The sequence below is a fragment of the Triplophysa dalaica genome, chromosome 3, assembly GCF_015846415.1.
Source record: "Triplophysa dalaica isolate WHDGS20190420 chromosome 3, ASM1584641v1, whole genome shotgun sequence".
Lineage (NCBI taxonomy): Eukaryota > Metazoa > Chordata > Actinopteri > Cypriniformes > Nemacheilidae > Triplophysa > Triplophysa dalaica.
In genome coordinates, this window is record NC_079544.1 from 12,193,424 (window position 1) to 12,265,512 (window position 72,089).

The 72,089-nt window shown below is 38.9% G+C and overlaps 1 protein-coding gene across 3 annotated transcripts; it reads left to right on the forward strand.

Moving 5' to 3' along the window:
• The first annotated feature begins 754 nt into the window (after positions 1 to 754).
• pbx1a (pre-B-cell leukemia homeobox 1a) lies at positions 755 to 54,249 on the forward strand. 3 transcript variants are annotated; one of them, XM_056744020.1, is made up of 9 exons: positions 755 to 1,371; positions 2,514 to 2,587; positions 40,423 to 40,667; positions 40,934 to 41,124; positions 41,295 to 41,430; positions 41,855 to 42,014; positions 44,834 to 44,943; positions 47,759 to 47,848; positions 51,114 to 54,249. In XM_056744020.1, the coding sequence occupies exons 1-9, from the start codon at positions 1,187 to 1,189 to the stop codon at positions 51,204 to 51,206; spliced, it is 1,284 nt and encodes a 427-aa protein (XP_056599998.1). In that variant the 5' UTR covers positions 755 to 1,186; the 3' UTR covers positions 51,207 to 54,249. The 3 variants fall into 3 exon arrangements, with proteins under 3 accessions (XP_056599998.1, XP_056600001.1, XP_056599999.1); XM_056744023.1 differs by lacking the exon at positions 44,834 to 44,943 and having other exon boundaries at positions 51,114 to 54,248; XM_056744021.1 differs by lacking the exons at positions 47,759 to 47,848; positions 51,114 to 54,249 and adding an exon at positions 45,381 to 45,458.
• The last annotated feature ends 17,840 nt before the right edge of the window (positions 54,250 to 72,089 follow it).

The following is a 72,089-nucleotide window of genomic DNA, read 5'->3' on the forward strand; positions in this document are numbered from 1 at the left end:
TTTAACACTCCCTTTATTGGTCCTTTCCTCAGCACCTGCAGCCAGAGCGTGACATTTCTGCCACATTCTGGGGTCCATGTCAATAGCCAGAGAATTTAATACCGTTAAATAGACCACATGGCTCAGCAAACTGCCTGTCTGATAAATTTTCCGAGATACATTGAGTGGCCATGGCATGCATGGTGTTTTTCAGGAGCGTAATATGGAGGTCTTTTTAGCAGAATAATGACAATTTTGTCTGCAAACAGAGAAAACAAATATTTCCGTTTTTCTTTGTCTCGCTGTACCACTTTTATTATAACACTGGCACTTACAATGCTTTGTAAAAGCCCAGTCAGACCCATAAATGATTTAAGACAAATGAAAATTAAGTGATGTTAATCTTTAATGACTTTGTCCATTGACAGACTGAGATAAAATGGAGGTCCCGTCCTGGTTCTGTGAAAAAAAAGGCAATGCCCAATGCTTCGCGCGCACACCATTATTTATTTTCATGTTCAACCCCTATCCATCACCGTGTTACCACCCTGTCCAGTGCCGGCGCTAACGCCACATCTTAAAGCTTATTACGGCGACCCACCTCCCTCGGAAATATGATTGACGTGTCGTAAAAGAAGCAGGGCGGGACCAAAAAAACGTTCTCCCCCAATCGGCAGCGACTGGGCGGGACCCTGTCCGTTTGTTTCAGCGTCGGTGGGCGTGGTGCGCGGTATGTGTCAGTGTTGGTGGGCGGCGTCTCTCGTTGTGTGTCAGTCTTACCAGCAGACCTGTGCGAAACAAAAGCACTTCTCTCCCCACGTTTAACGCCTTCAAAGCGCGTCTCAAATCTGTTTCAATCGCAAAGCTGTCAAAGGAAACAAGGAGTTACGCGTCAGAGTCGCAGAATACGCAGGATTAGAGCAGCCCATATACAAAGTTGCTTTCTGTTGTTTTTGCTTTGATGGCAGGAGTGGCTTGATCCTAAAGCAGCTCTCCAGATCAGATTTCACCCAAACCAGCTGTGAGAGGGAGCTTTGCCTTTTCTCCCCTCTCCCTCTCCATGTTGTAAGCGAGCTCCAGAAATCAAGAAAGAAAAGGGGGAGTGACGGAGAGAGTTCAAGGGGTTTCTGAAGGAATTTTCTGAGATATTCCTTCCGTTGGGCAAGCAGAGAAAAAAGTGTCCTGAGTCTAGAGAACAACGGCAAGGATGGATGATCAGCCCCGGTTGATGCACTCCTCTCACGGGGTGGGCATGGCCGGACACCCTGGCCTGGCGCAGCATATGCAGGATGGTACAGGAGGAGACGCCGATGGAAGAAAACAGGACATTGGAGACATATTACAACAAATCATGACCATAACCGACCAAAGTCTGGACGAAGCACAGGCGAGGTATGGGTTTTAGAATTTTTGCGTAATATATATATTTTATGATGAACTTAACAGTAGTGTGCAGAATTAGGTCGGCAGTATTTAACAAGTCAGCTGGCCATCATTTTTAAGCTCCGCTTGAAGCCAAGCGACGATATATCGCAAACTTTCATTTAACGTCTTCTTTGAAACTTTTATTTCGGTGTAAAATTGCAAAACCGAATTTTGCATTTACAGTCACTTTAAGCATCTATGTAAACAGTCTTGACTGTCTACTTCCCAGATGCACCCTTTCGATTTCCAATTGCTTTGGATCTCGCAGGATACAAATGAGAAACCGCATTGATTCAGTGCCATATAGACTTACTACATGTTGCGGGTGGATCCAGTTTATTTATTGGACCGCAAGCATCTAAGATCTAAGCAAGAAAATAAATTGCTTAAAAATGCATCTCAGGCGTTTGTCAGAAAGTCCACTAAAGTATGAAAAAGATGTGGCTTTAGGCTTTTGTATTATTTTGGAATAAACATGATTGCTTTTCATAAAATGTACGATAGTACATAGATGCAAGAAGAGATGAGGTAATAAGATAATTGTTTATTATCTTATTATATGACCATGTAAGCCAACAGCAGAATACAGGCGTTTTAATGTAACACAACGAGTGCATGCAAATTTATGTAAAAAGTCATTTTCAGGAAAAATAGGCTGGTTTATTTAAATCAGAAATAAATTTTGCACTGAAAGCCACCTAAAAAGTCTAATAATTGCCCAGTGACTTGAAGTACTTCTTAACTGAATTGTTGTCTGCTTTTATTATTTAATTTTAGTAATTCATTTTAGCCTCTTTCTTTAAATGAAGAACACCATCTTAAGCCTAAAGAGTAGTCCAAAGTCAAATCACTTTGCAATTTCATTTTATGCTCCAAGTCATGATGCAGATTGAATGTTCTGACCTTATTTTTTATTTACACATGCATCCAAAAATTGTTGCACAATATATAGCCATTTGTCAGATGTCTTCCTTTACATACAATTTGTAAAATTCTCAACAGCATGCCTGCATCACACACAGCAGATATTCTTTCTAAGCCTAATGCCTGTATTTTGACAGGTCATTCATTTTGACAAGTTGGTATTTATTTTTTGTCTGTGTTTTTAGGAAACATGCACTGAATTGTCACAGAATGAAGCCGGCTCTTTTCAATGTCCTTTGTGAAATAAAAGAAAAAACAGGTGAGTTTTTCTTGTCTATTATGTAAAGAGTGAAAGGCAAAATGTGAAACTGTGTACGTATGCTCTGCTGTGTTCAAATCAGTTATTACATTTAACCGAATATTGAAATATGGATTTTTTTGTAGAGAGCTCTTTAATGCAGTAATTTATTAAGTATCTCATGACAGTGTGGATTATTAGATATTGAGATAGGAGTATTTACAATTTGATTAAAGAATGCATTGTGTCAACATTTGAAAATATTTGATATTACAATAATAACAGTAAAATCTATGCAATTCAAATATTCTGTTATTAAAACAGAACATGTTAATTCCTCAAATAGATAACTATCATTATTATGGGTGATGGGGTTGTAATTTGTGCAGCTGTGCATTAGTGTATTGCTTAATACAGCATTGTGCATTGCAGAGTATTCTGGTTTAAATTAAACCCTTTACTGAGCATTACAGATGTGACTTTTATCTTAGTTATTTTACTTTCAGTTTAAAACTTTTATAGCCATTAGAATATGAAAAGACTAATGGCTTTAATTTGAAATACATACATTTATAATGCTGTTTTATTCAGTGTCTTGTGATTTAACTGTTTAGTTTTTCCTCATGCAAACATCTTGAATATTCAACCTCGTGGTTTTGATAAACTCCACTCGTTGCTACAACATTTTTTTTAGCAGTGCTCTCTGCCTAGATGCAGTGGCAAAGTTGGTTTTGGATACGTGTGTATTAAAAATCCCGCTAAGGCTGAGTAATGCACTTCTTCCAGAAGTCATTAGGCTTCAAGAACAATTTAGAAAGTCCACCAGAACTACTATGCATTAAGGCTAAATGAACATGCTGCTTTGATTATGCGATCGTACCAGAGTAAAGGCTTTCGGGTAGTTTGGTGTAGTGAAAAACAATAGCAAATGACGAAGTTAAAGAAAAACACCACCGTATCGTTCTACTAATCAAGCTCAAAGTGTAATTTATAAAGATTTTATTACTTGGAAGCCGAAGTTGGCTCTGTTCCACAGTCTCTGCGGTGAGAGCCGTCCAATCCTTTCAGTAAAATCCCGACCGTATGAAGAGGGCTTAGAAGGGCCACCATGTCAGCGATCAGAGGGGCCTCATGGCAGTAGGATCGCTCTGCCTCTCTTTTTTTCTTCCTGTTGTTTAGTAAGGTTCTCCAAGGAGGAAAAGAGTTATGCCTGGCTCTTTTGAACTGCCTGGCGTCACCCTGGGTTCATTCAGAGTTCGTTTCCAAGATGAAGAACAAAGTGACTTGGACCTCTTCCTGGCTTTTTGCTCCTGCTTCTCTTCCCACAGTTCCTGGCAACCAGGAACCTGCAGGGCTTTTGACTGGATAGAGGAACCCTGATAGGCGCAGGGCATTGCAAACACACTATTAGTAGATGAGGTGAAAACATAGCAAGTCCCTTACCCTGACAGGCATTTATTATAGTTGTGGAGGCTATTTTGATGTCATTCTCCCGTGTGTGAATTAGTTGTTTGTTTGTTGTGGGGATGTCTTTGTTTTGTCTCGTGTTATCCTCTTCATACCTCAGTGAACAGTGTGAGATGCCCCCCTACACCTCATGTTGAGCTTTTGTTTGTACTTGAACGCAACCCTGGTGTTGTTTTTGTTGCGAGTGTTCGTGTGTGGGGGGTTCTGTGTTTGTCCCTTCCTTTATTTTCTCTCAGGAGCTCATTTGAAGCATCGGAGTGTTGAAATCAGACTAACTTTCATTTGATCAGTGTTTGTATTAAAAATGAGCATTCGACAATTTCTGTATTTGTGAGGCCGTTTGAAAAATAAAAAGAGTTTTTTGTGTGAAGTGAAACAGGAGATACAATATTTTTTGCTATAAATATATTTTATTTAAAGCGTCAAACATTCAGGCCTGTTGCCAGTTATTGTAGGCTATTTTGGTAGATTTCAGAGCCCTGGCCTGGGAATTGAGTTTTGAAGCTCCCAACTTTCACAGAAAAAGTTGCTGTTGTTGCCTTTTTATGCTATTGATAGTACCCTGGCTTGCCTTATAATTAAAAATAACACACAAAAAAAAAAAAGGAGTGACAAGGCATCAGGTATGATTCTACTGAAGTGTTGCATTTACTCGTGATAGATTTTTGATGATGTTTTGCTGCTGCAGCCGGCTTAGTTTAGCAAACATTAAATATACATAAACCCTTGACCCTTAGTTTGATTTGAAAGGTCCTTGTATTCCCTCTCTCCTACAGAATTAGTGGTGAGCTTTACCTCAGTTCGCTTACTCGCGTCCTAATGTGAGGGTGTAATTTCACACTACGCAGATAGACACCACTAAAAATCCACCACTGCCACGGAGAAAATGGCTTGAAACCTCTGTCGTGACATTTACTGCAAATGTGCTGAATGCGGAGCGCCCGAAACGAGAGCTGCCACCATTTTTATCAGGCCCTTTTAAATGTTTTCCTTTTTTTAATAAAAAGTCAGCCTCTTTTACGGTTTAACGTCGTTGCAGCCGCAGAGTCCCAGGTGGATTACAGAAAAGCGAGGTTATTAAATCCGTAGCAGGTCTGTTTTGTTGAAATGGCATAGCGTGCTGTGGTGGTGTCTTTGCTTTCATAACAGACTGTGGAGGTCATTTAACCGATTGGAAACAAGTGTCTAAGAAACGTGTCTTTAGGCTTTTTTTATTTATCTTTCACCTTACTTTGGAAATTTCCTATTCGAACACAGCACGCTTCAATCAGCAGGAATAATACATTTTCACACCGCCTATATATTTTATCTCCAGACGTGTTGTGGGAGGGGGTGAAATGACACCGCTCTTGTAATTCTTTGTAACCTATGACCGTCTCACAGAGATTGACGCGACTGCGAGATGCCCGGCGTAGGGACCACGTGTTGTGTGTTAGTGGCGTCAGCGTGTTGACAGTCTTTCAGGAGGGCGCCGTGGTGATGAGCCGTCCTCTGGCAAGCAGCTGACAAGTGGGGCCGTACGGTGTGCCAGCAGCGGACGGAGCAGACCTGAACTTCTGACCTCATCGTGTATTTTTACACAGGCCCTGACCGAGCAAACACGACACAAGCCGGCTTGCGTGTATAAACAAGCATGGTGCTGTACGGCAGTTCACAGAACAGGATGCAATGCTGGGGTGGGGGATTTCAAACAAGATTGCCTTAGCTCCGCAAGTGTTTCAGATTATTCAAAGTTTTTGTTTATTTATGTGTAGTGTGTGTTCTTGGAAATCGGAGTCCTCTGCCTGTGTGTGTGTGTGTGAATTCAGTGAACTGGCACTTATAGATGGACGTGTATGGAAAGTTTGAGGTTTGTGGGTATCAGGTTGCAGACCTGTGCTCCGCTGTACCCTTGGGACCTTCATCAGGCCTGTTTCACATGGATGTACATTTGCCCTCTGGTAAAGAGAGCTAAAAAAATAAACTTAATTTTAAAGCTAAATTTAACCTAGGGATGAACTCGCTGTATGTTAAATCATTGGCCGGTGTTAAATGCCAAGCAGAGTGGATTTTTTTTCCTTTTTTTTGGAGTTAAGGTGTTTAAACAAATGAGTAAGAAGTTAATTTATGGTACCGTTCAGCAAATTATACATTCTGGTAAGTGGGGAGCACTTTGATACGCCGCTATCATCTAACCTGGCATGTGCACACATCCAAATGAGTGATGCAGCCTCAAATGTATTTCATCCTTGTGAATAATTACGTCAGCTGCAGAATTTTTTACATGTCTTTTTTCATACACTAAACAATAAACAATATAAAAACTCATGTTTGTTTTGTTGTAGTGTAGTTTAATACTAGGTTTATTTTTGGAGTGCTGTAATATTCAAAAGTTTTTTGTACAACGTTATTGTTGTATTTGCAACGTGGCGCTTAATAAAGTTTGGGCTTCATTTCTTAAATCATTCGTTGTTTGTGTGCTGCATGATTTGTAAGCTGGCAGGATATCTAACGACTGTCGTGGTGGATTGCGGAGAAATATTGCGTTTGCTACGGCTACATGAGGGGAGACTCTCCTCCTGTTTTATTTGGAACGTGATTGCTAATCATACTTGGGGCCGTTGGAACGGACATGCCTCAGTAGCAGCATAATGTTTCCTGTGTGTTTCTGTTATTACCCGGCTTCAAGTCTAAACTCACTCGCAATTAGAGCTCCTTATAAATTATGCAAATGATGACTGGCGTAATTGAGACATGTTAATCATGTTTTAAGAGCCTAATTACAGAAATGTATAACGGAGGTGGGAGTCTCTAATTAGCTCTGATAACAGGTTGCCCGTGTGAATAGCGAAGGAGCGGTTTTTGTGTCGGAGGCGTTTTCCTCTTGCAGACGGTCAATGAAAGATGCAAAACCCTATTTTATACTGTGTTTAGTTAGATTGAAAAAAAGCAGACTAAGAAAGACGCTTTGGGCAGCTGACCAACATGATGTTTAACATAGATGCACGTTGCTTTAGGACCAAAACACCCCCTAAATGTATGTTTGTTTTTGTGCCTGTGTGAAGGGCATCACAACACATGAAATTAATCATTCGGAGGTTTCGAGTTTGTGGAAAACTAAACATTATTTTTGGACTTTGTGGTAAGCATAGTATTACTTTTTTTACATTCAAAGAGAGTTTGTGAAAGGGGCGTAATACAAAGGACAGAATTTGTGAAATTTTTGTGCAATTTTTTCAAGCTTAAAAATTTCAAGCTGCTTGTAAAGTAATTGTAAAACAATGATCAAAATGCTGTTTGAAAAAGTTTTTACATGAAGTAAAGCAAATGTCACAACATCATATTCTAGTGAAATTGATTGTTTGTCATTGTTCGTTTTATGAGAAGGGACAGTGATAGAAACGGTAATTTCCTTTAAGAAAGATTTCAATGCATCTAAAGCGCATAAAGGCACCACAGCGCACTCCACTGAGGATATCTGCCCGCATTCTGCAAACTGAGCTTTGTTCATAGTTGTTTGACAGATATCATATTCAGAGCCATTACAGCGAAAACATCTACTCACTTATTGGATTAAAAATTGCTTTGGAGAGGAAATTTGCTTGCAGATGCGATGGTGCTTTTTCGGTCTGATATTAGTCTGCGGAGCAGTTTGTAGCCCAATGTAAAAAACTGAATTACAGTAAAAGGCTGTGCAGATGCTGTTATTGTCTCTGTGGAGTCAGTCTCAGCCCCTCAGCGGTGCAGTCAGTGGCTGTGATCCATATAACAGCATTAGAGCTCTATCTGCCATTTCCACCCAGTCAAAACCCTCATTGTTACAAACACATTTCAATTCATTCATTTCCTTACGTGCCTTAAGTGTAAAAGGCGGGGCCGTCTCCAGCTATGGTTGCCATACCAACACCCCGGGAGTTCATTTAGTTTAATTCAAAGGCCTCGAATTGCCGTTCCCCATGTCCCGCTGTTTGATTTCGTCGACAGCAGTGGCAGCCGCGCAATACATAAAAGACCCCCCCTTCATATTCCCCCTAGCCATCATCCCCCCCACCCACTTTCCCCCGCTGATGCGAGCAGTCAAACACGGACTGGCGAGCGCCCCTTCCCGACACGACTTAGTAAAAATGACACAAATTAATAAATGCTACTTAAACCAGACCAAGATTAATGGCCGGCTTTCGCTGCAGTTTAAGAACACTGTCAGTCGACATGTGCTCATTGGACGGAATCAACACTGATCAACATTTATTCGCCGTTGTGTCAGGAAAATGGCAAAGAACTGGGGACCCACACCGCAGCTACAGTATGTAACCTAACACATATTATTTAGCTTTTCAAATCCCCCAAAATGACATTTCCGTGTTTTTATTTCACATATTGAAGGTATTAGACTAATAAAATATATCTGACATCTTCTACCTTTGCTAGGTTTCACCAAACAATTTAAGTGTTGCCTCAGCCGTGTTTTAGTACTCAAGGTACTTCTCAACAGGGAAGAGCATTTTCATATTCATTCCATATACTTACTCCAAATGATGTGATATAGAGAGTCTACTGGGGAAGAGGCATGTTGCTTGAGCGCTTTCCTATGTAATGAATGCTTCTAATGCAGATTAATGTAATGCTATTGGCATGGTGTGCCTGTGCTAAAGATCCCCTCCACTCTCTTTAATCAGCGGGGGGTTAGATGTTACAATGGGCGAGGGAGATGGTGTAGGGGGGGTACGGGAGGACGTGTGTCGTTATGTGAAGGTAACGCATAGCTATGAGTCGCTCTCTTGCCGTGAAATATTCTAATTTATGCTAATGAACCTGGCGCTGCCGTGAGAAACAAAAGGGCTGGCTATGAGCCTGCGTAACCCCCTTGGTGAACACATACACGAGTACACATATTTTCTCTCTGTGAGATTGAGGGAGAGGAATGATGAATTAAGCCAGCAAGCTCGTCGTGCGGTGTCTGCATATGATTGGCAAAACTTTAAAGCATTGAAGTGGTTTTAGGTGTCAGCGCATACGATTTTGAAGTTTGTGGGCAAATGAAGAATAGTGACTGAGACTTTCTGATAATATTTTCGGAATCTATCTATCTATCTATCTATCTATCTATCTATCTATCTATCTATCTATCTATCTATCTATCTATCTATCTATCTATCTATCTATCTATCTATCTATCTATCTATCTATCTATCTATCTATCTATCTATCTATCTATCTATCTATCTATCTATCTATCTATCTATCTATCTATCTATCTATCTATCTATCCTATCTATCTATCTATCTATCTATCTATCTCATTTCAAACATTTTGCTGTCTTAGAGTTAACACCATATATTGAGTGTTGTTCTGGTAATATAGACGAAAGTTTTTCAACATCGACAAAAGTACACACTTCAGCCTTTCAGCCCTGCGTTATACCGAATGCATGCCTGGCTGCGGAGGAGCAGAGCATGCAGGGGGAGTGCGAAGAGGTGGATTTGGATCACTTCCCAACATGGTGGCCGACGGACGCGTAGGTAGCTTTTAGCACAGCGGGGTGAGGAGCAGGAGCTTTAGCAGGGGTCAGTGCTCGCCATGGCCGCCTGGCAACACCACACACACACTGAAGAACCGTGACACAATCTGCCCTCAACACTGACGGAAGCTTAATCGAGGGGAAACGCAGAAACCCCTCATGTGGCAAGGAATTCAAGGTCTTGCGATAGCTTAGTGGGCTTCCCCTTGCAAAAACATGTTAGATAAGGAAGGAATTTACTCTAGGTCGATACGGTGCATTTTTGATGGAATTGCAATATACAGTCATCTTCTGTAATTAGGTGGGTGGTAATTATTTCCTCCACGCTGAGCGCTAAATATTCAATAGCTGTTGACCTTGAGGATGCAGGTCTTGCATCTTTTGGCTAATTACGTGTTTGCTATTGTAGTTCAATTCTAAACTAAGAACTGTTTGTACAGTGTGTGCTAGCCTTTCCTGTATACCCCACAGACACACACGCGCGCACACACACACTTCCTGTTCCTCCTGTGTTCCAGCTCGCCTTCGGCAGTGTTAGTTATGGGCAGTTAACTCCAGGAATCCTATTAATGACTGTCATTTTCCTTTTTTGCCTTGTGCATAATCAGCATTGTGCTCTGCTGTCCTACATAACCACTTTTAGCAGTTCTTGACTAGGTCTTCCGTTGCTAAGAGCACAGGCGGAACATGGGTGGCAGGTGTGTGTGTGCATTTGGGGAGCTGGGGAGGAAGAAGGCTGTTCCAGTGATATATTACATTTCAAGCCTCCTGCCAGAAAGAGGAACAGTGAGATGTCAAGGCATGTGCAGTAGAGTTTACCTCGACCTGAAGCTAAACCTCCACCATCATGTCCTTATCGACTGTATGGCTCTCGTCGAGAGGCTCGTGTCGTCACACCAGCTGGTGACATTGTGTACTTTACCATTCTTGCTGTCTTTTTGAAGGCTGAGGTTTCCGGGCGCTCCAATACACATCCAATTTAAAAGATTTTGACACATGGGTGAATAATACTGTAGGACAGCTTCAGAAACATCATTTAAACTTTTTAAAATATACATTTGATTATTTTACTGCCTGTTTGGACACCTACATACACTGTTGGTGCCATGGCCTAGTTTTTTCAAATTTGGTTGTCACAATTGCAAATATAGGTAATCCTGTGATAATTGACAATATTCAGAATGAATTATGACACCATAGCAAACATGCTAAAAAACACTTTTTCTTATAAATATAACGATCCGAAATTAAAACATTGTAGCTTTAAGTTTTTCCCATACTTGAGTAGTTCATAAATATTTACATAGGTGTGCATCAGACCCACAGGTACTAAAGCCAGGCAGCTCCTGTTGCTGCGTTCCAGCATTCTCCTCTCTTTTATCCCCGACAGCATCGCAACCAGACTTCTCCGTATATCTGCATACACCTGCTTTCATTTGATTTTCTATTACCAGACCTCATAGCACGTGTCTTTCGGAAATCCTCCCCGATAAGGTGCTATTGATGAATTGATATCGGCAGAGGCAGCGGGGAGATAAAGCTGCACAGGTTAAGAGCTTTGTGGATAGTTTAACCTTGATATAACAGTTGTTTCAGCGAGGTTGATTTTCTCTCATCCATCTTCATCCATCAGAGCCGCACTGAAGTATGCAAATGAGCGCAGCGGCTAGGCGCGTGCTGGCGTTAAATGGGCCGTTTCAAATGTGAGGTGTTCCGGGCTGACAGGGCGATACTCCTTACTGTCCAAATTTAGTGTGTCTAAACTAAAGTGCCCCCCCTCCACCTACCTGATACCACGTACCCTAACCAGATACATGCACTTGCACACCCATTACTCTCAATGGAATGGTGGAAACATGGCGCCTTATAAAATATTAATACCGTATTTTTTTTCTTTCCCTGCCACATTCGTCTTTATATTAAAGTGTGTCAGCATAAAATATGAGGCGAGATGCCTCACACACTGTGGGTGTACTGCTAGATTTACTTATGTCTTTGTTAAATGAACCAGGGTGTCCTGATAACAGATACAAGTACATTTTTAACAGTACTTTTTGTCCAAAGCTACTATACTTCAGGTAATGTATTTACGTTAGCGGATTGTTACTGGTGTGAATGTTATTAGCTGTTTGTGAAATATGGCTGTGTAGGTTAATTGGAGAATGAGGAGTTGTTCTAATTATAATGCTTAATGTCCCAGAATGCCACGGTCACAGGACCACTAGAAAGACATTAATGCAGAAAATAAAGTGTAAGAACATTGTTTTTATTGCAAATCTGACATTAACCTGACACACCTTGCTTCTTTGTTTACTTGTAGTTTGTTAAAGGGAGTAATGAAAAACAAATTAAATCAGTTATCTGTGAAACAATCTCCACGGTGTGAACAGTTTTATTAGGAGTAAATGTTGAAATATTGCAGAGTTCAGGTGTGGCTCAGCTAGTGCCTTTATTGTAAATGTCCATTGCTGCTCATATATTTTTAAGGGACACATTTTAATATTAGATTCACTGTGGTAAGTGTATCCCATATTTCAACTGATAGAGCATGTTAAAGCACGAGCATAGTGGGTTTGATTCCCATGGAACACATGTAAAATGTAAAGCTTAAAGTGATAGTCATAGTTTACTCACCCTCTTGTCATTTCAAACCTTTATGACTTTCTTTCTTCCGCTGAACACTAAAGATATTTAAAATAAAGTTGGTAACCGAACAGTACTGGCCCCCATTCACTTCTATTGTATAGACACAAATCCAATGCAAGTGAATCATTTCAAATGCACTGTAAGAGATGAATAATCTTCATCAAATGTATAAATGTAAATAGTTGACAAATATAACCGTAAATGTGTTTTGTGGTATGATAGTAAAATTTTTGAAAAAATAACTATAAAGATAAATCTCTCATAAACTATTTTATACTGTAAATATTAATATTAATAAAACAAAATAATATTATTAACGGTTTGTTTTACAACATTTTTGCAGCGTCACATCATAAGATACATGTATGGTAAATAAGTCAACAACCTGAATGAAAATCGAAATGCCGCAGTTGATTTAAAAACCTACATAAAATCTATTAAATCTTCTTAAGATCAAGAATCAAGTTGGATGTTGAAATTTTGCTGTAATGGATTTTCACTTCGACCCTTAAAAAGTCGCTCCTTTGTTCTTTATAAATAGTTTTCACTTTGTAAGGGGTCGTAGATTTCTGCTCTTCCTCATTTAAGTCTCTTCTGAGATGTCACCAAGATTTTTTTCATAGACGCTTTTGTTTATAGCAGCTATTATGATCCATTGTGGGATTTCAATAACCAGTCATACAAATAACGAATCCTGCACATTGTTAGCCCCTGCACTTCATGAGCTGTCAGCACTCACTATATTGCCCAAGGAGGTTTAAAATAAGCCAACAGGGTGGATCCTGTTCGAGATTGATGGGTCTTTGTGCCAATCAGGGTTCAGTGTGGAGGGAATCAATGTAACCATCCTGGGAAATCTGCCATGTAGACCTAACCACAACTGGCCTCCACTAAAGAAGCCCATTAACATTAATGAAGGATGGATTTTAAACTTCTTCAGCAATCAAGCCCGATAGGATTTATGAAATGAATGGCCTGCCATTAAGAATCATGATTATCATTAGGAAGGACCACACGATAGATCAGTGATCATTCAAAGCCTTCGAATACCAGCATCTCACTATTTTGACAGACACATTTCTTTCTCTTTTTATGACAACTTTTAAGAGGAAAGTTTTCTACACACTTGCTAGTCGTTTAAAGAATTGGTGTACTATGCAACTAAAAGAAAATGACATTTTAAGCTGGAAGGATATTAAAGTTGGAATTAAATCTGTATCTTGTAACACAGCTCCATGTTAGCAGTTTGTGGAGCTGACAGTGTTTCAGAATCAAGCTTAACCCCATAACACAATAAAACTTAACGTTAACATTTCATCCGTAGCTGTTTCGATAATACAGTCATGTGAAACTGTAGAGATGTATTGAAACAGTACAGGAAGTACAGACACCAATGTGGTACATTATATCTCATGCTGAACAGTGCGTTCACAAGCGTTGTAATAAGTCAACGGCAGCACAGACACAGTGTTCTATAAATCTGTCTTGTAGGTGTCATGATCATTTTTCCTGGAGCGCTTCCCCTCCACAGTATGTCGGTTTTAGCAATTAGCCACTTAAACCGCTGGTGTCAAATGACCGTCTGGTGGGCAGAGGTTACACCTGTGAACTAAAGCACTTGTTAAAGCTTTTTTGTTTGTAGAAACTAACCTCCGTTCCATTTTTTTATTAACCAAGCTTTGTGTTATTGCAATTTGGACACGGTTAGCAATAATGAAGCTTATTAGCTGGTGGAAACCCCACAACCAACCTCTGTATCTCTCAGATGTCCTCTCTCTTTCTGTCATTCTCACTTTCATTTTCTGTTTCTACATGTTACTCTTTTTGCTGTGTTTTTCATTCCCCCAACCCTCAGAAGTCATTACAGTGCTGTGGAGTTGTGTAATGGAGCCCGCGGTTATCAACTTAATGAATTCTGCCCATCCGCCTCCATTTATTGTACCCCCTCTCAAATGAAACTTACAGTGTGTGCATGCGAGTCAAATTTGGCAGCATATCTGCCGAACATAAACCGAGGGTTTCATGTCATACAAAGGTTAGTACAATCATTTTTACAGGTGTATAATATGCAAATCTTTTTTAGTGCAAAATATAATGAGCGCAAAATTCTTAGGCTCTATTTCTTCTGCAGAACACCAAAAAATCTGTTTTGGCGAATTTTGGTAACTGAACAATGGCAGTAGCCATTCACTTGTTTTGGTCTTTTATTGGCCGTTGCTCAGTAACCAAAATTCTTCAAAATATCATATTTTGTGTTCTACTGAAGAAAGAAAGTGATACAGGTTTGAAGTGACAAGAGGACCTGTAAATGATGACAGCATTTTCATTTAGGGGGGAATTATCACTTTTAAGAAAATTTTAACAAAAGAATGTTAAGATGTAAAATAAGTAACAGAATGCCCATTGTAACAAACCACATGCTAAGTCCACATCCACACGAAGCCAGACTGTTTTCCTTTTAATTCCGTAAACATGCCGTTGTCTCAAGAAATATCTGCATACACATTAAACCACTGAAACCGACTCAAACGGTAGTATACATGGCAAATCAGTATGTGGCACTGTAATTCTACCACAGAGATACACTAAAAACGGAAAAGCGGACTTGGAGTATGAGCAAAAACCCTGCACGCCGGCTGATGACATCAATGTTTCAGAAAACATGTCATAGGTGTCATTTTCAGATCTATCCACTCTTGAGACCGGGTTTCAAAAATTGCTTCCAAAACCCCGGATCCTTCTGGACGAAATGCCGATGCGATACAAAATGTTTAAATATACAGCTGACATGTTTTCATAATCAGCTGACTCTGTGTGGATGGCCTCTAAGAATTCAGATTTTTTTTCAAAAACCCTGTTTTTAATTTGACATTTCAGTAAAATTGGTATAAAAATATCACAATTTTATGATGAAAAGTGTTGTATTAAGAAAATTGTTTGGACACCCCTGAATGTGTAGCCATTATTTCCCCGTGTGATGGCATTGGCAGCCATATTGCCATTCTCCTGTTGTCCAGAACACTGTTGCGCTCTCTCTCTCTCTTTCTTTCTCTCTGGTTTCTCTGCTGTGTAGGCTGGGGTTTTCTTTGGCAGACTTGGACCATAGCTCGTTAGACTGAAAGAATGCACTACTTTAATTAATGATATGTAAATATCTTTCAGTGGGCTGCATTTGCATATTAAGAGAGATTTGCGGAATCTGTGGAGTAATATATTTTAATTAGGGATTAATTAAAAATAATGGGAATTTCATTTTGCCTGGCAGGTTGGTTTGTGCTCCAGCATGCGCCAGGCATCCGCCTGACTGAACACCGGCCTCCCACCAATAAGCTTCCTTTCTCTCTTTTCTGCTCCTTAAGATTTTTATTTTTCCACTTCTTTCCTCCGAAATCTTTTTCTTTTCCTTCTCTCTCTCTCTTATAATGTCCATCTCATCCAAACGCATCCTTTCTAATGCTCCTTACTCACCTCTGTAGATAATTTCAATATGATAATAGCATTACATGGTTTGCAGTATGACTCACTATCCCCCCGTCCTTTCATTCCTCCTTTCTGTATTTTCCCCCTCCCCGTCTCTCTCTCCCTTGCTACGTATTTTCGTCCTGAAGGATAGGGAATGACTCTCAGACACGGAACACTAGTTGTGTTGGCAATTATGTTAATGGGCTGCCATTAGGCTGTGGTGCTGTATGAGCGATCAGGGAGCCGAGCTGGCATGGTGGGAGAAAATGATCACAGCCTCCGGGCCTGCTTGATACAGCTCCAGCATCCTCATTTGCATAGCATAGCCCCACCCACAGGCATCAGCAACGCCCTGTTTCTACGACACCAGGTGGAATTCGCACCGGCCAGGTGATGCTTCGTCACACATGTGGCGGGCTTCGGACAACACGTCTCTTCCCGTATCCAGATGGGAGTGTAACCTGAAGCACAGGCCTACTGAGGGAGTTTCATAGGAGTGCCAGTTCAAAACATTTCTGAAACATCATCATAACATTGGCACGGCGGCATAATGAGGACATAATGAGGTCTGTTATTACCAGAGGCCTGCTGAAAATCCCTCCACGCTCATTGTTCCCATTTTTGACTGAACCGTGTGGCTGAAGATGATGGTATGTGGGGACGGTGGTAGTGTGGCCCATATACACAACAAACATAATAGCTGCAAAACACACATTTACAAACATATATTTACAAACATTTTTTTTTGTATAAATATTTTTATATTTTTACTGGCCTGATTTAAAATAAAAAAAATCATGTAGTTGTTTTGTACGTAGCTTGCGGGTTTTTTTTTAGGTTTGTTTAGTGTTAAAAAATCGAAACAGGAAGTTCTTCTTGACCAGCATTGGGTCAGTGTTGTTTACGACGAGTTCTGTTCATCGTATTTTTGTTTAACTGACGTAACGCAGACACAGAAAAAACCTAATCCCACCTTCATTAGCAATCTATGACATAAGTGAGCTTTTTCAGTCGGTTGTTTTCGTATCACATCGATTTGATGTCACTTTTGTCAGCTGAGGAAACATTAATGCTGTGTTCACAGCAAATGCGAAAACATCACATTCTTGCTCTTTATTACTCAAGGGATTTGTTTCCTTATTACGTGAAAAATTTCAACTTGCGGCAAATACAAGCGTCAACCGTGCCTCCCAATGCGTTTCATTGCCTCGCCAGGTGCGAGTTTCCCTCTATTCAAGTCTCTGCATTGACTTTTTATGTAATTCACTCACAAATAGTTCAATTCGCGTTTGGTGTGAACGCAGCACAAGGGTCAGGAAATCATTCTTCTGATTCACTGTGGTTTCGTCCGTTCTATGTTGCAATTCCTTAAAAGGTCCCAGCCGCCCATTTACTTTACTCACCTCATCTAAATTACTTTTTTTGACAAGTATTCATTTTGGACCCTGCTCGAAAACCTTGTATATATCTGTCTGTCATCCATTCTGTCTTCCTGGTGGACAGCATCAGTGCTGACTGCTCATTTGCTCTTTCATCGTCTGATCTCACCGCTGCAGATAAGAGCACCCCACCCCCACATCAGTTCACTTCAGCAGTGTGCGTGTCACTGTCGCAAGCTGCCAGACTCTTTCTCGATAGCCTCGACATTACGCAGGATTGTTTGTGCCTGCAGTGAGAACGACACATTGTCAACTCGAATGGTCTTTTGGTAGCAATTTTAAATTAAAATAATCTCCATCCCAGCGTTTCTTTCACCAAACAGCCATCCGGTTCTTAAGTCTTATCTGTGTGGCTGTATGTGAATGGATCGTCTCTCTCTCTCTCTTTCAGTAGTTTTTGTGTATTTATAAGGTAGAGCCAGAGTGCTGATATTATTGATCCCGGCTTTCAGAATTCATTACGCCACCGTGCCACATCTTTATTTATGCCCCTGCTCTGCGCTTCTCACTATTCACATTATTCTTTTATCATTCCTTTACTGCTGCGTTATCTGCTGTATTTGGGTCTGGATGAGACCTGCCATCCTTAGGTGCTGACTACAGATTTGATTGGAGAGATATCACTCCCACTGCTCAAGCCCCGCCCCCACTGCCCACAGATCCAGCCCTCCTCCCCCTCCAACCGTAAGACTTCTCTGTCCGATCGCCCTAATTATTCCAGAGATCAGAGACTGCGGCTGTGGAATGGCCCGGCACGGCCCGGTTGGGTTGTGAGACTGGGGACGTGACTGTTATGCTGATGGAGGCAGCGGATCAATAATTTAGGCCTTGGCCTTAATGGTGGCGTTAAAAGCTCATACGTCTACAGGCCCGGAGGCTCGGCTGCTTAAAGGTGCAGCGCAAAACAAATAGACTTTTACATAAAACCTTCGGGGAGGGACGAACGCAAGATATTTTCCCTTCTGATGTCTGAAGAGCCATGCGTCCTCAGAGGTGCACGGTGCCATTGGTATATTCAAATCCACGCGCATATTATAGTGCATGGCAGCATTGTGCTCTTTGCCGTGCTCCTACCGGGGAGCCTTTAACACGTTTATGCAAGCTTTGTTTTGTCGCTAATCCTTTTTAAGACCCGATCCACCTCTTGGTCTTATTGATTCTCACAAAGCCTTCTTCATATCCACATATCCCAGAAGAACAAAGAGGCCGGCGACGGAGGTACTTAATCTGTTTCTCTCTCTTGTTTCTCTGTATGTCTCTCTTGTCTGTCTGTCGTTCAGCCTTAAGGCTATACACACCACACACTTAGGATTTGGACATCCATTGATTTGATTCGGGGACATTAACGTCAAGGCCCTGCGCATCTTGCCAAATCCAAGAGCCAAGCCAAGCTTTCTATTCCCCAATGGCTGGATTCAAGCACCTCATCTCCTCAACCCCCCCACGCACCAATCGTTCGCATCCTGTTTCAGTCATTCTCTCTCTCTCTCTTTCTCTCTCTTTCCCCTCTGTCTCTCTCTCTCTTTCTTACTCCCTCTCCCCCTTACCCTTCGGGGGTGGATATATTAGATATAACCAATTCAATTTTATGCAGCCAGGACAGACTCCCTGAAGGCATAAATACACACATTTTTTAATACACTCCACACCAGGAAAGGCCCATCCGCCGCAGGCTGCACCGGGTCCCCTAGCACTCAATTATTAATGTAACGACTCTGCGACTTAATTAAATAATAAAGACAGTGTGGCCCTGCAAAGGAATGGAACGAGAAGGGCTTTTGTATAATGAAGCGCAGGCACCCGCAGATACAGTCCTCTGCAGGATTAAAGAGAAGAGGATAAACAAATAAAAGATTGTGGGATGACCATACGTCTGATGCGGGAGAATTGCAAGCTTATTATTTAGATCTGAATGAGTTATTAAATAAACCAAGGCACGAGGTAGTAAATGGATATTAGCTTCGGTTTAATCCTACTTGGTCTGCTTGATATGCTTAATGCTGGCGGGGCTATTTTAGACGAGAGAGAGAGGAATGTTTTTAAGTGGCGTTATGGTAGTAAATTTGTCTCACACATTCATTTGTGGCGAAGTGTTAAAATGTGGTTGAACAGATGTTTTTTTTGAAAATGAAAGATGTGCAAAACTACATTTTACTGGTTTTGATTGGTTTTGGGTTTGACTGAATAGATGTCTTTCTTAAAGGTGTGTTTACATAAGACATACAAGATGTTTTTGTGTTTGATGGCATCGTGTCCATTGCTAGTAGTGGCTTGCTCAAAGGGATAGTTCACCCAGAAATGAAAAAATCGGTCATCATTTACTCAAACTCTTGTCATTTGTATGTATTGTTTGGACCCCAGGAAGACTAGCTGTCGTTTCGGCGTCAGCTAATGGGGATCCTTTTGAAATAAACAAATAAACAAATAAACAAATTTCAAACCTAAGAAGATATTTTGAAGAATGTTAGTAACCGAACAGTAGCGGGTCCCATGTCTCTTCTATTGTATGGACACATACCAGTGCATTCCTCTGTCATGCAGTTATCAACATTCTTCAAAATATCTTCTTTTGTGTTCTGCGGAAGCAAGAAAGTCATACAGGTTTAAAATGTGAAGAAGATGAGTAAAAGATGAGAGAACACAGAACTATCCCTTTAAAAATCAGCAAATGGTCAATTGACGCAACATTTTTAAACGGTCTGAATGTATATGGCTATAGTAGAGTGGCTTCAAAAAGGAGAGAGAGAGTACAAACAACGTTAGCATGCTAGAAAAAATATCAATAATTATAGAATGGAGTAAATTATTGTCTTTAGTAATCAATTACTCAGGTGTCAACCGGTAGTCCATCATGACCAATCACTAGTTAAGATATTGCTCAAAATTATTATTATAATTGTGGCTACAAAACCTGTTTCTGAGAGATGGGCATGATCTATTTCATTTGATTACCTTTAATCGTGTGCCTGTTTGCATGTCTAAAAATGACTGCAGGCTAGTTATTGGATTTCTCATTGAGATTATATATCACGTTCTCATTGGAGTGCAGCCCTCATAATTGTGAGTTGACCGGTCTTTGATTTGACAGCTGGAGTGTAGGTTATGACCTCGGGTCAGGAGTCAGCAAATAAAGCACTGGAGTGAAGTGAAGAACCAGCACTCCGGGCAAATTCATCTCTTTACGGTGAAATCACACGTTTCTGCCCATTACGAGCAAGCGGCACCTCAACATAGCAGCAAAGGAAGCGCTTCCAAAGTGACAGGATCTAAAGCGACATTATCTTTTACTTCTGTTTCATTAAATTCGGCTGAGATTGCTATCCTCCAAGATTAGCTCTCAAATGAGAAATCTCTGTGACCGAAGGGCTGAAAAATAGTTTAAACTCGACGCCAGTGCCACAAAAGTGCCGTTACTGTTACTTGTGCCCGGTTTATCTTGTAATTAATTATTCAAATTCGTTCTTAAACAGAAGTCACATTTGGAGAGGCGTATTCAAAGGCAGATGCCTTTTTAGCTAATGGCAGGCAAGCCCTACCATTAGCTTGAAAAATAGGGCCATTGTTTCTGTTGACTTGGTGGTGTGCTGGGAAAGAATAATGGTGACAAACTGAAGTGTTTCAAATGGGCAAATTTAAATGAATGGCTCCTAAGAGCAGGAGCAGTTGACAATATGTCTATGTTAATACTCCTGTGGAGCAAAAGAAATGTTTGGGTTTGGATGTGAAACACGGGAAGCTTGTGTACGGCTGGAATGATTGAATCTAGCCGAGGTAAATCTTTTCATGGTTTGTAACATGAAGATTTGTCGGCGAAAACAAAAAACGTGGTAACAGCGTGTTGTCTGGTTTCATTAAGAGAATGTACAAAATAAGACAAAAGGCTAGGTGTTAAACAGCTGCCAACCAAAATAATAAAAATTCCTGTTTTTGACGTTTCATAAAAGGTAACAAATTTTCCTCTCGGGCGTAGGGTGTTTAATAGTGCTCTTTCTGGGGATTTTTTGTATTAAAGCCAATCGTCGTGTATAGAGCTAACAATAGCTAAACCAACACAGTAAGGTTTCACCACCTCCTTCATTCAGCGAGCGTCCATTGATTTATTCAACCATTCAATCTGTATTTAGTCGGTTGACCTAATACTGTGTTTGCACTTTAAAACACTTCCTGCGTCGCTCTCTCAAGAACCCGCTCGACTTTGGGTGCCAAATCTCGCCGAAACAAACCGAGTGACAAATTAATTACCCCATTTCATTTCGCCAGCATGCTGTAATCATTCATACAGGAAATGGAAAAGTCTATGAGGGCTAAAATTGCCCCACTCCCCACCTTCCTTTCTTTTCCTCGTTCCTTTTCTGAAATGGACTGTGGCTGGCCGAGGGGGTTATTTATTTTCTTCAGTCTGCGCTCAGCTATCCTGGAGTTGGCAGAGTGATTTTGTAGAATTGAAACATTATAGACTGTTACTGTCAGAGTGTTAAATGTGATATATAGACCTGGGGGGTGTCTGAAGAGGTTCGCGTTGTGTGTGCGCAAACAGGTCGGGAGGGGTGGTTGTTGGGTTGTGTAACGGTCTGGAGCAGGGTGCTCATGGGAGAGGGAGACCATCCAGCATATGAGCCGGCAATGTGGCGAGATGTAATGGCTTAAAGCAGCCTGCCGGAACAGAATCTTTGAGCGCGCGTGCGGATGAGAGCCAATGTTAACCCCTCAATGCCAACGCTCTCCTTTTTTCACGTGTGGCTGAAGATGCGCAGACACCAGGAGTGTTTGTTTGCCAGCCAGCCAGAGCAGAAGCACATCAGCGAGCGGGTGGGTGTTCTCAACAGCAGCCAGTGATCTAATAAGGGCCTTGGATGCTCTGAGACTGTCTGCTCGGGGTAAAGCTCACACCACAGAAACGCCTGAGACATTGACATTTAAGTAAACAGAAGGGCGTCTCTGGTCTCGGTTCATCACCTGCTTAGGAAATGATGTTTTAAAAGTGCAGTGACATTTACTAGATTATATACTTTGGGTTGGAACTCCACGTGGTAGCAGAGGTGACGGTGGAGGTAAAAGTATGTTTAATACAAGAAATGGCCGACTTTGTTATAAGAAAGGCATGTTGCACCAGTCAAAGGTTTGAACAGACGTGTCTGTTCTGTATTGTTATTATTTTGGAACATTTGAAAATAATAGTAAATTATTGCACAGATGTAAATATATGAATTGATGTAATTAAATAAATAGTTATATTTTAAATATTTTATGTTGATTTTTCAAGTATTAAAGAATAAGCCTTTCGATTAAATATTATTTGAATCACAGAAATATAAATGTACTCAAATGTGTATTTGCACTGCTACGTCTTTAGAAAAGCCTGAAAGGTGTCCTTTTTGTATTTGTCTCTGGTCTTTCCTAAGGTTTCTTTCTTATCAAAATTATTTACATTTATTTAAAATCATTTGATTGAACACAGATTGACACGGCAAAAAGGGACCTGTTGGAAAATGTGATAATATTAATAAAATGCACCAATTATTCCCCGTTGACAACCTGCAAAACCATTTTTTCACGGGCGATTGAAACATATAAAAGTTTATTGCGTTCGAGGACGAGGACTCTGCCATTTTTGCATAGCTTTCCGAGCCCTGAGCTTTTATGTGATCCCGGTTATTGCCCCTCTGTGACATTTTAAACTTTATTGAACAAGACTTTTAAATCTGTGGGCAGTATATAAAAATTTAGGAATTTATTGCTTTCTCCTGAGGATGAGTTTCCAGGCAGCGGCGGCCAAAGGCGTCAGCACAAGAGCCCCGCTTAACCTGACGGTCAGGTAATTCATTCATAAATTTGCGTTCTAAACACTGGGATTTCATGGCCGGTCAGATATAATGCTGTTTAGTTTCATCGATTCACTGTGCTCTTGATGTCATGTAGCATTTACTACTGCGATAATGTTTCCATGGCTACCAAGGCCATTACTGCTCAATCTGGCTGTCCTCCATAATGGTTGAGAAAGCTATTATAAACCGTAGGCCAAACTCACTCTAAATAATATACACCATTTTAGATTGACTTAATATCCCCTCCCTTACAATTTGTCGAAATACACATTTCTCTTTTTAATTAGCACTGTATTATTTAAAAAGGTGTTTTATCTCATGTGAAGCGTCCTATCGCGCGTGTATTTATGTAGTCCTCTTTTATGTTTCTCAACTGAATTAACTGCCTCCCGGTGAATATTAATCACATTGCTCCTTAAAATGAGCAGGGAAGTGTCTCAGATAACGGAGGTATTGAATATTGCAGCTGTGCACACAGATGAAAGCTTTGGGACAGGATTTAATGTTGAACAAAGATCAATTAAGCTGAATAAATGCGATAGAAGTCAAACAAGGGAAATGAATAATGACCTTCAGAGGCAACACAAAAACTCATCTTTAAACAAGGTGTATGTACATGACACGCACAAAAAAAGAAGAGACTCGGGCAGACGATCTGAAATATAGTCCCCAGTCCCTTTTTTGTCAATTTTTTGGAGGGGAGCTGTTCGAACGCTGTTTTCATTGCAATTAAAATGAGGTGTCCATCAGGGCCTATCTGTCTTTGTGTGGCCCCATATGTTTGGGTGCTGATACAGTGTGGATTACTCTGTTGGGGAGACCGATAACAGGCTGTTTATAACCTTGGCACAGAGCGGGGGCTAATCTGGCTGGAACACATTTCCCTTCAACCCCTCTGATAAAGGCTAGCTGGCTCTGACACAAGAGATAGAAATAAAGAAAAGCACACCTGCTGAAAGAAAACACACTCACCACAGGATTTTGACTTATTCATAACTTTTTTAAATTCTTTGCTTCTTTTAGTTGGCCACATAATGCTAAAATTAAATAAAATTATACTGGTAAATGTGCAGCCTGCCATTCATCATTCGTCATTCATCAGGGTTTATTATCCCAGGTAACATACTTACACTTACATAACATACGAACATAGTTTACATATAATCTTTTTATGTACATACTGTATATAGTGTAAATACATTAAAATATGTTTTTTTGTACTTTTCTCAAATAAGCGCAGTGTACACTATTTTTTGTATATTAAGTACAATATTAGTACGCGAACATAGAGACCTTTAAAATTAATTCACCCAAAAAATGAAAACTCATAATTTATTCAAACTCTTGCCATTTCAAACCTGTGTGACAAAAAGCACAAAAGAAGATATTTAGAAAAGATGTTAGTCCCCAAAAACCGTTGGTTCCTATTCACTTCTATTGTATAGACACAAAATTAAAGTCGATGGGCAACAACAGTTTTTTGTTATGCCAACATTTATCAAAATATCTTGAAGAAGAAAGAACGTCATACAGGTTTGAAATGACAAATAAAGGATTACAGAATTTTCATTTTTGTTTGAAGTTCATTTAAGTGTATTATAGACCGTGCACTTCTTTCAACAGCTGGTTGTTTAATTAATTTAATAAATAAGTATTTTTTGCTCAAACTCACATTATGTTTATTTCTATTGATGTAGTCACATAAGCATCAAGGAGTCGCATCTTACATGCACATCATTTACAGTCTACAGTACTAACACATCCACCATCAGATGCAGAACCTTAATGGATAAACATCAGAGTTAACAATCATTGGCTCAAATTAAGAGGTGCAGGTTCAGTGCAGTGTGTGTGTGTGTGTAAGAGAAAGAGAGGCAGAGAGAGATGAACCTCATAAAGCCCCTGAGCCACAGCACAGTCATGCTTTGTAACCTCCACCCCCACACAGCAATATCCCGGAGAGCCTCAGAGTCAACATTGAGACTTTAAACCAAAGCCTGTCTGCCCATCTCAGCCAGCCTTTCCTCTTTTGTTGTCTCTCTTCTTCACCAGTAGGGAGAAATTACAGCCACTGAGGCGAGAGTATCTCAGTCTCTAGAGGCAACTCCCAACTAGGTCAGACTCATAATGTAATCCGACCATCTCTACCCTTAACCAGCTGTACGTTAGGATGGTGAAGACGCGCAAAGCATTCCACTCCCCCAGCATATTTCAGTTTCTCGCCTGCAGCGCTCTTAAGAAAACCCCATTTCTATATTTACAAGTGTCGAAATTGCCATTCATTGTCATGCTAATTTTGTCAGTGACCCAGATCGCACCAGGTATCAACGTGGCACGCGTCTCGTCGAGTTTGTCGAGGGTGTTGGATGATGAAGATGGCTTGCACGTCTTTGGAGCTACACATTCTAAGAGCGGATTGTTCCATAGCACGAAAGCCAGGCTGGGCGGTTGAGCCTTAGACAGGCCTGTTCTTCACGCAAACAGCCTGATGAAACTTGATGAGTAAACAACATGTGTTTCCATTTACTGTACCTGCCTGCGCCCAGAGGGGGGAAAGCCCAAAGTCGACTGCGAAAACACTCCTCGCAGGTGCGGAAATAAAAGCGGCGTCTAAAAATACAGTCAGCAGCTGGGAGTTATTTGGAATGGGTTGTGTGCGGTGTGAGGAGAGCGCGGCAGTCCAGCTGGGGAGGCAGGTGTGGATGGGCTGACCGACAGAAAGCTGCCTATTTAGTCACACTGCAATCCCTCAAAGCAGATGCCGCGCAAACACACCTAGCGTTTGCTCAATTTCCTTTTGTGTTGACTCATGCATAGCTTATTTGCGGTGGGCATTTCGGTGAGGGATGGGTAGACGAAAAAGCTTCCGAGCGAGCAGGGTAAGAAAGGAGAATAACAAATGGGCAAGAGAGAAAGAGAGATGGGGAATTGGGATGCTTTATGCGATCTTTGCGCAATCGACCAGCCCCTGAGCCGAGACTCCCATTCTCCTTGACAGTTATGCACTTCACTGCGTGTGCATTGAGAGATAAGGAATTCCGTTTTTTTTTGTTGAGGAAACCCGATTCTCTGTTTTGTTTTATGTGCAAATAACATGTGAAAAGTCCTGTATTGTAGCTCTGTCACCGCACATCCATATAGTTTGGGCGTCGAACGCAGCAAAACATTTTCAGGTCAAGCGCGGCCGTTGGCTTCTTAGACTTCTCGCTCATTTTTCATACATACCGCCTCAAGGACAGAAGGAGATGTAAAAATGACCCCCCGCTACTTTCTCTAATGAGTTCATATACAAATGACCTCCCTCTTTCTACTTTTGTCTCTTGATTGACAACGGGGGTTCCCTTTGACCCACATGTGCATCTGTTATGCGACCCACATAAACCGGGAAGATTGAGTGATTGAAGCGTCGTGAACCTCGGGGCGCACCGGTTTTATCCGGGTCGGCTCTTGCTGCAGAGCTAGGTCCGTGTAGGCCTCATTTGCATGTTCAGGCGCATTGGGTTCTTAACTCGTACAGTCTGCAGGAGTCCCCATCTCACTGGGGAGTCAAGTGAGTAACGCTGTTAGCACTAATTAGCAAGATTAGCTGCGCCGCTAATCTCCAACCCAAAACAATCAGAACAGAAAATCCCATGTTGTGACAATTATCTTTGAGTATGTGAAAAATTGGATCACATGTTTTTTTCCTCTCTCTCTCGTTTTTTAAGCTTCATTCTGTTTATGAGGTTTGGGAAATCGAAGCGATACCGTGTGTTTCGGAGACAAGATTGTTTTGATGGATTGTACTGTTTGTACACAAATAGATTCTGGGTGTCCTCAAGTTCACCAAAGAATTTTGTATCCTGCACTTGTTTTTATTCAAATTTGTGCAAGAAATGTTTTGGTTTCAATGCTTTTCTCATTTGCACTTTTGTCGTGAAGCAAACATGAGTTTTTGTATAGCAAGCGAGCATTATGACTGGAAGGTTGAAACAAAAAGCCCAAGCGCCGAGCTCAGACCACTGTTCTCCAGGGTCTGCTGCTCACCACACACAAAACACTGGTCTCAAGAGTGCTGAGGGTGTCTTGTGGATGGAAGTTGTTATGAGATTTGAAGGCTCACATAGTTTTACTTTTAGTTACCGCACAAGCTTGGCAAAGCAAGCGCTCGGCATCTCGCAAATGGAAAATTCCGATGGGACACACTTACGCAGACAGATAACAAGAAGAAAAAATATGTGAGAGGACGTTAAATATTCTTTCTCAAGCAGTGAATCTTTCGCAAGGTGATGCCTCCGCTCTTCTCAGCAGGTTGCAGATGGTAACAGTTGCTGCTTTTTAAGAAGTAAGATTAAAAAGAGCCTGTGACGCCTGTTTCCACAAGACATTTATAGTGTACAGTGAAACTAAGTTAACCAAGAAAAATTGCTTATAGGCTATAGTCCAATTAGAGATTGTGCTTGTGTCAGTGTTGGCAGCCCCGCTCATTTTTCATGTTTACATAAGACGTGTCAAGTCCGGTACGCAGTGTGAGATCTCTTCTCCAGCTTGCACTTGCGGTGAGGTCACGTTAGTGCGCGTTACTGCGGTAACCTGTAAAGCCCTGTCTTAAACCTGCCCTCTGTTAACGCTCCTTTACCTTAGGGCGGTTAAGATGAGTCTCTTTGTGTCTTGGCCAAAACTGGGACTAAATGTGTGCGCTAGAAGACTTTCTGTGCTCTAATTTACACCTCAACAGCAAATGATCTGCAGGCCAGCCCTGCAGAGACACGCAGACCATTTGTTTTGAATAGTTGACTAGGATGGGATCCGAAAGCACCCTTAGATTCGTTTTTCATTCTCCTCATTATTCAAGCGATAGTTCACCCAAAAATAATGAGACACACTGGTTTCAATTCAATTCAATTTTATTTATATAGTGTTTTTCACAATGTGCATTGTTCCAAAGACGCTTAAATGCTGGTTAAACACAGCACAGTGCATGGTGTTTATAGAACAAGCAAGATCATTCTAGTAAGTAATATCTAATAAATGCAGTCTCCAGGTGGTTTATTTAGCATATTATGCATTAAGTGAAAGCTTGGCTGAAAAGATGTGTCTTTAATCTTGATTTAAATTGGGAGAGTGTGTCTGACCCTCGAATATTATCGGGAAGGCTGTTCCAGAGTTAAGGTGCTACTTATGAGGAAGCTTGACCCCCTTTGGTGGATCTAGTTTTTCTAGGTATTTTCAAAGTCCGGAGTTTTAAGATCTTAGAGAGCGTGATGGGTTGTAATGTGATAGACGCTCTGTTAAGTAGGTAGGTGTTAAACCGTTTAAGGCTTAATAAGTCATTAAATGAACTTTAAAGTAAACAAGTTACTTGTATTGGTAGCCAGTAAAGGGATGATTATTCAGAATATGCAGAATGAATGATATTAGGAGCTGCATCAATTTGTGGTCAAAAATGTGTGTAGTATTATTAAAAGGTGACAGCGTATGAGTTGGGAATGAAGTGTGAGTAAATAATCAAATTTTGGTCCTTTTAAAGGGATAGTTTTCATCATGTAATCCCGCTCAACTGTATAAATGTATTCGTTCTGTTGAACACAAAAGAAGATCATTTGAAGAATGTTGGAAACTGGGGCACCATTGACCATCATTGTATTTTTCCCCACTATGGTAGTCAATAGTCACCCCAAACTCTATGGTTACAAACATTTTTCGCAGAACACAATTTGTGGGGGACTAAATGATGGCACTTTTGGGTGAACTATCCCTTTAAGGATTAACTTTTCTCTACTCATTTTATTCTGCATTTGCCGTTGGCTGCACCAGCACATCATAAACAAAATTCGGGAGAATTTTGGGGAGTTGAGAATTGGATGTGGAACATTGATATGATTGGAACATTGAACGTCGCTGAAATGTTGACACATGAAATGTTTGTGAATATGTTTTGCAGATAAGTGTTCATCTGTGGGATGTGGTGCCACAGTTGGAACTGTTTCATGGGGATGGCGATGTAAAGCTGTGGAGGGGTTTTATGGTTTTGTGGGCGGCTGGGAAGACACATGCATACATAGGCTGCCTGCGGGTGTGGCAAATGGCCTAATCCCGCTTTAATCTGCTCACGCTCTGAGTGAATAACTGATTAGAAAGTGACACACATGCTGAACATCCACAGATACTTACAGCCCACAGCACTTTTATTTCTGTTTTATAGTGTTCAGTACACTGATGCATCAACTTTTATGTTTGCTTTTATCTGTAAAGGAGTGCTTGTCAAACTGTGGTCTGGATTTTATATTTACATTCACAAGAAATTCCTTCACTATTGAAAGCAAAATGAATATGTACCATGGGATGAGATGTCCAAATGAAAATGACGGGGGGTTTTGCCACCTAAAAAAGTTAAAGACGAATCTAAACGACTCATGATCGGATAAAGATGGATCTATCTGATGAGAACACCCGCTGTCTCTGAGACTCTAATGTCATATGTGAGATACAGATGACACGCATGTTCAGAAGAGCCAGACACCACAGGCAATTGTCTCTGTGTCTGCGAGGGGCCATATGTTGCACGTCCTTGTGTCGTAGCTTAAGGGAGATGCTCCCCTGGAGATGAGAGGTTATTGTAGTTTGAAATGAATCTCTCATCCCTCCCCCTTCCCATCATGCTCTTGGTCTTGATCAAACAGGTAGGTGCCACCAAATGTTGTCAGATGGCTTTGGTTTCGCCCCCCGGTCTCCTGAAGAAAAAAAACGAGAAAACAGACCGCTTTGGTTGCTGAGGCTTTTCATCTGCCTCCAGATGTGGTTTAATTTACTGCGACTTGGCTAATTATGGTAATTAAGGATTAATTACTGTTAATTACTTTCGCATAAACTCATCACCAGTCAAAGACCGGAGCCTTATGAAATGTGCCACGCGTGCAAACACACACCACAGGGACCTCCGCTCATGTGCAGGGGTCCCTTTACATGTGGTCGCTCGTATAGAGACCCTCTTTAGGGCCACAAAAGAGCAGGGTTACTGCTCACACACGTTCACCTCTGCTCCTGGGCTCACCTGCACAGATGAACATCAAAGCACAGTCATGTTCGCTACTGCTACATCATTACTGTTTAAAGGCCAGGCCTCTGAAGAGGAATTCCCTCATTAGAAAGCAATATCGGGAAACTGCAATCAGCTATTAACTATTTTTGTTAGTGTGACCGTAGTTCAGCAGTTTTTAGAGTAATTCTAGTGGCAAGATGCTTTCTCCAGTGGTAGAGCACAGGAGGCGTTGCTGTTTTTTGGTTGTGTTTTGTGCATTGCAGATGTAAACTAACTAGCATTTTCAGTTCTAAGTTCGATCTTTTGATCCTAACTGAGATTTATTGATCCAGAAAAATATTGATCCAGAAAAATAAAGCTATAGCAGCTAGTTATATCATCACTGTCCATCCAAAACCTTAGATCTCCAAATTTGCTGTTTTTCAGAAAATGGAAATACAATGTACTTTTTAATGATTAAATACTGTGTTGTCAAAGTTTTGAAAAGCACTTTACTTTTTATTGTTTAGATATTTGCAAAAACCAGTGACAAAAATAAAGCTTGGGACATTAAAACCTCTATCCACTTTTCAGGAAAATTACATATGATTGCCTTACTGTTACTTTATATTAGGCGTGTAATGAAATAATATGAAAAATAAATTACTTTTTAAAATTATTTTTAATAATTTTGACTTAAAAGTATTAAAGATCAAAATTGATGAAATTTGATAAGCATTTATATTATTTGATAAAAGCTTAAACTTAAACAGAAATGTTGCCTTAAAATTTAATAAGTTGTGGCACTAAAATGATTAATACATTAATTGGAAATAAATAAAAACTGAAGCTGAGATAAAAAAAATAAACATATAGAAAATTATTGAAATTAATAATAGAAGCGTATAACAAAAGTGCTCAAATTTAAACGAACAATATAAAAAATCTAAATATTATTAAAACTACAATAAAACTGAAAAGAATACTAAAATACATTTGCTTTGTATATGTCAGCCTTAAAATATTACTCTTCTAAGGAGAAAGATGAATCGGTTTCTTAGGCGTTTGGTTGATACAGAAAAATTCCACTCTAACATGCAGTCCTCATAAGAGAGGCAATAAACAGAGAGCAGGCGGATTCCCTACGGAGCAGAGATTAAGTCATATGCACCTCTCCCTTTAGTAAACAGGCACCACACACATGCAAGAGATGACAGAGAGGAAGCCATTCTGCTCCGACTCGATTAGATTAGCAAAATTCACTAGGAGAGGCGAAGGGGGGGAGAGACAAGCGTGCATAATTAATTCTGACTTTGATCACTGTCGCTGTCTTTCAAAGGGATCATTTCCCATCTTCAGCTCTTTAAGAGACAGACATTATAGAGCAACTCGGGAAACTCGATACATATCCCTTATTAACCGATTCAAAGGAAAGAAGGACATTCTGTGTGAATAAATTGTGGCCGCTGATGTTTTAGCAGGCGGTTTAGTTAAAAAAAACGCAAATCTGGAAACACCACAATCAGTCACAAAAAATTGCTAAACGTCCCGATCAGAAGGCTCGGTTCTGAGTCTGGCATATACAGCACCATGGCTGCGATCCTGGTTGGATGTATGTTTAGGCTTTTCTTCGTCATTTGATCATCATATGAAAAATTTCTGCTGCCAAGATCAATAGAAAAGGAACACAAACATCTCTTTTTAATAAAGTTTACCCCCTGCTTTCCACAAATGGGATGGTGTGGCTTTAATTGCGCCAGACAAATAACACCGGGTTTTATGAATAAGACACAATCCATATTAAGCCTTGATTTCCATAGAAAGAAGACATGTTTACGCAGACAAAGAATGATGCTTAACTTAGTGCACTTTACTTTTTTATGGCATTCAGTGTTTTATCATGTAGTAAACTCACACAAACTTTTTTAAAAGCAGATAGCTGTGTATGTTGAATACACATCTGTAGTAGAGTAGGCGGGGCGAGACCGTGGTTCGAGTCCGGTGAGTAATTGTGAATGAACGCCAGCTGTGCGCACACCGGGCTCGAATCACATAGGAGATTGGGAGCATATAAAAGGAACGAGCGACTGGACCGTCGAGGAGAGAGGACCGGACCCGAACATGTTTTACGTTTGTATTTATATTTGTATTTATGTTATTTCGCCGGCGGTCTTCCGTGAGGGGCCGCCGGCTGTTATTATTTGTATTAAATCTTTATTTAAATGTCTGCCGGTTCCCGCCTCCTTCCTTACCTTTATGGAGATTTATTACCACATCTTTTTCTCTTCATTTTGGCCTTTCGTAAACACTGAGACAGCGTTTTTGTCAATTAAAGTGGATTCATTTGAAAACGTTTTTGTGTTGTAGTGTGCATGAGTTTAAAAACGATTTCGCATTTTTCGTCATGTGAAGCATTTTTTTCAGCTGCTCTACTTTTTGATAGCATTTATGTCAGTTCATTGATACTTTTGATTGCATTTTAGGAGACAGAATATTTAAATACTTGTAGTTATTGTTTGACAGAGGAGCGTTTCACTTTTGCAGCTCTATATCTCTTGTGATACCCACAGCAACATCTCTAAGTTACCTCATTGGGGAGACATTCCGTCTATTTAGGGAAAACTGTCTTTATTGCCGTTACATAATAAGGCAGAATATAAATAAACAGAAATGACAGTAAACAGATAGGTTTTACTCATGCGCAGTAAGTTACATGGATGTAAGCATTTTCGAACGTTTCAGTGTGGATGGGCAGTGTTTGGAAAACGCTTATAAACGCTAGTGTGGACTGTTGACGAGGAGTGTTTTAAAAACGAAAACTAGTACGCTAGTGTAGACCAAATATTTACTAAAATTACATTTTGAAAACTTAACTGTTCATTGAAATCATATAAAATATTGACTTAAAAATTATTGGATAAGCTTAAACTAAATGAAAATTTAAATTTTGCCTGAAAAATAAACTGAAATAAGTTTAAAGCACTAAAATTATAATAATGAAAATGCTTACATCCATGTAACTTACTTCACATGAGTAAAATCTGTTTTACTGTCATGTCTGTTTATTTACATTCAGCCTTATTATGTAACGGCAATAAAGACAGTTTTAAAAAAATAAATTATAATGACAAAAGCATACACCAAAATTATTCAAACTTTAACTAAAATGTACATAAAACTAAAACTCCAAAATTAAAAGCTTATTTAAAATATTATTATAACTAAATAAAACAAAAATCAAAACTATCTAAATTAAATGAAGCGGCTTCACGTGTCCTCCCTATGATCTGTCCAGACAACTTACCCGAGCGAAAGATAACTAACAGAGCCCAAAGGCTATTAAAACTCGCCAAGCTTTATTCTGATTCTATCTAGCGAGGTGCGTTTCTGAGGCACCTCATAAGACAGGACTTTGATAGCCCGAGGACACTTGCTTTGCCTGTTTTGAATTACAAATTATTTTAATGAAGGCCTTTAAGTGGAAGTGCATAGCTCTGAACTGTGTCGTGGTGTTTATCAGGTTGCATGGTGGAGGCTTGGTAACGCTAATCGTGGTTATTAGCTATAGCTTGCAGGTCCAATTCTTTTTTGGGAGCACTAGATCTCACTAAAGCACGAGATCGCCGCCGTGCACCCGCAAGCTTGCAGTGAAGGGGAAGGGGGCAGGAGACGGAACAACGAGGTCTGAGGAGCCACCAGAACTGCGTAATGTAACGCCTGTCATCTCGGCTCCCGCCAGCTGTCATCACGGCAGTGTATTCCAGTTCATTTTTTTAATTGACACCGTACTCTACCATTCCGTTTCAGTTCCTTTCCCCTCCTCCTCTACATGCCCAGCATTCGTTCTGTCATCCACTGATTCCTTGAGCTTCTTTGTAATTTTGTTTGGAGAATCACTATAAGACGTCACCGTCCGTGAAATGTTTGGTACCCAGTGGACACTGGGTTAGAACTTGTTTCTATGAATTGACTTTTCTTTAAGGAACACTCTGCTTAAAAATGCTGTCATTTTGTTTATGTGAAATACAAAAGTTTATGTTATTGTGTGCTCTTGCCACACAATGTCCAATATATGAGATCATACACAGATAATAACCACCATAAAAGTAGCTTCATTTTCAGACAGCATACAGATTTGGATTGACATGAAGGCGAATTAGTAGTGACAGAAGCTTTAATATGATTTTAATAGTGTCCTTATGTGACCCTTCACTTGTAAGACTGTACAGTTACTCTTGTTTCTCAAAACATGAGTTAATTTTGCAAGCAAAACCAATTCAACATCTTTTATTTGCACCCTGGGATCAACGTGCTGCATTAACATGGAATGCAGTAGTTCAGCTAAACATGTTTAGAGTCCCTTCAATACAGTCAAAGACTTTTTAGATAATGGTTGTTATTATGTTGCCTGTGCTATAGATGGTCTCTCTTTCTCTCTCACTCACAGTATTCAGCCTGTGACAGCAGGCTTTGTAATGGAAGATACCGATGCTACATTAACATGTTGCTGTCCCTCTGTTGGTCTCATGGATGAGTTTGTGACAGGACAAGCCATGACACCACAAGAGAGAGAGAATTAAAAGAAATATATGATCAGAGATAGATAAAGCTTTAATGATCTTCACAGCCAATCACACTGCCTACATCATTGCCACAAACCTTAAAAAATTACTATGGTATCCATGGTTTCCAATTACTACAGTTATCATTTCTGCAATTATCTGGTAATGTACCAACACTTCAAATGGAAGATTCTGTCATTATTTAAATAACCTTTGTCATTTCAAACCTGTATGAATTTCTTCTGCTGAACACAAAAGAATATATATTTTTTTAATTTTGGTCACCGCATTAGTTTTGTATCCATACTATAGAAGTCAATGGGGACCAATGGTCTTTGGTTATCAGCAGTTTTCAAAATTTCTTCTTTTGTGTTTTGCAGAAGTAAGAAAGTCAAGCAGGTTTAAAATATCAACGGGGGGGTATATGATGACAGAATTATAATTTTGAAAGATGAACTATTCATTTAAGGACAAGTGTTATTTAACAATACAGATGACAAAGTGCCACATTATATCATATATATTCATTTACAATGGCATTTTTAATAGCTAGATTAACTTGAGCAGTAAAAGATATTGATCATTGAAGTTGTGTAAATATATTTAATTACACATTTTAAAGGCATTAAATGTCGGCATCATGTTGACTGTATATTCTCTACCGCCGTGAGTGAAGCGGCAGTGTGGTGTGGTGTAGAGAGGTGCATTACATGCTTGTTGGCTGACTGCATGTGTCTGCTTGGAGATCTCAGGTCTCAGGTTACCGTATTGACTGCATCTGGAGGGGCTCCAGGGCCCAACGCTTGCTGCCTGTGCCAGTCCAGGAAAGCAAACTTTCATCATCCTTGTCAGGGCCATCACAAGCACCTTGTTTGACCATACATCTTCCTAATTGTGACAGAATACTTCAACATCATTAATTAAACATGCTTTCATTTAAGGCGCTCGCAGGGAGTTGAGGCCGGGCGAGGGGGGGCTGGCCAGTATCATAGAATGAAATACAGCAGTGGCCATCGGGATTTGTTTGTATTTTCTATGTCTTGATTGTCTAGCTTTGTGCTCATGTCTCTCTGTATAGTTTTAAAGGGATCTTGTGTTGGTGTGGAATACTAAATAAAGTGATTTACGGGGTTTTACAATAGCTTCAATGCATGAGAGGATTCCTGCTGACATCAATATATTAGTGTGTGTGTGTTTGTGTATTTTTTCCAGTGCTATTAACACAATGTAATGTCAGTGATAGGGCCCCTTCCATCCACAGCTTAATTATAGATGAGTACAAAGAGAGGTGGGATTTGTCTCCTGTCACCGTTCAATTAAAACATGCCAGAGAGGAACGATTGCTTTATCTTTGGCTTTATATATCCACCCAGCACAGCTTTATAAATCTCACCTGGGAACAAATCAACTTTGACGCTCTGACACCCTTTGTTTCTTTCTGGTTTTAGGTGGAAGTATATAGCTAACCTGTGACTAACAAGGGTTTATTGATTCTTAAAAAAACAAATAGTTCTGGTTCTGGATGCTGAAGGGTCAATATCACTGCAAGGCGACCACAAAGGCCAGCTGTTAAAGGGATAGTTGACCCCAAAATGAAAATTCTGTCTTCATTTACTCACCCTTGTGTCATTTTAAACCTGTAGGACTTTCTTCTTATAAACACAAAAATAGAGATTTTAATGAACGTTGGTGACCAAAAACCATTGGTCCCTATTGACTATATAGTGTGAACACACAACTAATGCAAGTCAATGGAGACCAGCGGTTTTTGTTTACCAACATTCTTCAAAATATCTTCTTTTGTGCTCTGCAGAAGAAAGTAAGTTCAATGACAGACTTTTTGGGTGAACTGTCCCTTAAACTTTAGTTTACATGCCAGTCAATCAAGAAACTTGCGGCTCACGTACAGTATATTGTATATAACCTCCAAACATTGTCTTAAGAACACCTCCAAGTTTCAGGATCATCGTATTAAAAGTTTAGCATAGCTTCCATATCCTATTTCTTACATTTCTGTTTAATGGTCTCTTCAATGTCTTTTTGCAGCATGACTTTTAGCAACACATTTCACCAAGGAGTATAACTAAAGCGCTGTGAATCTGCTGTGTGCCATATTTCTGTCTTTTAGTTACAAAATCAGGCCAAATCCTCCTGTCTCAATAGTAATCCATCCACTCTTTGACTTCCAGCTTAATTCCCTCAAGTTGATACCAGCCTCGGTTTAGACGTTGAAAAGATAAACCCTCCCTGACTAAACCTAGCTCGAAGCCCCTGCACCAGTGCCGCCTCTCGCCTAACCTCAAACATATTTTTTTAGTGCTCTAAAGGAGGATTACAAGATCAAGCATGCGTTTTTAAAAAGATTACAATTTAACAAACATGAGGAGGATGGAAGCCTTCTCAGGATTATCACGGGGAATACCAGCCTGCACGGTCTTGTTTTCGAAGTGAAGAGAGAAAAATAGATTTTGCTATCAGATGCGTGGGCTCTTGATTGGCAAATCGGCCATGAAAAGGAAAATGCTTGGGGAAGTGAAATCTGGAAGCGTGGAATTAACAGTTCTCTGAGGGAAAGTCACAGCTTTGAAGAAGGATTTTTTTAAAAATTGCAATTTATTATAGCACATGCAAAAAACTGAGACAGTAAGAGATGGAGAGCGGAAAAAGGAAATAAATGTAGATTAAAATTTTCATCTTAATGAATCATAATGAACTGGAAAGTAAAAGGACTGTTGCTTTACTGTCCTGCTTCATTTTTCCCCCTAAAAAATAGACCTCAGTAATCTCACGTGTGTCTCCTCTACAGTTACAGAGATCTCAGTAATGCCGTCAACTGTAAATGTGAAACAAAGTCGGTACAGAGTATTCAGTCTCCTGAGCTTTGAAAGAGCAACAATAAAAAGAGGAGAATTTGCTTCTCAGAAGGTTGTTAATGTTTGTCTGCGGGTGGTTGAGTTCAGATCAGTTCACATCAGCAGCACATTGGGTATATAGGACACACACACGCACAGGGCTGGCAGCATTACGGCCTAATCGATTGCCATGCCATTACCGAATCAAAATAAATAAAGTGCATTGCGTCGGTTTGGGGTAATTAAGCAACAGCAAAGTGAATTGTATGATTATCCGTATTCATTGTATTTATTTAATATATTTCATGCATTTAATTGTGCACTGGAGGATATGGTTGGAATGAATAAATCATTATTTGCCTCATTAGATTTCCACTCCAGATGAACGTAGCCCACTTCTGAGGCTGCCTTTCTTTACTCGCTGCTGTACGCCAGTCACGTTCCCCTGTCGCTGTCTCTTTCTATTATAAAGGCATAAAAGACTTGCTCTTTCTCTCTCTTGTTGTGCCATTGATATACAGTTGTGTTTTTTGCGCTGTGAAATAGTTGGGTGGGCAGACAGTTGAGATGAGCCTGAAATTGGATGGTCAGGATTTTTGAAAGCAGATCGAGATGGGTCGAGAAAGGGCTCGGCGAAGGGTTGAACGGGAACTCTGAGAGGACAGCGGAATGAAAATAATTACTTAAAGAAACGCGCATAAAAGCACGCTCGCACGTCACAGTGCGAAGGCTCGCTGAAGGACGAGGTAATGAAGCAGGATGTTTGCTGTACTGCTAGCTGTCTCTAGAGAAATCTGACCTCTCCTGCGTTGCTCAACCTGCGCCCTGAACTCATGACCCCTGGAGCTCTCTGACATTTGCTGTGGGAGTGGGCTGAGGGTGGGCTGATTGAGTTTGGGGTCCGCGAAACAGCTTGCGATGCGCTGGTTGCCTTACCCTCTGACATACAGTATTGCTTTAAATGATGTCGTGGGAAGATTTTAGGGGTTCTACTGCAATACTGATCAAATCAAAGATTTATTGTTTTTGCAGGTTTGTCAGTGGGTCAAGAAATGTCAAGAAATGGTCCTTATTAGGCATTTGGCCCTGTCTTTGTCCTACAGGAAGAATGTTAGGATCTTAACAGTTTCCCTGTTAAGCCTATGTTGTAGGCCTATCATTAATTTTACAGTTGTCATATGTTAGGCCTTAAAATCCCAAAAATGTTAGGCCTACTGTTTTGTTATTATTCTAGGTTGCTGCTTTATGTTAATCCAATACATTTTTTTTAATCCAAGTCTTTATCAAGCAGACCCCACTGTATTAAATGATTGTTGGTTTTGGCTGGGATTATCAGTTCTTGCTGTGGATATTTATTGTCAAGCAAGTCTCACAGAAAATGGTATTTCGTGAAATCTTCTATTATTCAGTATATATGTGCTGTCTGAAGTTCTTTGTTGCTGGCAGAATGGCTGGTGAAGATGCTGTTGATCTGTCTTCACTCAATAGAACACAACCAGAGACATCTAGTGGCACAGAAAGATACAACAGTGCATTATGTTAAGCACAAGATAAGCCACATCATCTTAGGTGCATTTATGAAAATATAGAAAAAAGAAATGTGTAAACTATAATATTCTGTGTTTGGTTTTTGAAAGGTAATTTCTTCCATACCTAGGTTATTAAAACCATTCCCCCTGCAAATATATTTTAGGATATGGGGTGGACTAATATTCACAAAAAAAGAGATGAATAGATAAATAAAAACATATTAAATTCATTATTAAGTAACTCATTTTAAATACATGGTTAGTTGCATTTTAATATTATAATATTATTTATTATTCTATTATCCTATTCCTAGCCATTTGTTAGATTTGTTTGAAAAGTACATTTGTATTTTATCAGGTTAAATGAAAGCTTAACTTTAAAGGAAGGTTCATTTTATATTCAGACACAGAACTGAGAATCTGTAATACAGCCAATATAACCAGTGATAAAAGTACAGCCTTAAAATCAAATATCAGAGTTACATGGTATATTAACTTCATCTAAATGTGGAAAGAGGAAATGTTTCAGGAGATCCTGACAGTTTAACAGCTATAGAATAATAGAAGCAGACAGATAAGTTTTGTCATTGCTTGAGCTTTATGAAATCTTAACAATTATTCCCTTACATTTAACTTTTTTTACTCATCAATGAGTAATTTACATGATAAAGAACTAAAGAATACTGATGGAAGCAGATATAATTGTTTCTTTAAAATGATGGTCCAGATCAATGAAACTGTGGTTTTATAATCTCAAACCCTGCCAAGATTGCTATACAGTCCCACATTTTATCACAAAGAGCGATTAATAGCAAGGCCAATATATCAAGCTTCAAGCTCTTTGAAGTCCAATAATTGGAGAATGTGATGGTATTATGCAGATTTTATTACAGGCATTTAACTTTAACGTTATGGGGGTCACTCATATTATATGAATCCATGCATCTTCATTTTTTTAAGGTAAAGCGTGTCATTTCGACACCACTGGCATCACTAAATAGAACTGTAAAAAACAATTACTGACTCATACAGGTTTCTAGAAATGGTACCAGTGGTTTACATTTCTTGAAGGACATCTTCTCAAAAAGTCTCTCATTTAAAATGTACACTCATCTCCTTGTGTGTACATAGTCCCCTTGAACAGGAAGTTGCGATAGTTTTTCTTCCGTATTTTGACGCATTTCCAATCGAAATGGAATTTCTAATGATAAAAATAGTGGCCGTGGCTTTTGTCTTTCTCTGCGATATAATGTATAAAAACAGCCGTTGCATTTTTAAATGGAACTGGCAGCAGACTGAACAGTTGAAGGGGAGGAGTAAACAGATGCTCCGCCCCATCCGTCTAACATATCATTAAGATGGATAGTCATTATGGAAGGAAATGCATTTCCAGATTTTAACTATAGATTATGAAGAAAATTACCCACATTGATAAACTATTTACGATAAACGCTGCAATATTCATGAAATATAGGCATTTCAATTTAATGTCTTTTTAAAATTCAGCTTACGTTATTTAGTCAATTTGATCAACATTTTTATTTGATGGATAATGGTTTTTATCCTTTTCATACAGTATTGAGTATCAGAGGAGCTCAAGAGGAGGAGCCACCAGATGCTCAACTCATGCGGTTGGACAACATGCTGCTAGCTGAGGGCGTGTCTGGACCTGAGAAAGGGGGCGGATCTGCCGCAGCTGCGGCCGCAGCGGCTGCGGCGGGTGGGGCCGGGGCGGATAACTCGGCCGAACACTCCGACTACCGGGCCAAGCTGTCACAGATCCGTCAGATCTACCACACTGAATTAGAGAAGTACGAGCAGGTGAGAGAACAGATGCTGTGTCTGGACTTCATGGCAGGCACAAAACCTGTGTATTCTAGAATTGACCTGTTTAAACTGAAATGTTTTAAACTTTAAGACTTTGTACTTAAGATTGAAGCAAAATTGTAAGAGCATAAACAGACCTTCAAACATATCTTGTACAGTCCCTATGTGATCTTGAGATACAAGACCAGGAGGACACCTCCTGTTGATGTGTTTATATGCACAGCGACTGAACCATGTGCGGCCCTTCTGTGCATGTTCAGGCGTGTAACGAGTTCACCACCCATGTAATGAACCTGCTGAGAGAGCAGTCTCGCACCCGGCCCATCTCGCCCAAAGAGATCGAGCGCATGGTGAATATCATCCACCGCAAGTTCAGCTCCATCCAGATGCAGCTCAAACAGAGCACCTGCGAGGCCGTCATGATCCTACGCTCACGCTTCCTAGACGCCAGGTCTGTACATGTTTGAGTGTGTCAAAGTATGTTTTCAAGCATTTTCATATGTAACATGAAGTGAAGAACTGTTACAATATAAAAAGTCAAAACAAGGTTAAAGTGTGAAGGTTTAGCTTCTCATCCTTTCTTTAACCTTTTCTTTCTGTCTCCGACTTATTTTCAATTAGACGAAAAAGGAGAAACTTCAATAAGCAGGCCACAGAGATCCTGAACGAATATTTCTACTCGCACCTCAGTAACCCGTATCCTAGCGAGGAGGCCAAAGAAGAGCTGGCAAAGAAATGCTCCATTACAGTGTCACAGGTGAGACGCTTTTTCTTTTACATGCGGTTTAGGGCAGGATTTTTAAATAATAAATGCACCCTGATCCCAATGTGAAAACATTAATGAATTGCATGCCACTCTTAAATTTCATTGTACAGTTGTGCAGTGAAAAACAAAGCTGTTCTATTCGGTTCTATGAACAATTGTGTCCACAGGGTACAATAGTATGAAATCCTCTTATGGTGACACCGAATATGTTTATGTCCATCACACACTGAGAGTTTGTTTAGATACTGTAATCATTATACAATGGTTCATTATTTCAATGGTTCAACGTACAAATGTTTACCTCATTCGTAAGTCGCTTTTGATATAAGTGTCTGCTAAATGACTAAATGTAAATGTCATTTAAAGCCTTGCACTTTTCTTTCTGTTTTCTACCTCCTTTTATTTGTCTGCTCAGGTATCCAACTGGTTTGGAAACAAGAGGATCAGATACAAGAAAAACATTGGCAAATTCCAAGAAGAAGCCAACATGTACGCTGCCAAAACCGCAGCCACCGCAACCAGCGTCTCCACCCACGGCAGCCAAGCCAACTCGCCTTCTACACCAAATTCAGCCGGTGGGTATAAACTAAAACTATCCCATCCCAACAGCATGTGTACACTACTGATTCAAAAGTTATGTTGTGACTGAAGAAAACTAAAACAAATATATATTTTAGTGACTTCAGAATAGCTACAATTTGCCTTGAATTTGCAGAATTGTCATTTTATCAGTCGGTTTCTTCAGGTCTCACCCTGAGATGCTTCTTATTGAAGTAGTTCCCATCTATGCTGGCCTCCTCTTAGCTGCCTGCTTCCTCATTTTTTGGTCCAAATCATCTAACACATCTAACAGAAAACGTGATTTTGAAACGGTCTCTTATTTTTTTCTGCGGGTGTATATATGAGATCAGATGATTTTAAGAACATTTAAGTAAAGTGATCCTACACATTTGAACAATAGTGTATGTTCATCCTCAAAGAATTTGCATTGTGTTGTTATGTTATAATTGGGCACACACAAACTATTTTAGTTATAAAATAAATGTGTTAAAAAGTCATTTGTAACGTATTTCATTAGATTAGATTCACAAGTTCTGTTACTTAATCGAATTACTTTAGAATACTTTGGAATGCTTATAGGGTATATAACACGAAGGGACTGACAAACTGAGGACTTGGTTGTTCTCTGCATATTATTTTGAACAACATCAGTTTTTCACAATATATCTTAAGCAAAAGAGACAATCGTAGAAAAAAGAAAAGGGAAAAATGCTGATGCCCATATAGAAACATAATGCATTAAGAGCTGGGTTGTGTAAACCTTTTTGAATTGGAGGCTAAATTGTACTTATTTTGTCTTCTGGGTCACATGTGGTTATACATGTGAAGGGCAGTACTAAATGAAAAAATATTATCTATAAAAACATAAAACATCCTGACAAATCATCCTGCTTTTAACCATTTTCTCCCCCCTTCTCTGAATGCATTGTGTTTTATGGAAACTTATTTCCATCACTAAATAAAAAAATAAAAAGGTATTTTTTTTGGAAGTGCAATATTTAAACTTGTGAGATCTCGCAATTTTGATTTTTTTCTAGTCAGTTTAAATCATGCAATTCTGACTTTGTAACTTTATAAAAATTCAGATTTTTTTTCTCAAACTAGCAATTCTCAGAAAAAGTGTTTTTTTTCTCATTGGACGGCTCTCACTAAATCCTTGGTGTTTCAAGTCTGACGTCATCACCCAACCGTGTTTTTTGACAATTTTAAAATCATGGGTAGTTTAGGATGCTTTTGCAGATTGTAAGAGTCAGAGAATCACTGATTGATGTTTACATTTATTGCCTGTTACAGTTAATATAAGGTTTAAAAACAGTTATTCAAATTTTGTATTTTACTTCATTACTCCCAAGCCCTGCACACAAATGATAGAAATTGCAGTCGTTGCAAATCACTTCTGTAGCTGGACTTTGAGTAGCCACACTAAAATTTCGACTCATGTGATTTGTGTGTTACAGGCTTAATGTAACCATATAAAACTGAGTGTAGGGATATGAGTCACATGTTGCCAAGGTAACGCCTTAAATACCCCACAGTTTGCCTACCTCTAATGCACTTCTTTTACTATAGTTTTTCTTAATCCTTCCCAGCAAGAGACCTTCATTGAACAACTCTCCACTGTTCTTAACCTATATTAGCAACTTGGCTTGCAGCATAGCTCACATAACAAGCTGTTGCTGTTCTTTCTTTTAACCATCAACAAATCACCTCTTACTCCTCAGTTCCCTTTTGCCATGTTTTTTTTTCCATGTTACAATATTGCTAAACAGTTATTTGGCTGAAATGAGGTGTACATGCACCTAAGGTTGCAGCCTGCTCAGCTGATGTTGTCTAGCTGACCTTACGGATGTCATTATGAGTAGATGGTCAAGCCTTTTGTCCTATTGCCTTTTAAGAGGAAATTAAGTTAAGCCCTGCTCTTTCTTAAACATCTGAGGAGATCTCGGCTATTAAAAGACAAATAGTATTCTTTGATTCCTTATGTGACTCAATTAGCACATCGTAAATGACTTGGCTAAAGCAGTGTAGCTGAAGTACAGACCATTACAGATTTTAGACTGTAGCATCAATAACAGCCTCTTTTTTTTCTAACCTGTTATTGTTCTTGAAATACCTTAATACGTGTTATAGATGGTTTTGTGCATACGCTTGATATGTAAGCTTTTGCATTTTCACCAAATGTGCAGTCTACATTCGTAATGAAAATTAATTTCTTTCCTATACACTCCTATAGACCATATTCGTACGTATATATGATTATATTTCAGATTTAATTATGTACGTAAGATTGAAAAATAAAATGAATAAAAATGGGCCAGTGTCTATAGACCACTTTATGGTCCAGAAGAACTTCCTGTTTCAATTTTTTAAAACTACAACTTATAAAACATCTAAGATGTAAAAGAATAATATAAAAATAAAACTGGAAGTACTGCTAGATCATTGTTTTTTTCTTGCGAAGTGGTCTATAGAATTTAGCATTAGCATGTTGTTAGGCTTAAAACGTGATTCTCTAAATTCATAGATTTAAAAAAATAAATATGATTGAAATTGTAAAATTCTTGAAATTGTAAAACACTTTTTATTTGTAGGAAATAAATGATTATTACGATTATAAATATACAAATATAAATGTATGTTTATAGGGGGTGACTTTTCCTTTACTTGTAGACCATAGCACATAACTTTCATTCAATTCTTACAGTAATAACCCTGCACTACTAAACCTCTTTACTGCAGTCTTACTGTTGCATGACTGTTTCTTGTCTTTATCTATCCCTGTACCTGTCACTCTCATCCTCTCTCTTTCTTTCTCATTTTCTTTTACTCTCAGGTTCTGCTGGCTCTTTTAACATGAACTCCGGGGACTTGTTCATGAGTGTGCAGTCTCTGAATGGGGACTCATACCAGGGGGCCCAAGTGGGGGCCAACGTTCAGTCACAGGTAGGGAGAGCTGCTAGAATAGAAGGCAGATGACCGTAACTAATGTATTCAATTGAATCCAATCACACATTGTGCTGTCATAATGGCAGTTCTGATTTCATAAAATGAAATCTGGGTTTACCCAGCGGGCCTTGCTTCATTATTACCCAAATTATTTTGTTGTATTTATTGAAATTCAAGAAAGCACCCTGCGAATTGTGCCGCTGTCTTTTTGTGGGGTGCTTTTGTTGCTTTTGAGAAGCAAACACATGCAGAGTTATTTTGAAAATAATATAATTCGTAATGTTTGGTGTCGTTGCTTATATTACCAAAGGCTATACATAGAATGAAAAATCAAATGTTTCAAAGGCGCGCTCTGTCATAAATGATCAAATAGTCGTCGTTTTTCTATGTATCATACCTTCATCCTTGTCACCAAGTCCAACTCTCATCTTCAGCCTGCTCATCTCAGTGTCCGACCCCCATTCTATTCTGGATGGGCCTTTCAACCTTGAGAAGGCACCGAGGTCACAGTTTCCCTCAAGCGCTTGTACGCTGCTCTGTGGCCATTGTCAACTTCCAAATGAATAGACCATCAAAGACAGTCTTGGAAACAATACAGCGCTTATCAGTTTTGCTTTTCTGTCATGCTGTTACAGTCGCCACCGCGGCCGCCTGACCTTGCCGGCACGCTAGAGTCCAAACGTGGGGCACTTCGGTTTATTCCTTTCTGACGTTTATGATGTTTTTCTCCCATACGAATGAACTCCCCCAAAGGCTTGGGGTGCTCCATGAATATTCAATGCCGGAACCCCTGAGGAAATTTTCTCAAATGAGTTCATGCGGTGCAAGAATAACATGAGCGAGATTTTCTTTTACACAAAGTTGTTTAGTGTGTTTTGATAGTGCTGAGTTGGTGTATCTGTTTAAACTGGATTATAGTGTTGGGTTCTTTTCGATAATTTAGTTTTACGTTTAATTTAGTTGCCGGGCACTTCACAGTAATAGAGGCTCAATAAAGATTAAACCCCTGTTATGTGAAGTCTGTTTTCTTTGTTCTTTAATAGATGGTTAGTTAAAAAGATGCTTGACTTTAGAAAGTCATAATAAATAATACATGATGTGTATAACTTTTTAAACATTGGTAACCAAATTTGCGCCATAACCCCTGATCTGTTTGTTTTTTGCTCTAATTGTCTCGCAATAAAAAAACTCAGTAGACTATATAAGGGGACAATTCTGTTATTATTTACTCACCCTCGAGTTGTTCCAAATCTGTATAAAAGTCTTTGTTCTGATGAACACAGAGAAAGATATTTGGAAGAATGCTTGTAACCAAACAGTTCTTGGCCACCATTGTCTATCATAGTAGGAAAAAATACAATATAGTCAAAAGTGCCCCAGAACGTTTTGCTTTTCCACATTCTTCAAAATATCTTCAACAGAACAAAGGAATTTATAAAAATAAAAAAGCACACGGGGGATGATCCTTTGAATCATTATTTGTTTTTACATTTGATTCACAAAATCTCTACAATCGCACTGTAGCGGCTATAAATTTAGGTGGGGCAGATTCTGGATCATATGGTAAGATATATAAAATAAACTGCTTTAACATTCAAATGACTGAAAACCTACAGAACGCTTTTGTCAGAGGTCTAGTGTCTTTGCGTAATTCAGCCTAAATGGAGAGCTTGAATGTTGATTGGCTGGATCGGAAATCACATGGTGAAAAAAACTTTAAATACACATAACAATGTATTCTTATTGTGTTTTATAAAAACACATTAATAAAAATTCTGGAAAACAAAGTTCTCTTAACAATTAACTGACTGCATTTGGGACTGGGTTGATAAAACAAACAAGCGATTTACAGTTATGTACAAAAACATTTAATATACAATTTTTGGTTTTGTAATATTTTGTAATTATATTTAATTGTTTATTCTTTTGCAATGATTTCGATTTCTAGAATGTAGCCCTTTTGTATATTTACTACAGGCTTAACTCTATATTTCTTAACAAACTTTTTACAAGAGGACTTATGATTTATAATTTATAATGTGATGGCGATTTATTTATATAAGCATTTGGTTGCAGCTTCATGTTAGCAAATTTAAGATTACTGCATTGTGCTACCGAAAGCAAAGTTTAAACATGGCACATGTAGTTAAATGTGTATGAATGGCAATCAGTCTGGTAATGCACATTTATAAAACCATGGTTAATTTTCTTAAGGGAGAAACTTGATTTATTATTACCTTTACGAAGATTTGAATCACTCGCTGTGTTGATCTGATTCATTTGCTAACTCCTGCACTCCTGCAGACTGACATAAACTTTACTAACGCGGATTGATATATCTTTGTCTGGAACTACATTCACTCAACTTAAAAACCACATGGCTGTCTATCAGATCAGGCTGCACTTCCATTTCTCGCCACAGATTTACATTGTGAAAAACATGGGGCACTGTTGAGCTCGGCAGGGCTGAGGGTGTCTCATTTAACACTTATAATAACAATGAAGCCTCGAAAATATTTGTTGAATAATTCAGCACACATTTATGAGTTAACAATCTTGCTAGATTCAGTTTAAATACAGTTCTATATTTCTGTGAATGAATATTTTGGAGGGGCACCTGCCCATACAGACTCTGTAATAATCAGTTCATGAACAAATTGTGTCTTTTGTATGATATCTACAACACAAACATTTCACACAGATTTGATGACCTTTTCAGATGCCAATACCTTTTTGATATCAGGGTGACCTTTTCTCTGCACAAATGTCTTTGTTTGCATGGTCTGACCCTGTCTTTTGTTTGTGTTTGCAGGTGGATACTCTTCGCCATGTTATCAGTCAGACAGGCGGATACAGTGAAAGCCTGGCTGCCAGTCAGATATACAGTCCACAGGGCATCAATGTGAGTCTGAACCTCCGCATTAAATCTATCATTTTTGGATTATCAAAAATCGTTCTTACAACTTTAAGGTTAACATTTTCGATTTGACTGTTCTGTGAAAATTACTATAATGTGATATATTTCATGACCCTGATATGGATTCACTCATATTGTGAAAAATTTGATTATGCAGCCCTCCCGCAGCTCAGCGGTACCTTACTGATCAGTGGTGCCAGGGGCAACAGGCACCTTGGCAACTGTCACCAAGGCAACTATAAATTTCTTCAACGAACGTAGTTAGCATTACCCTAACATCTTAAGTCACGAACGACACTAAACAAGGCCGGACACAGGTGATAGTGTCACATTCTGTTTCACATACATAATGGTCTTCTCCACCACACCTTTGAGTGTTAACCCGAGGAGCATCAGTTTTGTACTGGGGGAGGAGTGTTTGATAGAGAGAGGAGAAATGAGAGCAGAAGCGGCAGAGGCCAGCATGTAAAATCCACAGCGACAAGCCGTGTCGCCAGCAGAGGAAATTGATCAGACAGTCTCAAGGGAGGGTTGAGTAGAGATTTGGGACAGCAATCCAAGCGCATTGGTCATATCACACATCTGCCACCTTAACGGCACTGACAGGAAGCCAGCAAAGTGTGAGGAGGGGAAAAAAGACAAACACAAACACGGCCTCTCCAAGCAGGCGTCCCTTGGAAGTGACCCTTCATTTCTGTGGCGTTTCTGTCTGATGTGTGGTATTTTGTCAAGTGATTCAAGTCGATGCTAAATAAAATCTTTGCTGTCAGATTTTCACTCGGTACAGGGGGAATCTGAAAAAGACGTTCTTATTCGAAATATTTGTTTAATGCAAATAGGTTTTGTAAATAATAATTGAAGAGTTCATTTGTAAAACAGATAGCTGTTTCTTTTCAAAATGTTAAAAAAATCATGTTTTTTTATTGTACATTCCAAGTTATATCAATGAAACTGCAGTTGGGTTGTTTTGAATGAGTAAAAATACAGCTAGATAACAAAATAAAGCACAATACAACATGATAACATAATTAAAAAAAACATGATTTCTCAGTTATCTGTTTTTGGGTGATTCCCATGAAACCACTGAAACATCATGGCTATGATATGAATTGTAAAACATACAATTCGGTAACACAAAAAATGATCATAATAAACATAATTATGTTCTCTACCTTGGACAAAACATAATTTAGACATAGGAATTGAATATGTATTGTATTGCTTTTTCTGCTGAAATTCTCATAACCGTAACACGTCCCAATTTGTCTGAGTGCATTATTATATATAATTTAAGTAGTAACATTTTTATAGTAAAATTTAAATATTGTAAAAAAAAATGAGATGAGATGTTCTCTAGATGTTCTCAAATTACAAAAATGACAAAAAAAAATTTGTATAATAGGAATATTCATGTATAATAAAAATTAAGAAATAATGGAAGAAACTAGTGTCCAGGACTGATATTCTCATCATCCGCAAAGTTTTTTAAAGACTGTTTAAACGCACAAACATATATACATTAAGTTTGATTTTATCTGAAGAAACACATCTACTAGCACCTTTTATATGTTACTTTATATAAATTGTAATATTCTCTTGTCACGCTGTGTACATGACTTTTTCCCTTTTCATTACTGATTCAAGTAGTTCACCACATTTATAAAAATATATATTTATAACATTCTATTAAAATATAATTAATTAATGTCTTATTATGTATGATTAATAAAAACTTGATTAGGCATCATAGCTGGCTTGTTTTTAGCAAAAAAATCGATGAGATTGACAGTTTTATATGGTTACGGTAATGAGAAATTGTAAGGCCTTTGTTTGTAAAAAAAATTTTTTGTGAAAATTAAAGTGTAAACAAACGTTTTGAAATGAATACCTTTGAACATGTCATATCTGGTTTTAAAGGAATTTGAAGCCAATTCATAGGGTGTAAAAGTTTAATTCTGGTTTTCAAGATTTAACTCAAAGATGCAACTAAAGTAGGTTTTACTTTTAACAAAGAAACATGTTTGATGTTAAATCACATATTTAGGGTTCTGCAGTATTTCTAGGACATCAATCAAATCAACAATTTAAATAAGCTCTTTTTTGGTACCTTGTCAAATCACACTGGGATAATATGAATCATCAGATTTTATACGGATTTTAGGGTCTGTGCCAGCTCGAGTGCATGCTGTCATTAGCAAAAGGAGGACGTACCAATTACAGAGAAATTAATTAATTCAATTTTAGTTTAACTTAAGCTCAAATTGTTATACAGATAATATAATTTTGCAACAAAAACTAAATTAAATTAGAAAAATGCAGAATCCAGACTTTTTGACCCCACTGTATTCAATTAAAAAGATTAAATTAACGCTTTACAACTTATTTTTTGTGGCCCCTGGTAAAAAGAAACGAATGTATAAATTCATTCACTATTGATAAATATTTTTAGCCTGATTTCCTATCACCGTACATAAAATACAGAAGCACCTAAACATTTACATAGTGATAATGTAGCTAGAGACCGCGTCTCAATTTTCCGACAAATTGACTGGTCTTAAATAACATGATATTTTCCATCTCCACCCAGATAAGTTATTCCTCTTTTTCCCAGTTGTGGATAATGACGGCCTGAGACATAAAGCATTTATGTGGGGGAGATTTCCTCGAGCCCATGCGCTGTAATTATGCCTTTGAACAAGACATAGGGTGTCACCAAAGCTGAAGATTTGAAAAGTTTTTTTCCCCTCCTCACTCTGCTCTTTCTTTTTTGATTACAGACTGCCTCTATCTAAAATAACAGGCTGGGAAAATAAGAGGCTGCCAAAGCCCATTTCTAGTCCTTTTTCTGATGGCATGGAAATTGCTATTAATGCCCCAAATGCTCTTTAGGTACCCTGTCTCCAGGACATGAAATGGCCTCCATTTTAGGTGCCCATTATACCTTCATTCCTTTAGCCAATGTGATAATTTGCAGTAATTGATTCTTCCATCACCTGTCTATGAAAATCATGTCCTGGAAATGACTCGGTACGACTCATAATACGCAGCGTAATACCGTTCCTTTTATCGCTTCGTGACTCGTTTCTCGCAAAATAGTGTTTATTGTAGGTGAATTTGTTATTGTGTCTCATTTGGATTTCACATCAATGCTTGATGCTTTGGAATGTACTACAGATGCAACATTTTAAAACAGTGAATAATTCACATTCCTTGTTGTTTAACATTTTGTTTGTCTTTTTTTTCATTTAAGGCAAACGGAGGCTGGCAGGACGCCCCAACACCCTCTTCAATGACCTCACCCACGGAAGGACCCGGGAGTGTCCATTCTGACACCTCCAACTGATCACCATCATCCATCCATCCTCACAAATACGCTAGATCTTCAGACTGCTCTTAATAAAGATCTGCTACTCTCCGCAGACTGGGGTTAATATCCCACATACACGGTCATCTACAACACCTCCTTAGCACCATGGAACATTTGGGATACAAGATTTTCAAAAACAATTATGAATTTAAAAAGAAACAAAAAATACGATAAAAAGATGTGTTTGTACAGTTTTCACAGTGTATTTTAGGTGGCATCGGACGACTAACTAACCAGTGACTGTTTCATTCTATCGAGGCGATTGATAAGGATGGAACCACCAGTCATTGTGTTTCAATTGAAATGCTTCATTCTACCTCTCAGCAAAAGAAAAAAAGAAAAATTAATTAATTTTTGCTTTCTAAAAAAATGTTATTGATAACAGATGCCACTTGGATTATGTACAGCGCTTGAGAAGAAAGCTCTCATTATCAGTACATTCAATCATACAATGATTGCCTCATTTGTTCGGTTAAAGCTAGTAAAAGTGAATAGTTTGTTATGACTTGTTTTTAAAGACCTTCAGATTTCATGTCAGCTGTATCGATACAGCAATTCCTTTTATAATGTTCACCCTGATATGCTTTTTTTTAAAAGAAAAAAACCCAACATTAAATTGAATGCTTGGATGTCTCTTACCTGTACCCAAGCTAAAGAAAACACTTTTGCTTTCAGCTAAGAGTGCACTCTAAACACAACTCTGTCATCGTAGATTTCATTCCCACTCATTTCCTCACGCTGTTTGTTTTTGAGTCAATGAAAATATAACTCATTTCGGAAATGGCGGAAGCATCAAGTCATTATAGTCTATAATGACATTTCCTCCCCGCTCTCACTTCAGATTGCTTTCAAATGCTTTTTTAGTCTCGTACTCCCTTAAGTAAAGGAATTTGACAGCTATTTATTTTATTTGTTTCTTGTGATTTATACAGACAGGTGGCCTGTACTACCCCAATTTCTAAAAAACGAGCACTAACTCTGTATATTGCTCTGAATTTGTTGAATTAGTTTTAAATTCCCTTTTTGTAGATTGTTCCCATTGACTTTTACCTTACAAAATAACTAATAACCTATTATTAAGCCTATACTTTCATGTATGAGATCCAACTCTGAGTGTACAGTTTTAGAAACAAGCAATATTGCTGGGTGTTTAACATTACATCCAAGTGTTGGTCTTAACCAAAATCTTTTATACTATATAAACAAAGTCAAAGATACAATAGAGTTATAAAAATACTGAGCTTCAAATATGCTTGTACGTTAGGATCTGACCTAACCCTTATACAAGTGTTTCTCATCAATTTGTGTTTCAATTGAAAAAAATCATGATTGATGTTGCTATTCTGTATAATTGAAAAAAACCTTGTTGAAAAATCCAATAGTTAACTAATTTTTGTTGAAAATATATCCCTGTCTGTCAGGGCTCCGGCTAATGAAGTTTGTTTTGCAGTACATTGAATCAGAGTCCATTTAAATGGGGAAGTCATTAAGTTAATAAGATTTGGACATTTCGACAGTCACTCTTAGCTGTGTTGAAGCAGGTAACTGTTTAACTCTTTAGTGGACCCTTTGCCCCCGAACACAGAAATGCAGCTTGTCGGCCTCTGAACACGTTCCAAAAATTGAGGCCAGTGAATCTTTTCTGCTCTGATGTATTTGTGCCATTATTATTACATTAGTGTCTAATATTATATCATAGTTCTTTAATTTGTGCTCTCTATCAAGTGTTTTTTCAAAAACATTTTTTATCAATTTACAAAAAGTGAAGAAGTTACTTCTGTTTAATGGATTTTTGGGGGAAAGCATTTTGGAATGTTCATTATTCACTATCAAAACCAAAAATGTAAAAACTGCAAGTAGCTCATGTATATAAGAAACAAATATGTGACAAGTATTTCATTGCCTTCAATAATGGCTTTGAATTTTTTCATTTTTATATATATTTTTCTTGTTTTCCTTTAGCTGTCATTATTAGTCTCGTTTTTTGGATTTGGTAATCATGTTAGTCCATTTGAAAATACAAACATATGTCATCTGTTATTTGAATGACATTTATGACTCAAAAGAACTTTTGCTGATGGTTGCCATTGTGAAAATGTATATATTTTGTGAAATAGACTCAACTTCACCTGCTATAAATGCATTATTAGACTACACAATTATGTACCATATGAAGCATCGAAGCCCAGACAATTGTGTTTGGGTTTCCCCTACAATTCCCACAAAATTTGTCTAAAAATTGCCATGATTATCATCAATAAATGTTGTATTGCTCACTGAACAGTATTGATACACCTTAGTATGTATTGTGGGAGATTCTCTGTTTTGTTAATATTTTTTTATAAAGGCTTTACAGGGTTTGGCTATTTTCCTCTTGTCCAATTCATGCTGACCAAGTAAAAGAAATTGGGATACAGGATAAGAATTTGGGATTAATTCAATCAATTTCCGTTGTTTTGCAGACTGCTGGTCTAATAATAATTTCCTAGCCTGAGATTTTAGGTTCAATCCTTAACAAATGATCACATTTTACTTTGTTGCATGTTTTTTGCTTACAATAAAATACTGAAGTGTTTTGAGGAAATGCTTATGTATGTATTCTTCAAATTGTATTGCTTTGCCAATATAACTGAGGTAAAAAGCAGAGAAAGGGATATCTTTTAACAATGAAGTAAAATGTGAAAAATTTGAAAAATACTGTAATGCACTTCTAGAAATTTGCATTTTAATATCTGTGCAGAAAATATTTTGAAAGTAGAAACAAATAATTTATGAATAAATGTACAGCAATCTCAAACAATACTGGTACATTTTACATGTTAACCTTATATCTTTATTTATGTATTTATTTTAAATTGAGAAAAAGCATACATTACTGATATTTTATTATGAACTTAGGTGTTTTTATGCAGTTATCATCATTACCCCAAAACTACTTGTGCTACGGGGACACTAAAGCTGAAACAGTTGTTTAATAATTTTGACAATGTTTTAGCAGCATTTGACTAGAAATGTAGTCCTAAAATAGGCAGTAAGTCGTGAGCTATAATGTAAAAAATATTCCAAAAATAAAAATAAAACCTTCTACCAGTGTTCAGCAAATGTCATCATATTTTTTTCACAAGATCTGCCATTCCCTCATGCCGACAATAAAAGTAGGCCAAGGTCAGACGTTAACGGCAGACCTCAACTTCACATGTCTGTCAGGGTCTCTGCTTCTGGTCATAGAACAGCTTTGGGGTACTTGGCCTCAGGAGAACTGGCAATTTGTTTTTATGTATATACATATTCTGGCAGCCAATTCTCACCGTCTTCAATGAGGGGGCCGGGAAATGTGACGGGGAAAGAGGTTTCAACATGTCTCCCACCTCCACAGGCCCATATTGACCCAGTCTCCCACCTTCAAAGCCCAAAGAAGCCCACATGTCATTCACAGCGACTAAACGTCCTGAATCGTGCTCATCCACATCCCTCTCTGCGATGCTGCTTGTCAACACGTAAGAGGGATGCGAACGTTAACAGAAATGCAATGTGAAATCGTCCTTTATGATGTCAAGTCTTATTTCAGTTTCGGAGGGGAGAATATCATTGTAGAAAAACACCAGGTCTGCTGACACGGGATGTTAACATTGATAAAGATTAAAATCCAAATTTTGTGAATAGAACAAAATACTGTATTATGTACCGTATTATATGTAATACTATATTATATATAAAAAGTACAGCATACAATTTTAAGATTTCAATGCAATGTTATTTCAGACATTGTTTACATTTGTAATGGTTTTAAAGATGCCAGTAAAAAAAAATATTGTTCTATATTGAAATTTACAAAATTCTGTTTTATTTTTTATATTGTTCAAAGACATTATGTTTGACATGGAACTGGTGTATAAAATGAAAAAATGTCCTAACAGAACAAGAATTTCAGACTACTCTCTCTTTTACATGTTGCGTTTATTAATTGCTGTATATTGGTATACTTTAATGTATTATAGGGGGCCTGTAATGTATTATAATAATAGCAAAAAGAAAAAATGCTGTTTATATTGCTTTTGTCTTCCTGCATCTCTATACCAGGAGGAGACGCACACAATGTCACTGACAGTTAATCCAGTGTTGTGTATTGGGAAATTAAAAGGGCAATGGGCAGAGGAACATCTGTGGACGGTTCAGTCTAATTCTCTTTATCTGTTCGCCGCTGTCGGAGTCTCCCCAGTTGCCTCTGTGTCATTTGGCATTCCATCTCACAACTGATCTCCTCAGGTTTGAAAGGACAGGACAAATCCCAGAGATATGCCGTCCGGTCCAGACACACAGGCTCTGCATATCAGCCACTCACAGGAGGGGTGAGAAATCCCTTTCCTGACACCCGCAAAGGCTTTCTTTGTGAAACCTGCTGAATTATCTGAGCTCCACACACTAAGCTTTGGTGCCAGTCAAATATTGAGCGGCTCCCAGCCAACTTTAAATTACATTGAGTCCATTTCCTTCCCCGCACAAGACTGGAGGACAGAGATGCAGGTTGTGATACTGGGACCAGTGTTGCCTGCTTATTTTTGCTAGGTTGTCCCAAGACCTTGAGAAAAAACGAAGTTTTCCTAGTCAAACAAATACAGTCAATTTCCCACAAATGTGCTTTCCACATGCTTGTGGTGACACACAGCAGCTCAGTGTGTGGTGGTGAGCTCATGGGTGACCGGCGTTAAATTAGCCATCTCAGCGTACTGCCGTGCATGAGCAGGGTCATGCAGCGTGGCAGCAGCCATGACTCCCGCTGATCTCATTACAGCGGCAGGGCTGAGATCTCGCTGGCCTGGCCCGGTAATGATCACACCCTGTCAGACCTGATCAACATCTCACCCTTATTCTCCCATCAGTGGGGTCACAAGCACACATCAATACACACACACACTTATTCAACTCACCATAAACACCATTTTATCAATTTCTCCTGTAAAATAAAATACATTTGGTAGCCTACATGAATGGTATGTGTTGACTGAGTAAATTTTGTGCAGAAAGTATTGGTTTGTGATAACTTGTTCATTTTAAACCCAATGGTAAAACAAACTGTAAATAAACAGTTTTTCCTAAAAAATAATATGTTTTTCCTGTTTTCCTTGCAAATTTGTAGTTGTTTTCTGTAGTTTTTCGTTTTTTGACCGTGTTTTAAAGAATAAACTGTTACAGAAAATTGAACTTTTTGAAAACTTAAATTTTCCGGCAGCTGGGGCGCCAGAAATTGACCTTGCTTTAATTACATGATTTTCCATATTTGTGCTCCTTTCTGTTATTCTATGTTTTTTTTAATACATGAAAAGTTTATTTGACATTATACGGTGAAAATCTATTTACAACATTACATTACTTTTCTGTAAAATTACAGGTTTTTACAGTGTAGAGTTTAAATTGTCTAGATTGGAGCGGTGATGCAAAAACGCGGTCAAATTCAAAATAACCTGTTTGCACAAATAATTACAGTTATAGAGAATAAAAGATGTACAATTTTGCTAAATGTAAGGTTATTTGTAAAAATAAGTTGAATCATTAGCTAACACAAACTAACAATTTTTTTTTCGGATTGATTTTTATTATTTCCTAGACATTTTTTAAATCAAACGTTGTGTCTGTTAACATTAGTTCAGGCACCATAAATTAACTTGAATAATTGTATTGACATAAAATTTAACAAAGATAAATAAATTCTCAAAAACTTAATATATATTTCATGTTGTTAATTTATGTGAGCTAATGCATTCACTAGTGTTAACAAATACAGTTGTAGAGTGTTGCCAAAAATGTCTTTTCAGGATTTTGCTGATAAAATATTAATTTAGATGAACCACAGCCAAAGGCTACATTGTATATGAGTTAATCAGCGAGCACAAAGACTAATTTTCCATAGAAATCATAGGATCATTAAATTGGACATGCATTTTAACACCTCCACATATTGCTTGGTTACCACTTTATTTCCTCAGATGGACCCCAGATGGTTGATAGGATGGGGTGTGGCAGGCGAGAGGAACACCGTCTCATACAGTCATTCCCTGTCGGAATCATCACAGGGGTACAAGGGTTGACATCTGGCCCTCACATCATCTGCTGCCCTTTTCTTACAGACACAAAGAGTGACGATAAAAGGATCTGTTCATAGCAAAGGAATCTGAGCTAAACACATGATGAACATGATTTAGAATTTGGTCTGTGGTTAATTGTACAATGATAAATCAGTTTTAAGAAATTGTTTGCAGTTAATAAGACAGTTATTAAGACAGTCCATGATTTTTTATATCTCATGGAAGCCAAGCTAACAAACTTAAAATCATGCTGAACACACAGAGCCATTCTCATAATGATAAAGGTTAAATGAGATCTTAATTTCATTATAAATTGACAGTTATATAGATTCATAATCTCTGCATCCATCCTGATACAAGTATAGCATTTCTCTTGGGATTTTCTTAGACGACAATGCATGTCCATGAATGTCGTGGATGTTTTTTATGTAGGTCAGTCAGCAGTGCATATCGTTGGCTGTATTCATTGTTCTACGGTGTGACATCCATATGAGACAGGCAACCAAGTGGACAGGCCACATTTTTTTGAAGGCCTTATCCCCCCGCATGTGGATCCTGCTTCCTGCTGCTAATGACTTTGACATTATTGGGCCGGACAGTGGCATGTCTGGCCACATTACTCTCAGCACTATTGCATATTCATAATCGACTAAATATAGTCAGCCAAAGCAAAGACTAGCGGGCAAAAAGGCTAGAGACGGTCACTGTGGTTGGCCACTGAACAATGGTGAAATGGCACCGGACCGAAGACTGGCCGCAGGCTGATGGGAAACGGCCAACTATCAACATGCAGGGAAATCAAGAGGGATTCAAGTTGAAGAGCTCTTTTCTTAGAGTCCCTCAGGACGAAAGTGGACTGAAATGGCTTCACAGATTTAGCATGTTTGTATACACGAAGTGACACTATAGTAACATTGGATGTACTTTTAAAAAAAGATCCAAAGATCCAGTTAAAAAGGCAATGTTTTTAAAGCCACACTATTAAACATTTGCTCACGGCGTCCCCATGTGGTTGATAAGCGTTATGGTCTGTTAGCAGTGTTGTAAATAACGTCGCTGTATAAGCCAGCGCAATAAATGTGAATTTGTTGACTAAACTGATGAAATCGGCGAATGCAGAAACGTATTTTGGAAACCATGAAGCACCATTCCGCAGGCAGGGGATTGGCAGGGCTGTGTGTACCGACCCGAACACAGTTGTAGCCACTATAAGCTGCTCAGATAGCAAAGAGTACAGTTAGAAGAACTCGTACAGTTAAGAGTCGTTCTACCTCTGAAATCATTTTAGAGACATTATTCCATTCCATTCCATTTTCTACCGCTTATCCGAACTACCTCGGGTCACAGGGAGCCTGCGCCTATCTCAGGAGTCATCGGGCATCAAGGCAGGATACACCCTGGATGGAGTGCCAACCCATCGCAGGGCACACACACTCACTCATTCACTCACGCACTCACACCCTACGGACAATTTTTCCAGAGATAGACATTATTTAAAAGCTTAAAATTGTATTAATCTTGAATACCCATAAAGTAGTATTGCATACTTCGTATCTTCGAAGAGTATTTGGTTTGATCACATTTCTAAAAGAGATACAGCTGTTCAATTATTTCCAGAAACATACGATCTCTTGCGGGTGTGCGGAGGGAGGAACTTAATCATAAGCACACAATAGCCTACATCATCGCATTATCCCTGCATAACTATTGATCCACTATACGTTTGTGTTGTTTACATTATGCACTTACGCTCCGATACAGACATATGACTTAGTTTCACTTACCGCATGCGTTTCATATCTGGCATCTTTTAACGCTGGGACTGCTCCATCCATCAGTTTAAAACAATCTGTAAATCCAACGTTAAAGCCACAGTTTATATAACATCCATCACTGAAATGCTGTGAATAAACAGACACACATAAACTTCACTATCGCAAGAGTACAAAGCAGCCACAATTATGTCATCTTAAGAAACAGGTAGATCATATAAGTATGTTTGTCTTTCAGACTTTATTTTCAGAATAAGCTTAAATCTCTCTCTCTCTCTCTCTCACCAATGAGTTCAGAGTGCACGTGAAGGGAGTGGTGTGTGAATTACGTGTCTTTTCATATATTTCGAACTTGGACGGCTGTTTAAAGCTGTTAACAGCTATTAAAGATGTAAAGCGCTATTTTTGTACATGCAAATGACACCACACTGCATCTTTATTATAAAATAAACTCTCGCTATGCGCACCGTTTGCGTGATCTGGCAGATTAATCCTTTTGGAATAATTTCCAAAACACTACAATTTTGTAATGGTTTTAATTCAAAAAGCTAATGGTTTACAATTGTATTTTAATGGAAACCATCTGTGGTTTCTTTTGTTTTTGTCAGCAGGGTTGTTACATTTATAATGTGATCTCTTAAATCAATCTGTCACATACAGGTATTTTTGCTTCTTTATATATAGTTTATATACAGTGTTCACCCCTCACATTTTTGTAAATATTTATTATATCTTTTCATGTGACAACACTGAAGAAATGACACATTGCTACAATGTAAAGTAGTGAGTGTACAACTTGTATAGCAGTCCAAATTTGCGGCTCCCTCAAAATAACTCAACACACAGCCATTCATGTCTAAACCGCTGGCAACAAAAGTGAGAAGAGGTGTGAAAATGTCAAAATTGTGCCCAAAGTTGGCAAAAGGTTGCCACTGAGTCCTCTTCCACTCCTCCATGACGACATCACAGAGCTGGTGGATGTTGGAGAGTTTGAGGATGCCCCATAGATGCTCAATTGAGTTTAGGTCCGGAGACATGCTTGGCCAGTCCATCACCTTGGAATCATGCTAGATTACTGCCCTGCGGCCCAGTCTCCAAAGGGAGGGGATCATGCTCTGCTTCAGTATGTCACAGTACATGTTGGCATTCATGGTTCCCTCAATGAACTGTAGCTCGACAGTGCCGGCAGCACTCATGCAGCCCCAGACCATGACACTCCCACCACCATGCTTGACTGTAGGCTCCTCACCTGGTTGCCGCAACACACGCTTGACACCATCTCAACCAAATAAGTTTATCTTGGTCTCATCAGACCACAGGACATGGTTCCAGTAATCCATGTCATTAGTCTGCTTGTCTTCAGCAAACTGTCTCCGTGCTTTCTTGTGCATCATGTTTAGTAGAGGTATCCTTCTAGGACGACACCCATGCAGACCGATTTGATGCAGTGTGCGGCGTATGGTCTGAGCACTGACCCCCACCCCTTCAACCTGTGCAGCAATGGTGGCAGCACTAATACGTCTATTTCCCAGAGACAACCTCTGGATATGACGCTGAGCATGTGCACTCTACTTCTTGCTTTGACCATGGCGAGGCCTGTTCTGAGTGGAACCTGTCCTGTTAAACCGCTGTTTGGTCTTGGCCACCGTGCAACAGCTCAGCATCAGGCTCACGGCGATCTTCTTATAGCCTATGTCATCTTTATGTAGAGCAACATCTCTTTTTTCAGATCCTCAAAGAGTTCTTCACCATGAGGTGCCATTTTGAACTTCCAGTGATCAGTATGAGAGAGTGAGAGCGATAATACCAAATTTAACACACCTGCTCCCTATGCACACCTGAGACCTTGAAACACTAAAGAATCACATGACACCAGAGTGGGAAAATGGCTAATTGGGTCCAATTTGGACATTTCACTTAGGGATGTACTCACTTCTGTTGCGCTGGGTTTAGACATTAATGGCTGTGTGTTGATTTATTTTGAGGGGACAGCAAATTTACACTTTTATACAAGCTGTACACTCATTACTTTACATTGTGGCAAAGTTTCATTTCTTCATTGTTGTCACATGGAATGTTTACAAAATGTGAGGGGTGTACTCACTTCTGAGAGATTCTTTATACATAAACGGGTTTACAGAGGGCCGACAACAAATAGAAAATCAGATCAAATATGTATTTATTAAATTAATTTTTCATTTTAAATTTCATTATGAATAATCATAACAAATTAACAGCTTTTTGGACAGGACAGTAACTTTATATATAACATTTTTCAAATCATTATCAAGATTTATGTTTTTTGACGTTTTGGCCTCAGTTTACTATGTTTTAGTTCAAGTTTTTATCATTTTAAGTCACCTTTTTGCAGTCTTGACTTCATTTAAAATGATCTTGCAACAGCACAAGTACTAAACCATGCACAAACGAATGAAATAAATGAAATACTATGTAAAAAAGACAGTTTTTTCTGCGTTTCATGTCAACAACGCCAATTTTAATGTTTTCCTCCGTCAGTTGTTTCAAACGTTTTATTTAAACAAACAATGTTGCAGTGATTATTATAAATAATTTATCCGTGCACACCTTGTTTTTTATTCATTTGGACTTGTAATCTTTAATAAAAAATGTAAGCTCCTCTATCCCTCACAATAACAACTCTTCATCACATGACGTCAGCAACCAGAAAGAGGTAGGACTAAACTGACTGTCCAATGGCCAGGCAGGGCAAAACAAAGCCCCGCCCTACATTTTTTCTAATTTCAAAAGCCGTTTCCCTAGGATAGACGTCATGATACGGAAAATAAGTCAATCGCAACTTCCGTTTCATGGTGACTTTAAGTTGTGCTTGTACTGTACCGTGGCGTGAACGTGTGAAGGCTTTTGTACTATATAGTTCAGCCACAAGAGGGAGACATCGACTCAAATAAAAAATATGCTTTTTGTATTCTTGTAGCCATCTTGTTAAAATTGGCATAAATTTGATTGTTCACAAGACAAGCAGCAGAGTATGACCCCTTCTATATTTATTGTAGTGGTTATTTATCCCTAAAGAGACAAGACTTTGTGCTTCCAAGTGATTTGTATTTGACGAAAATGGAAATATTTATTTATTGTCTGTGTCTCCGACAATCCTTTCTGTTTGTTGTAGTTTCTTTAAAATCAATCCAGTGTAAAAAAGAGACAAATATTAGGAAGAGACGGCTAATTGAATTCCCTCAGATGCTACTTTGCAGATGACAAGCTCAGATTTAGCACATGCCTGTTACATCTCGATGTGCATATTTTGAGTCTGTTTCTGAGGCCAGCGGGCCGCACAGTTCCAAAAGAATCCGACATGAGAACATCACAGGCGTTCTCTCTCATCCTCTGCCAACACCTCCATGGGGATGGAAAGCCATCAAAGATGATCTTCAAGGACAGGACTTGTAAGATTTGCCATGTCCCTCGCTCTCTGTCTATCTGTTTTCCTATTTTTTTCTCTGCGCCTCAGTGCCCCAAAGTAGTTATTTTAGCAGGTTCACCGTCTCTGTTGCTTTTTCATTTGCTCTCTCTTTGTGACAGGGATTCAGCTGAGGTGGATAAGATGAAAGGCTGGCAGTGGGGCGGGTTAGCAGTGGAAGATCATGTGCGTTGACAAAACGAGTCAGTGGTGCTTCAGCTTGAATTAGGATATTTCTATTATATGCTTCCACCCGAGAGATAGTTAATGAGCTTCCCAGTGGGATTATGGGTGATGGTAGATTTAGGCCTGATTGATTTCCTCACGTTGCAGTATCATTCATAACACACCAGGTGGCAGTATTGTCCTTTAGTACTTTTTTAATTTAGGACCTTTTGAAATTGCTGTAGCAATTAAATGTCAAAGTCTTGGACAAATGATAAAAGATCAATTAGAAAGATAAAGAAAAAGTTGTTATATAAGGATTTTAAACTGGAGTAACAGGATTCTAAAGGGACAAATTGATGAACTATTGTTAAACTATTAGTGTCATAAATGCACACTGTATCCTGCAAATTCAATGGGGCTTAGGTGAGAGTATTAAATGGTTTGTGATCTAGAGCTGAGGGGAAAAAATAAGAGACGACTTCAATACACAATACCAAAGTTTTACATGTATTATAGGAATAGTTAAAAATGAATATATGATGGAAACCTGGGGTGGTCTCTTAACTTGTATTTATTTTTTTGCTGCTGTATAAACAGCTGTATAATCGAACGCATGCGCTTGCCTGAAGTTAACTTCCAGTCTGTGTTTTGTTATTATATAACAATTTATTTTATATTTAATTTATATTAACATTCCATCCATCTTCTTCCGCTTCATCCGGGGCCGGGTCGCGGGGGCAGCAGTCTAAGCAGGGATGCCCAGACTTCCCTCTCCCTAGACACTCCTCCAGCTCTTCCGGGGGGACACCGAGGCATTCCCAGGCCAGCCGGGAGACATAGTCCCTCCAGCGTGTCCTGGGTCTTCCCCGGAGTCTCCTCCCGGTGGGACATGCATGGAACACCTTCCCGGGAAGGCGTCCAGGGGGCATACGGAAAAGATGCCCGATCCACCTCAGCTGTCCCCTCTCGATGTGGAGGAGCAGCAGATCTACTCTGAGCTCATTTCGGCCGCCTGTATCCGTGATCTTGTCCTTTCGGTCATGACCCACAGCTCATGACCATAGGTGAGAGTAGGAATGTAAATTGACCGGTAAATCGAGAGCTTCGCCTTGCGGCTCAGCTCCTTCTTCACCACGATGGACCGGTACAGCGACCGCATTACTGCAGAGGCTGCACCTATCCATCTGTCAATCTCCCGTTCCATCCTTCCCTCACTCGTGAACAAGACCCCCAGATACTTGAACTCCTCCACTTGAGGCAGGATCTCTCCACCTACCTGAAGTGAGCAAGCCACCCTTTTCAGACTGAGAACCATGGCGTCAGATTTGGAGGTGCTGATTCTCATCCCAGCCGCTTCACACTCGGCTGCAAACCGTCCCAGTGCTTGCTGAAGGTCCTGGTCTGATGGGGCCAGCACGACAACATCATCCGCAAAGAGCAGAGATGAAATCGTGTGGTCCCCAAACCCGACACCCTCCGGCCCCTGGCTGCGCCTAGAAATTCTGTCCATAAAAATTATGAACAGAACCGGCGACAAAGGGCAGCCCTGCCGGAGTCCAACATGCACCGGGAACAAGTCTGACTTACTGCCGGCAAAGCTCCTGCTCCGGTCGTACAGGGATACCGGGGTACCGGATAGCCCTTAGCAAAGGGTCCCGAATCCCATACTCCCAGAGCATTAAATTATTATTAATCTCTATTTTAATGTTTTATTGCTTATTAATTGTTTCGTTTTAAATTAAAACTACATAACAGTTATTGATTCTCTACGAAGGTCTTAACAAATTACATTAATGTGTAGCAAATATACACATCTTATATTACCTTTAGGAATCTTAACGCGTCTTTATTTATTTTCTAACTTGATATGGATGAATATCAAGTGCGCTATTAGTAGGCCTTATTTAATGTGCAGTTTTTAGTTTACATCGGCCACTAGCGTTATATTATAGATTTGCAATGAATCTCTCAATCCAAGAATGAGGGTGGGCACCACAGTACAAAAAGATGTCGTTGGCTGCGACATCGTGTCTTAAGACTGTAGAAAGAGGTCTTATTCATTACATGAAATAAAAGGTCTGTGGATTTTAAGTATAAAAGAAGGGTAAAAGTCAGGCAGGAGCTAGGACAATAATATTTATGAACGCATAATATTCGTAATATTAGCTTTGTGATGGCGCAGTTTTGAGCATCACTGTTTATCTGGATCCAAGGCATTTACAGTATATAGATATAAATGGCTTATTCTAAGGTATTACAAACACAACGGTACATTACGTAAGGTCTTTATACACCTCTGAAGAAATAGTTTTTATATTATATTGCATTTCTGTCGATAGATCCTCCTAAAAACCCTGTATTGCTCCTTAAACCTACATTGTGCTGTATACTTTCAGTCTACATTATAGAGTACTTGTACTTTTTAATGCACTTAACTGCAGTATATTTCGACTATACTTGTAGACTTTTTCAGAAAATTGTAGTTTACTAACAGTCCATTTTAATGTGTATATTAATAAACTAGAAAATGTGGTATGCAGTCAGTATGCCTATAAGATCACTTGTATAGTTGCAGTACAAACTTAAAAATATTGTAAACAAGTGTACTCAAAGTTTACCACTGCTACACTTAAAGCAAAATATCACACAAGTTAAAAATTGTACACACGTACACAATACATGGATACTTAAAGAATACTACTTTAAACTACAGTAAACTCAAAACTTCTGTGACAATTTGATATCTAAATAAAGGAGTGTCCTTTGTCTCCACACTTTTTCATTTTCTATGTGCTTGAATTTCCACAAACATGTTTTAAGATGTGAACATGTTTTCCTTGGGATTCCTGGAGCGCACCTGTCCACATCCACCATCAGTTTCCTCCACTAGCCTTATCTTCATATGTCTCTTGTTTGCCTATTTTGTTTATTAAAGTAGCTCCAGTTGCTCCATTCCAGATTGTCTTGTGCTATGAGTTTCTGTATAAACTCTCACAGTCAGTATTTCTCTATTCTATGATTTAGTGCAGTGGTTCTCAACTGGGTCTGGGGTACGAGCACAGAGCATTGCATGAACTGATTTTCCGTTCCACTGCTGCGTGTTTTATTCAACACTCGCCCACTCCCATAGAGTAAGTACCCATTGTCCCAGCTTGCAATCCATTTGGTCCTGTTTAATTCAGGTCCCATTAATGCAGTCATGCTTTTTGTTTCCTTTTTCATTTCCATTGAGCGCAAACTAAATAAAATGTCAGGATTACACAGCCTTAAAAAAAATGTCGAAGAGACCTATGATGTATATAATGTATCTTTATTGAAAATCAGTTATTATTGTTGTAGATCCACTTCTCTTTTATCTTAGGTGTTTTTGTCTGCGTATGTTTCCTTTTCCCTGTTTTGAGAATTCCCTGTTTTCATCTCGAGGTCTTTTTTAGATTACTGAGAGCCTGCTGTTTTTGTTCCTCAACTTCTGCTTTAATTATCGACTGAGCTTTGCTTCTTTTACCTCCGCTACTCCAGTAATCAAAGTTTTTTGGCTCTAATCCTACCTCCTGTCGTTCTATGCATCTGGATCCAGCCGACAAGCAGTCGGGACAAAAAAAGTTGAGATTGTTCGCATGTTGATATGGCTCCATGGGAATGAGCTTGCAGAAGCGACGGCCCTCTTTCAAGCGGAGGGGGGCAACGCTGACATGCCGCACCTTTATTTCAGCATGCTTGCGATTTAGATGTCATCAGGAAAGATCGGCTTGCATTATACTTTGTAAAGTGATGGTGAGTTAATAAATGGAGTCAACAAAAGGACAGACCGCATCCATCAATTTGCGACTTAAAGAGAGGGAGGACTTAGAATGCACTTTCACACTGCAAAACTCTTCCCAATGTGACTTGTGTAGCGGGGCAGAGGCGGCGGTTAATTAATCAGCCTGTGAGCCGAGCGCCAGTGTAAACACTCCTGATAACAGAAGTGTGAGCGATGAGGTCGGAGGCAGATAAACAGAGTGTGATGGGGCCCTTTGGCAAGAGCACTTCATTAAGCCGTTTTAGGCCACTCTTGCTCTGCCTGCTTCTAATGCCTGACTTATTGGTAAATTTGCGATGGCTATGATCTTATTCAGCATGGGTGTGTGAAGTAATTAAGCGAGGGAGTCCAAAATAAGCTGTGACATTTGCATGTTTATTGTAATTTGTGGGTGTAGTCAGAGTTGCTCCTGAGGAGTGAGATTGCCTAACCTGTCTGACTTTGTTTCTTCTGCCGAACACCAAAGAAGATATTTTAAGAACATCAAACAACAATGGCCCCTATTGATTTATACTGTAGGGGCGCAAAACCAGTGAGACATTTCTCAAAATATCTTCTGTTGTGTTTTAGAGATGAAAAAGTCATTCAGGTTTTAAAACAACACGGTTGAATAAATGATTATTTATTTTTGGGTGAACTATCCCTTTAATGATTGTCAAGCATCGCATTTGTTCAGTCAGCTTTTTTTGACGGGTACCAGTCCAATTTTGACACACATCATAGCGGTTCATTTAAATCCCTGTTCATTCGGCCACTAATCTATTGCTTAGATAGACTCCCCCTCCATCCCCAACTCCACTTTGTCTCTTTCATTCATTATCTGTAGATTAAGTTTATTTGTCTTGTGATTGTTATAGCGCTAGTTGGTATTATATTTTGATATTTGTTTATTTGTATTATTGCTGGATCTGTTCTGTTACCCCAGTGGGGGTTTTTGACTTGCTTCTCTCCCCCTTCTGTCCATGAATAAATGTATGGATGGGAATGTGGAGTTTGCCCAAAACAGAACCATACCTCCAACAGCAACTGGATGCATTATAATTAAATATAAAGTGTTATTTGACAAAAGTGGTCCTGACTGAACTAAGATTTACTTGTAAAACAAGACAACTGGTCGCAACTAGATGTAACGACATAAACTAAAATTAGTCAATCTAACATCTACTGTAGTTTACACTGGTGGTTTTATCAAATCCTCTCTGTCATTATGCTTCCATCCAAAAAATCCTTAAACCGATCTGAGGGACAAGGTCAAGTCACGTGGCCCTTTAGTGAGCTGAACCTATGGTCTGCCTGCACCTGAGCTCGCTCTGTTTCCTCATGACTGATGGCAGGGCTAACCAGACGTTATGCCCCGCTGGAGGTTCTCTGAGTATTTATAGAGCCACACCAGGGGATGGAATTTCTTTTGAAGTGTTCGTGGAGGTTGATGGTGGTGACAAGTACATAGACTGTAAAGATTTGTGGGATAAGATGAAGCACGGCAGGATCTGACCTACTCTGCATGTGGGTTGGAGCCAATTAACCTCATTATATGGTCTGAATATTTGTCAATGGTCTACAGAGTTCACCAGGATTCAGCAGAGGTCTAGTCAGAGAACGGTAATGAGATGAAGATGCAGCGTGGTGCTGTTGTTCATATATGATGTGACAAATTTCTAAACCATTCTGCCCAACCCTGTATGCGTATAAACCTCCTAAGACATTTACTGTACTTCCCACTGGCAGGCTAAATGGCTTTTGGTTTGTTATCTTGGAAGCACAAAGGTTATGTTGCTGGAAGCTGTTTGTGTGCAGTGGGAAGCCGGCTAACTGTGTGTTGTACTAAAGTTACCTTACATAATGAAGCGTTATATTTTTATTACCTTAGAATGAGCTATTTCTATCTACATACACCCCTTGCATGGAACTCGTCATGTTGTTTCTACAGTACAGTAGCCCTAAATGGACAAACTGCTCTACAGAGTGCATTTTGTAAATCTCCTTCAGCAAAGAAGTGAAAACGTGACAACATCTTCGTTCTGTGTCAACCACCGAAGTGCTTCGGAAGGGAGGGTGGAGAGGTCGAGTTAGCCATTGGTTGCAATTCACAACCTCACCACTAGATGCCGTTAAATTTCATACACTGGACCTATAAGTTTTACATTTAAAAAATACATAAAAATTACCTTTGGGAATAATATCTTCAATACAATTTATTATTATGGGCATGTTAAGCATTCCTCTTTGAGCACATTGCACCTGTCTAGTTAGTGTTAATCCCAGCTGTCTCTCTGTCAGGTAAGCTGTTTTGTTTTTGAAGTAAAGACAGAGCTTGTGTGGAGGTTGCCCTCACTGTCACATGTTGCTGTTCCATAATGCATCAGTTAATCTGCTCTTATCAGCAAAGAAAACACCTGCTAAATCCCCACTCACTTCAGGCTTTTGCAATCTTTTATTAGTTGTGTTTTATGCTTGTTTAATAATGTCTTTGTTTTCATCCCACTAAATTTTTCATCGATGGAACAACGTGTGATATATTTTTACCCCTCATGCATTTTTCAGTTTCCCTTGGGGTAGCGGCTAAAAAGCGGCTGCTTTTGTTGTCCGGGGTTACATATAGATGTAAAGTAACTCCATGACATAAATTCATAAGCACACTTTTGCAGGACAAAGTCACATGACTGCTCCATCAGCAGATTTCTCGCCAGCCCTTGGGCATCAGGCCATCTTTATTGTTAAACCCTGAAAGATTCAGATGGCTTTCTGATTCGTGTGTCAAAAAGCTGCGTTGTGACACTGAAGGGTGTCCATTAACAAGCCTGGATGTCAGAGTATGGTTGAGGTAGCGTACATAATGAGTAATGAAACTGAGTTCAAAGGTCATCTCCCTGTAGTAAATGCCAGCTGCACAACTGACCTGCTTTGAAGCAGCCTAAAACAAAGGAAAGATGTCTTGATACAGCAGCGCTTGGTTAAAGTTTGCATCTGTATTCTAGCTCCTACTCCGAAAAACCAATAACAATTATTGTGCAGAATAAAATGAAATGTGCCATTTTATATAATTAAAGTAGCAGAACATTCTCTTTAGTAATTGTTCAGTACTTCTTTGTTTTCTGCAGACCAGCTGGGATATATTCATACAGAACATTTTATCTATCGGTCTGAGCTGGATTTAGCTAGCATGACATAATCTGCTAATTAAAGCCAATAAGCTATAACCATGCTGTGTGGCTGCCCTTTTCAACATAGTAATGAGTGATCCTAATGACTTTTGTGTCATTTTGATTGACAGTGTCACAAAAGGTGTAAGAGTGAAAGACTGCTTGTCTGAAACAGTATAAGTTCCAAAAGTGTACAAAGAACATGGAGTACCCGAAATGAAATCTCTCTCTTCTTTCAGCCTCACCCTAAATTTGTCATTATGATGGATTTTATATACCCTGTTCGGAAAAATACAGAGACCAAAGAAAAGGTAAATACATAATTTAAGTGCCAGAGAAGAAAATATAGTCTTCAACAAGAAGTTTAGTGTTCTGCAACTCAGACCTTCCGTCTAATCTTTCTTGCGGAAGATGCTATTGATGCCACTTTGTATACAGTATAGGCATATTAGGTGGACGTTTCTGCTGTTGTGGGATGTGCAGCGAGGCAGGAAATTGAAAAAGGGAGTGACGGCAGATTTAACGCGTCACCACTAATAAGCCTTGTTTGCGAAGACAGGAGATTGCACACATCAATTTCACGATTAAGATTTAGAGTGCAACTGTTACCTGGGCCTGTTCAGCACTTCTGCAAATGTTCAACGGATGTTTGACGCTCGAGGTGCTGAGGCGATCTGAGAAAAAGACACATGGAAGGTGTTGCTCACTAGAATCAAATAGTTGCGCTCTGAAATTAAAATGGATGTGAATGAATGAAAAGAACGAGTGATTGTTGTTATGAACTGCAAATGCAATATTGATTTCATGTACAGTTATTGCGTATGAGATGCTATAAATACAAACAATGGAAGATCAATGCATAGAGGCTTAATGAAATAAAATGTCAATACTGGGGTATTAATACTACAACAATTCAATTAACATAGCAGGTTTGTGTTTACATAATACAGGATATGTCTGAGTACTGTGCACATTCATTTTGTATTTATAAAAATATACACATACATGCATATAATAATTAACACACACATACATTATATTCTGTTTATAAACAAATTAATAAATGTTTTATATATAATTTAAATTATTGCTAAATAATTATTGCTAAATATTTCCTAAATATGTGTACATGTATTTGCATGTGTTTTTAAATACAAAATTAATATGAACAGTACACAGTCATACAGTATACTGTATTATGTAAAAACAAATTCTTCTCACCATTTCAGCTGCAATTTACTCACACCATCTGCCATCGATTGAAAAAAAAGCAAGACTGCTCATCAAACTGTAAATCCACAGCTTCTGATAAGGTTAAATTGTTAATCTTGTATCGGCGCTCTGAAAATAACTCTTATTAAAGTGCTTAGATAATAATTGCATTTGATATTTTCAGGATGAATGTGCCATATTACCAGAATCGCTCCATGAGCATTTTTAGTTGGGTGGGGATCATATATTGAATCTATTTTTACAACATGTCAATAGTTTTTCAGCAGGATTATTGGTGGCTGCCAGTACAACTTTCAGTGTGTTACTCGTAAATTCTTGAAGTTGTATTTCCACATTTATTAACCTTAAAAAAATGTAATTTATATAAATCTGACTATTTAACATATAGTCACAGTATGCAATACAGTACAGTGTCATGTTTAAGCTTGGCATGAAGAAAAATGTATACATGTCAATTTACACTTTAATACTTTGTTTTTGCTCTAAAATCACTTTCAATTATATATATATTTTTTTACCTTTATTAGATTATGTTGGATTATAGATTTAGTTTGAAGAACATAAACAAACCATATATTATCTGATTTGTGTATTTATTAGACTCATGTTTCAACTGCCAACTATTACTAGCTTGTATGCAGGGAAAGAATACAAAAGGATTACTATTGGACAGTCAAATAGTAAATTGGGACATTTATGATTTATGATCATTTGACAGCACCTTTCAAACCTGATATTTTATCTGTCAGCTCTGTCGTACTACTTATTCTATTACTTTTTTGTCAGCTCTTCTAATCATACTGTATCAAGTCATAACAATCCATTTTATAAAGACTAAAAAGTTATCAAGGTTGTTAAATGACTCCATATTTCCTGTTAAAAAGACAACCGGTCAGCATTCAACCGTCTGTTTTGACATTGTTTAGACCTAGCCTGGGATTTTCCCCACATTCTGTTTGCATCTTATTTTCAGAACAGTATTGTTCTGCAGCAGACCAATAAGCAATGAGCAGACCCACCTGTCCTGTCACCAACCATATATATATTCATAAAAGTTGAAACCCAATATGGCTGTTGCCCTGTAAACCCACACACACTTTTTCCAGTTAGAATGATTGTGTTTGTTTGTTTGTTTGATTGTTTGTGTATGAATTAAACTCAACAAAATGCTGCTTGCAGCCGCTGTGGGTTTAATCTCAGGAAACATATGCTGAGA

What these genes read in the sequence shown, in the direction of transcription:
- pbx1a (XM_056744020.1), top strand. Translation starts at nt 1,187, where the DNA reads ATGGATGATCAGCCCCGGTTGATGCACTCCTCTCACGGGGTGGGCATG. An exon ending in AATTAGAGAAGTACGAGCAG is followed by an intron (nt 40,668 to 40,933) that starts GTGAGAGAACAG and finishes GTGCATGTTCAG; the next exon opens with GCGTGTAACGAGTTCACCAC. An exon ending in TCACGCTTCCTAGACGCCAG is followed by an intron (nt 41,125 to 41,294) that starts GTCTGTACATGT and finishes ATTTTCAATTAG; the next exon opens with ACGAAAAAGGAGAAACTTCA.